Source organism: Lissotriton helveticus, chromosome 2_2 (assembly GCF_964261635.1).
Source record: "Lissotriton helveticus chromosome 2_2, aLisHel1.1, whole genome shotgun sequence".
Classification (NCBI taxonomy): Eukaryota; Metazoa; Chordata; class Amphibia; order Caudata; family Salamandridae; genus Lissotriton; species Lissotriton helveticus.
The window spans coordinates 314,721,474-314,793,562 of NC_136060.1; positions in this window are offsets into that span (position 1 = coordinate 314,721,474).

A 72,089-nucleotide genomic window follows, 5' to 3' on the forward strand; every position below is an offset into this window, starting at 1 on the left:
CCCACTCGAGGTGAAAATTGCAAAAAACACAGTTGATGGACAGAATGTAGAACAATGTCATACATTCACCGCAGTACAAAGATCTGAGCCTAAATCCATCGTTTTTTTGCACTCCACACCACCCTGGGTTAGACACTGGATATATGCAAATCAGCTCTGACCCTGTGCCTCATGGGAACAGTCCAGTCCGAACTTCCAAGCCATGTCTTTCCCAGACCGGAATCAAGCATCCAAGGACCGGTTTCTGGCTATCAGCCTTCATCAGTCTGGATAGCTTGACTCCAGTGGTGTGGAGAGCCTGGGACTCACGTCTGAGCATACCCAGCCCACTCGAGGTGAAAATTGCAAAAAACACAGTTGATGGACAGAATGTAGAACAATGTCATACATTCACCCCAGTACAAAGATCTGGGCCTAAATCCATCGTTTTTTTGCACTCCACACCACCCTGGGTTAGACACTGGCTATATGCAAATCAGCTCTGACCCTGTGCCTCGTGGGAACAGTCTAGTCCGAACTACCAAGCCATGTCTTTCCCAGACTGGAATCAAGCATCCAAGGACCGGTTTCTGGCTATCAGCCTTCATCAGTCTGGATAGCTTGACTCCAGTGGTGTGGAGAGCCTGGGACTCACGTCTGAGCATACCCAGCCCACTCGAGGTGAAAATTGCAAAAAACACAGTTGATGGACAGAATGTAGAACAATGTAATACATTCACCGCAGTACAAAGATCTGGGCCTAAATCCATCGTTTTTTTGCACTCCACACCACCCTGGGTTAGACACTGGCTATATGCAAATCAGCTCTGACCCTGTGCCTCATGGGAACAGTCCAGTCCGAACTACCAAGTCATGTCTTTCCCAGACCGGAATCAAGCATCCAAGGACCGGTTTCTGGCTATCAGCCTTCATCAGCCTGGATAGCTTGACTCCAGTGGTGTGGAGAGCCTGGGACTCACGTCTGAGCATACCCAGCCCACTCGAGGTGAAAATTGCAAAAAACACAGTTGATGGACAGAATGTAGAACAATGTCATACATTCACCCCAGTACAAAGATCTGAGCCTAAATCCATCGTTTTTTTGCACTCCACACCACCCTGGGTTAGACACTGGCTATATGCAAATCAGCTCTGACCCTGTGCCTCATGGGAACAGTCCAGTCTGAACTACCAAGCCATGTCTTTCCCAGACCGGAATCAAGCATCCAAGGACCGGTTTCTGGCCATCAGCCTTCATCAGCCTGGATAGCTTGACTCCAGTGGTGTGGAGAGCCTGGGACTCACGTCTGAGCATACCCAGCCCACTCGAGGTGAAAATTGCAAAAAACAGAGTTGATGGACAGAATGTAGAACAATGTCATACATTCACCCCAGTACAAACATCTGGCCCTAAATCCATCGTTTTTTTGCACTCCACACCACCCTGGGTTAGACACTGGCTATATGCAAATCAGCTCTGACTCTGTGCCTCATGGGAACAGTCCAGTCCAAACTACCAAGCCATGTCTTTCCCAGACCGGAATCATGCATCCAAGGACCGGTTTCTGGCTACCAGCCTTCATCAGCCTGGATAGCTTGACTCCAGTGGTGTGGAGAGCCTGGGACTCACGTCTGAGCATACCCAGCCCACTCGAGGTGAAAATTGCAAAAACACAGTTGATGGACAGAATGTAGAACAATGTCATACATTCACCCCAGTACAAAGATCTGGGCCTAAATCCATCGTTTTTTTGCACTCCACACTACCCTGGTTTAGACACTGGCTATATGCAAATCAGCTCTGACCCTGTGCCTCATGGGAATAGTCCAGTCCGAACTACCAAGCCATGTCTTTCCCAGACCGGAATCAAGCATCCAAGGACCGGTTTCTGGCTATCAGCCTTCATCAGCCTGGATAGCTTGACTCCAGTGGTGTGGAGAGCCTGGGACTCACGTCTGAGCATACCCAGCCCACTCGAGGTGAAAATTGCAAAAAACACAGTTGATGGACAGAATGTAGAACAATGTCATACATTCACCCCAGTACAAAGATCTGGGCCTAAATCCATCGTTTTTTTGCACTCCACACCACCCTGGGTTAGACACTGGCTATATGCAATTCAGCTCTGACCCTGTGCCTCATGGGAACAGTCCAGTCCGAACTACCAAGCCATGTCTTTCCCAGACCGGAATCAAGCATCCAAGGACCGGTTTCTGGCTATCAGCCTTCATCAGCCTGGATAGCTTGACTCCAGTGGTGTGGAGAGCCTGGGACTCACGTCTGAGCATACCCAGCCCACTCGAGGTGAAAATTGCAAAAAACACAGTTGATGGACAGAATGTAGAACAATGTCATACATTCACCCCAGTACAAAGATCTGGGCCTAAATCCATCGTTTTTTTGCACTCCACACCACCCTGGGTTAGACACTGGATATATGCAAATCAGCTCTGACCCTGTGCCTCATGGGAACAGTCCAGTCCGAACTACCAAGCCATGTCTTTCCCAGACCGGAATCAAGCATCCAAGGACCGGGTTCTGGCTATCAGCCTTCATCAGCCTGGATAGCTTGACTCCAGTGGTGTGGAGAGCCTGGAACTCACGTCTGAGCATACCCAGCCCACTCGAGGTGAAATTTGCAAAAAACACAGTTGATGGACAGAATGTAGAACAATGTCATACATTCACCCCAGTACAAAGATCTGGGCCTAAATCCATCATTTTTTTGCACTCCACACCACCCTGGGTTAGACACTGGCTATATGCAAATCAGCTCTGACCCTGTTCCTCATGGGAACAGTCCAGTCCGAACTACCAAGCCTTGTCTTTCCCAGACCGGAATCAAGCATCCAAGGACCGGTTTCTGGCTATCAGCCTTCATCAGCCTGGATAGCTTGACTCCAGTGGTGTGGAGAGCCTGGGACTCACGTCTGAGCATACCCAGCCCACTCGAGGTGAAAATTGCAAAAAACACAGTTGATGGACAGAATGTAGAACAATGTCATACATTCACCCCAGTACAAAGATCTGTGCCTAAATCCATCATTTTTTTGCACTCCACACCACCCTGGGTTAGACACTGGCTATATGCAAATCAGCTCTGACCCTGTGCCTCATGGGAACAGTCCAGTCCGAACTACCAAGCCTTGTCTTTCCCAGACCGGAATCAAGCATCCAAGGACCGGTTTCTGGCTATCAGCCTTCATCAGCCTGGATAGCTTGACTCCAGTGGTGTGGAGAGCCTGGGACTCACGTCTGAGCATACCCAGCCCACTCGAGGTGAAAATTGCAAAAAACACAGTTGATGGACAGAATGTAGAACAATGTCATACATTCACCCCAGTACAAAGATCTGGGCCTAAATCCATCGTTTTTTTGCACTCCACACAACCCTGGGTTAGACACTGGCTATATGCAAATCAGCTCTGACCCTGTGCCTCATGGGAACAGTCCAGTCCGAACTACCAAGCCATGTCTTTCCCAGACCGGAATCAAGCATCCAAGGACTGGTTTCTGGCTATCAGCCTTCATCAGCCTGGATAGCTTGACTCCAGTGGTGTGGGGAGCCTGGGACTCACGTCTGAGCATACCCAGCCCACTCGAGGTGAAAATTGCAAAAAACACAGTTGAAGGACAGAATGTAGAACAATGTCATACATTCACCCCAGTACAAAGATCTGGGCCTAAATCCATCGTTTTATTGCACTCCACACCACCCTGGGTTAGACACTGGCTATATGCAAATCAGCTCTGACCCTGTGCCTCATGGGAACAGTCTAGTCCGAACTACCAAGCCATGTCTTTCCCAGACCGGAATCAAGCATCCAAGGACCGGTTTCTGGCTATCAGCCTTCATCAGTCTGGATAGCTTGACTCCAGTGGTGTGGAGAGCCTGGGACTCACGTCTGAGCATACCTAGCCCACTCGAGGTGAAAATTGCAAAAAACACAGTTGATGGACAGAATGTAGAACAATGTCATACATTCACCGCAGTACAAAGATCTGGGCCTAAATCCATCGTTTTTTTGCACTCCACACCACCCTGGGTTAGACACTGGCTATATGCAAATCAGCTCTGACCCTGTACCTCATGGGAACAGTCCAGTCTGAACTACCAAGCCATGTCTTTCCCGTACCGGAATCAAGCATCCAAGGACCGGTTTCTGGCCATCAGCCTTCATCAGCCTGGATAGCTTGACTCCAGTGGTGTGGAGAGCCTGGGACTCACGTCTGAGCATACCCAGCCCACTCGAGGTGAAAATTGCAAAAAACACAGTTGATGGACAGAATGTAGAACAATGTCAAACATTCACCCCAGTACAAAGATCTGGCCCTAAATCCATCGTTTTTTTGCACTCCACACCACCCTGGGTTAGACACTGGATATATGCAAATCAGCTCTGACTCTGTGCCTCATGGGAACAGTCCAGTCCGAAATACCAAGCCATGTCTCTCCCAGACCGGAATCATGCATCCAAGGACCGGTTTCTGGCTATCAGCCTTCATCAGCCTGGATAGCTTGACTCCAGTGGTGTGGAGAGCCTGGGACTCACGTCTGAGCATACCCAGCCCACTCGAGGTGAAAACTGCAAAAAACACAGTTGATGGACAGAATGTAGAACAATGTCATACATTCACCCCAGTACAAAGATCTGTGCCTAAATCCATAATTTTTTTGCACTCCACACCACCCTGGGTTAGACACTGGCTATATGCAAATCAGCTCTGACCCTGTGCCTCATGGGAACAGTCCAGTCCGAACTACCAAGCCATGTCTTTCCCAGACCGGAATCAAGCATCCAAGGACCGGTTTCTGGCTATCAGCCTTCATCAGTCTGGATAGCTTGACTCCAGTGGTGTGGAGGGCCTGGGACTCACGTCTGAGCATACCTAGCCCACTCGAGGTGAAAATTGCAAAAACCACAGTTGATGGACAGAATGTAGAACAATGTCATACATTCACCGCAGTACAAAGATCTGGGCCTAAATCCATCGTTTTTTTGCACTCCACACCACCCTGGGTTAGACACTGGCTATATGCAAATCAGCTCTGACCCTGTGCCTCATGGGAACAGTCCAGTCTGAACTACCAAGCCATGTCTTTCCCAGACCGGAATCAAGCATCCAAGGACCGGTTTCTGGCCATCAGCCTTCATCAGCCTGGATAGCTTGACTCCAGTGGTGTGGAGAGCCTGGGACTCACGTCTGAGCATACCCAGCCCACTCGAGGTGAAAATTGCAAAAAACAGAGTTGATGGACAGAATGTAGAACAATGTCATACATTCACCCCAGTACAAACATCTGGCCCTAAATCCATCGTTTTTTTGCACTCCACACCACCCTGGGTTAGACACTGGCTATATGCAAATCAGCTCTGACTCTGTGCCTCATGGGAACAGTCCAGTCCAAACTACCAAGCCATGTCTTTCCCAGACCGGAATCATGCATCCAAGGACCGGTTTCTGGCTACCAGCCTTCATCAGCCTGGATAGCTTGACTCCAGTGGTGTGGAGAGCCTGGGACTCACGTCTGAGCATACCCAGCCCACTCGAGGTGAAAATTGCAAAAACACAGTTGATGGACAGAATGTAGAACAATGTCATACATTCACCCCAGTACAAAGATCTGGGCCTAAATCCATCGTTTTTTTGCACTCCACACTACCCTGGTTTAGACACTGGCTATATGCAAATCAGCTCTGACCCTGTGCCTCATGGGAATAGTCCAGTCCGAACTACCAAGCCATGTCTTTCCCAGACCGGAATCAAGCATCCAAGGACCGGTTTCTGGCTATCAGCCTTCATCAGCCTGGATAGCTTGACTCCAGTGGTGTGGAGAGCCTGGGACTCACGTCTGAGCATACCCAGCCCACTCGGGGTGAAAATTGCAAAAAACACAGTTGATGGACAGAATGTAGAACAATGTCATACATTCACCCCAGTACAAAGATCTGGGCCTAAATCCATCGTTTTTTTGCACTCCACACCACCCTGGGTTAGACACTGGCTATATGCAAATCAGCTCTGACCCTGTGCCTCATGGGAACAGTCCAGTCCGAACTACCAAGCCATGTCTTTCCCAGACCGGAATCAAGCATCCAAGGACCGGTTTCTGGCTATCAGCCTTCATCAGCCTGGATAGCTTGACTCCAGTGGTGTGGAGAGCCTGGGACTCACGTCTGAGCATACCCAGCCCACTCGAGGTGAAAATTGCAAAAAACACAGTTGATGGACAGAATGTAGAACAATGTCATACATTCACCCCAGTACAAAGATCTGGGCCTAAATCCATCGTTTTTTTGCACTCCACACCACCCTGGGTTAGACACTGGATATATGCAAATCAGCTCTGACCCTGTGCCTCATGGGAACAGTCCAGTCCGAACTACCAAGCCATGTCTTTCCCAGACCGGAATCAAGCATCCAAGGACCGGGTTCTGGCTATCAGCCTTCATCAGCCTGGATAGCTTGACTCCAGTGGTGTGGAGAGCCTGGGACTCACTTCTGAGCATACCCAGCCCACTCGAGGTGAAATTTGCAAAAAACACAGTTGATGGACAGAATGTAGAACAATGTCATACATTCACCCCAGTACAAAGATCTGGGCCTAAATCCATCATTTTTTTGCACTCCACACCACCCTGGGTTAGACACTGGCTATATGCAAATCAGCTCTGACCCTGTTCCTCATGGGAACAGTCCAGTCCGAACTACCAAGCCTTGTCTTTCCCAGACCGGAATCAAGCATCCAAGGACCGGTTTCTGGCTATCAGCCTTCATCAGCCTGGATAGCTTGACTCCAGTGGTGTGGAGAGCCTGGGACTCACGTCTGAGCATACCCAGCCCACTCGAGGTGAAAATTGCAAAAAACACAGTTGATGGACAGAATGTAGAACAATGTCATACATTCACCCCAGTACAAAGATCTGTGCCTAAATCCATCATTTTTTTGCACTCCACACCACCCTGGGTTAGACACTGGCTATATGCAAATCAGCTCTGACCCTGTGCCTCATGGGAACAGTCCAGTCCAAACTACCAAGCCTTGTCTTTCCCAGACCGGAATCAAGCATCCAAGGACCGGTTTCTGGCTATCAGCCTTCATCAGCCTGGATAGCTTGACTCCAGTGGTGTGGAGAGCCTGGGACTCACGTCTGAGCATACCCAGCCCACTCGAGGTGAAAATTGCAAAAAACACAGTTGATGGACAGAATGTAGAACAATGTCATACATTCACCCCAGTACAAAGATCTGGGCCTAAATCCATCGTTTTTTTGCACTCCACACCACCCTGGGTTAGACACTGGCTATATGCAAATCAGCTCTGACCCTGTGCCTCATGGGAACAGTCCAGTCCGAACTACCAAGCCATGTCTTTCCCAGACCGGAATCAAGCATCCAAGGACTGGTTTCTGGCTATCAGCCTTCATCAGCCTGGATAGCTTGACTCCAGTGGTGTGGGGAGCCTGGGACTCACGTCTGAGCATACCCAGCCCACTCGAGGTGAAAATTGCAAAAAACACAGTTGAAGGACAGAATGTAGAACAATGTCATACATTTACCCCAGTACAAAGATCTGGGCCTAAATCCATCGTTTTATTGCACTCCACACCACCCTGGGTTAGACACTGGCTATATGCAAATCAGCTCTGACCCTGTGCCTCATGGGAACAGTCTAGTCCGAACTACCCAGCCATGTCTTTCCCAGACCGGAATCAAGCATCCAAGGACCGGTTTCTGGCTATCAGCCTTCATCAGTCTGGATAGCTTGACTCCAGTGGTGTGGAGAGCCTGGGACTCACGTCTGAGCATACCTAGCCCACTCGAGGTGAAAATTGCAAAAAACACAGTTGATGGACAGAATGTAGAACAATGTCATACATTCACCGCAGTACAAAGATCTGGGCCTAAATCCATCGTTTTTTTGCACTCCACACCACCCTGGGTTAGACACTGGCTATATGCAAATCAGCTCTGACCCTGTACCTCATGGGAACAGTCCAGTCTGAACTACCAAGCCATGTCTTTCCCGTACCGGAATCAAGCATCCAAGGACCGGTTTCTGGCCATCAGCCTTCATCAGCCTGGATAGCTTGACTCCAGTGGTGTGGAGAGCCTGGGACTCACGTCTGAGCATACCCAGCCCACTCGAGGTGAAAATTGCAAAAAACACAGTTGATGGACAGAATGTAGAACAATGTCAAACATTCACCCCAGTACAAAGATCTGGCCCTAAATCCATCGTTTTTTTGCACTCCACACCACCCTGGGTTAGACACTGGATATATGCAAATCAGCTCTGACTCTGTGCCTCATGGGAACAGTCCAGTCCGAACTACCAAGCCATGTCTCTCCCAGACCGGAATCATGCATCCAAGGACCGGTTTCTGGCTATCAGCCTTCATCAGCCTGGATAGCTTGACTCCAGTGGTGTGGAGAGCCTGGGACTCACGTCTGAGCATACCCAGCCCACTCGAGGTGAAAACTGCAAAAAACACAGTTGATGGACAGAATGTAGAACAATGTCATACATTCACCCCAGTACAAAGATCTGTGCCTAAATCCATAATTTTTTTGCACTCCACACCACCCTGGGTTAGACACTGGCTATATGCAAATCAGCTCTGACCCTGTGCCTCATGGGAACAGTCCAGTCCGAACTACCAAGCCATGTCTTTCCCAGACCGGAATCAAGCATCCAAGGACCGGTTTCTGGCTATCAGCCTTCATCAGTCTGGATAGCTTGACTCCAGTGGTGTGGAGAGCCTGGGACTCACGTCTGAGCATACCTAGCCCACTCGAGGTGAAAATTGCAAAAACCACAGTTGATGGACAGAATGTAGAACAATGTCATACATTCACCGCAGTACAAAGATCTGGGCCTAAATCCATCGTTTTTTTGCACTCCACACCACCCTGGGTTAGACACTGGCTATATGCAAATCAGCTCTGACCCTGTGCCTCATGGGAACAGTCCTGTCTGAACTACCAAGCCATGTCTTTCCCGTACCGGAATCAAGCATCCAAGGACCGGTTTCTGGCCATCAGCCTTCATCAGCCTGGATAGCTTGACTCCAGTGGTGTGGAGAGCCTGGGACTCACGTCTGAGCATACCCAGCCCACTCGAGGTGAAAATTGCAAAAAACACAGTTGATGGACAGAATGTAGAACAATGTCAAACATTCACCCCAGTACAAAGATCTGGCCCTAAATCCATCGTTTTTTTGCACTCCACACCACCCTGGGTTAGACACTGGATATATGCAAATCAGCTCTGACTCTGTGCCTCATGGGAACAGTCCAGTCCGAACTACCAAGCAATGTCTTTCCCAGACCGGAATCATGCATCCAAGGACCGGTTTCTGGCTATCAGCCTTCATCAGCCTGGATAGCTTGACTCCAGTGGTGTGGAGAGCCTGGGACTCACGTCTGAGCATACCCAGCCCACTCGAGGTGAAAATTGCAAAAAACACAGTTGATGGACAGAATGTAGAACAATGTCATACATTCACCCCAGTACAAAGATCTGGGCCTAAATCCATCGTTTTTTTGCACTCCACACCACCCTGGTTTAGACACTGGCTATATGCAAATCAGCTCTGACCCTGTGCCTCATGGGAACAGTCCAGTCGGAACTACCAAGCCATGTCTTTCCCAGACCAGAATCAAGCATCCATGGACCGGTTTCTGGCTATCAGCCTTCATCAGCCTGGATAGCTTGACTCCAGTGGTGTGGAGAGCCTGGGACTCACGTCTGAGCATACCCAGCCCACTCGAGGTGAAAATTGCAAAAAACACAGTTGATGGACAGAATGTAGAACAATGTCATACATTCACCCCAGTACAAAGATCTGGGCCTAAATCCATCGTTTTTTTGCACTCCACACCACCCTGGGTTAGACACTGGCTATGTGCAAATCAGCTCTGACCCTGTGCCTCATGGGAACAGTCCAGTCCGAACTACCAAGCCATGTCTTTCCCAGACCGGAATCAAGCATCCAAGGACCGGTTTCTGGCTATCAGCCTTCATCAGCCTGGATAGCTTGACTCCAGTGGTGTGGAGAGCCTGGGACTCACGTCTGAGCATACCCAGCCCACTCGAGGTGAAAATTGCAAAAAACACAGTTGATGGACAGAATGTAGAACAATGTCATACATTCACCCCAGTACAAAGATCTGAGCCTAAATCCATCGTTTTTTTGCACTCCACACCACCCTGGGTTAGACACTGGATATATGCAAATCAGCTCTGACCCTGTGCCTCATGGGAACAGTCCAGTCCGAACTTCCAAGCCATGTCTTTCCCAGACCGGAATCAAGCATCCAAGGACCGGTTTCTGGCTATCAGCCTTCATCAGCCTGGATAGCTTGACTCCAGTGGTGTGGAGAGCCTGGGACTCAAGGCTGAGCATACCCAGCCCACTCGAGGTGAAAAGTGCAAAAAACACAGTTGATGGACAGAATGTAGAAAAATGTCATACATTCACCCCAGTACAAAGATCTCGGCCTAAATCCATCGTTTTTTTGCACTCCACACCACCCTGGGTTAGACACTGGCTATATGCAAATCAGCTCTGACCCTGTGCCTCATGGGAACAGTCCAGTCCGAACTACCAAGCCATGTCTTTCCCAGACCGGAATCAAGCATCCAAGGACCGGTTTCTGGCTATCAGCCTTCATCAGCCTGGATAGCTTGACTCCAGTGGTGTGGAGAGCTTGGGACTCACGTCTGAGCATACCCAGCCCACTCGAGGTGAAAATTGCAAAAAACACAGTTGATGGACAGAATGTAGAACAATGTCCTACATTCACCCCAGTACAAAGATATGGGCCTAAATCCATCGTTTTTTTGCACTCCACACCACCCTGGGTTAGACACTGGCTATATGCAAATCAGCTCTGACCCTGTACCTCATGGGAACAGTCCAGTCCGAACTACCAAGCCATGTCTTTCCCAGACCGGAATCAAGCATCCAAGGACCGGTTTCTGGCTATCAGCCTTCATCAGCCTGGATAGCTTGACTACAGTGGTGTGGAGAGCCTGGGACTCACGTCTGAGCATACCCAGCCCACTCGAGGTGAAAATTGCAAAAAACACAGTTGATGGACAGAATGTAGAACAATGTCATACATTCACCCCAGTACAAAGATCTGGGCCTAAATCCATTGTTTTTTTGCACTCCACACCACCCTGGGTTAGACACTGGCTATATGCAAATCAGCTCTGACCCTGTGCCTCATGGGAACAGTCCAGTCCGAACTACCAAGCCATGTCTTTCCCAGACCGGAATCAAGCATCCAAGGACCGGTTTCTGGATATCAGCCTTCTTCAGCCTGGATAGCTTGACTCCAGTGGTGTGGAGAGCCTGGGACTCACGTCTGAGCATACCCAGCCCACTCGAGGTGAAAATTGCAAAAAACACAGTTGATGGACAGAATGTAGAACAATGTCATACATTCACCCCAGTACAAAGATCTGGGCCTAAATCCATTGTTTTTTTGCACTCCACACTCTGCCAATGACACCAAATGAGACAATGACTTTAGCCAGCTTAAATTACTTGTTTAGAAATACGGGCATCTCAGAGTAGCAAAGCTTCAGTGCTAACAGCCACAAAGTCACTTGACTAAAGCATTCAGAGAGCACTTGAAGGGACAACCACGTAAAGCAGTAACCAACTACATGGCAAATTAAGACAACATGAAGTGACCACCAAATAATGACCTCACGAAGGCCACTATACTGTCATAAGTAACCAAGATGCTAGACTTGAACAATAATGAAATGACAACTATAGCACACAATCTACAACCTGTGTGATGACCCATTACCAATCTACGACGAATCAGAGAACACACTAGAAAAACATAGAAATGCAAACAATGGTGCACCAGCTAAACAGATTTAAAGTGTGTAAGAACTATAACTAATACATCCAAAGGAGACTAATGAATGATGGCTACGGAGACTAAACCGCTAATGTTGTTCAGTGTCATGGATTGGAAGTTGTCATAGCATCTGGACTCAACCAGAAACCTTGTAATAGAATCAGTGGAACTTCAATCGAAAAATAAGGTGTGTTTAAAATTATAATTTCATCCTCATTATTTTGAGAAACTGCAAACATTGTAAAGACAGGAACGTTTGTAAAATGTGCAAATCGATGTCTGCTGATAACATTCTTACAAAAAACTGCTTCTGAGGAGAAATATTTCTTGTGAAAAAGTTCTCTATCTCAATCTCTCTATCTCAAGGTGAATTTGTTTAGCCAAGTTCCTTCCACTGAAGACATAGGAAGAAGCCTATGTTAAAAGTTTGAACAATGAACAACGCAGTTGCTTATTTTAGATGGACATCAAGTACAATCAGAGGTTGTGAGAAATTGGGTCTCTAGTTGGCAGATATTTGCAACCTTTCTAGGCAGGTACCACAATACTAGTCAGGGTAAGCTAGATATACATTTTAAAATAACCTGTGCTCACCCTCTGGTAGCTTGGCACCGAGCAGGCAGGCTTAACTTAAGAGGCAATGTGAAAAGTATTTGTGTAACACACACATACACAGTTACTCAATGAAAACACCACAAAAAGACTCCATACAGAAACATAGAAAATATGTATCCGAGCAAAACAAGACCAAAGCAACAAAAATCCAATCAGTAGAAGTTGAGATATAAACGTTTAAAGAATAAATGCAAAAACAGTGCGTTGAAGTCAAAAGCGCTAAAAGGTTACTTGAGGTCGTGAGGGAACAGACTAAATCCAAATTTCAGGCTGATCTCGATGGAGGGCCGGTTGGCTACAGGACCCACGCAAGGTTGCCTGAGAAAGTACCTTGGAAGGAACAAAGTGTTGTCATCGAGAGCCCGATACATCAGGTTCGATTCATACAGTTGGGTCGATGCATTGATGTCGAACCCCGCAGTTCAAACCTTGGAACGGCGCTGCATCAGCGTCGACCCTTACCATCAGGAGCTTGGATCAGCGCTACGTCATGATCAAGTTGCGCAGGGTTGTCTTCTGATCAGCACTGCATTGGCGTAGAAGGGCACAGAGCCAGTTTTGATAATCGCAGTGGAGATAATGCATCTGTTTTGTAGCTAATTAGCTGCAGAATCCACTTCCGAGTACCTGGACTGGAGGGGATACCACAGGCAAGGGTAAGACTCAAAGATGGCCGGCAGCACCAGCAGGATTGCAGGAAGTCTTTTGTGGTCCTGGGACTTTAGAAAAGAGGAGGCAAGCCAGCAGGCCTTTGGATTCAAGTGAGATGGTTTCGGTCCTTATCTCCATCAGGGCAGAGATCAGCAGGCAACAGGGCAGCTCAGCAAAGAGAAGCAGTTCATCGTGACAGGCAGTCAAGGCAAAGTGGCAATCCTTACAGCACAGCAGTTTTTACTCCAGCAGAGTTCTTTGCAGGTCCAGTAGAGCACTGATTTGATAGGGCCGGAGCCCCAGTACTTATACCCAAATGTGCCTTTGTAGGTGGGGGTGACTTCATAGCAGCTCCTTGAAGTGCATTGATCCCCTTTCTTCCCAGTTCTGTCTGCCAAGCTATCTGTGAAGGGCAACCAGTCCGTTGTGTGGGTACAGGATACAGCCTATTGAGATGTAAGTGTGGGCTCCCTCTCCTTCTTTTTGGCAAGGAAGGTGATCAGAATGCAAGTAAGTCCTCTGTCACACAATGAAAAATAAATTCCTAGACAATCATATGGATGATAAACAGATGCTAAATGTGTGTGTTTGTAGCCAATTGTAACTATACTGAACAATAACAATGAAAGAGGTCAAAACAATTAATATAAAAACTATATAGATATTTTATTCATTTATTCATTCATTTAATTACAAATTTTGCAAATGTCTAATACATAGAATTATTTTACACATATATATAAAAAAACAGAAAGATCATAAAAAGTCAATATTTTCCATAAAACAAAGTAGACAATGCTGTGGCAAGACTGTTTACTTTTCAACGCACGTTTCGGCGTGAGTTATGCCTTCTACAGGAAAAAGCCACACTTCCTAAAATTAATTAAAACAATACTAAACAACATTTCATGTTATGGTTTCACAACATTTTTTTCAATATCAAGTAGTGTTACATTTATATGACTAGACACATGTTTATACTATTAGATGGTATGACTTCATTTCTACACCAACCTAGAGATGGTCTACAGACAGTATATTTTAAGGGAAGATAATGAAAAAAGACAACCATGTTGCTGTAATTCCATTAGTTGACACAATCATGTAAAGCAGATTTCAGTATTTTATCTTATTAGGGTGAGGATAGAGAAATAAAGGTAATAAGTCCCAGACGACCCAAAGTGATTTGTGCTACAACCTAAAGATAGGTGATTATCATAAATAGATGCCTGTACTCCCAGAAGTGGTTGACGGGGTTCAGAATACGTAAAAATGTCCCTGGTGGATACCTAACGATATAGGATGGGAAACATCTTGTCTTAATTATACTAATAGTTGATTAGTGATGATGCTTCTCTGACTATTTAGAGCCTTTTATGTGTACCTTATTTTTTGTGTACCAATCCCACCAGGGTGGCACTGTTATCATTCAATCGATGTCATTATACCGGATCTATACTGGATCTATACTGGATCAGATTTGTTTGATCAGGTTGAGAATTCCTGATAGTTGGCATACATCAAAGTTTAAAAACGATCATCCAGTGTAAAGATCAAAGGTTAATGTTATTTAATATATGATCTATCTATATTGTGAACATTTAATCTACGAGTCAAATATATCACAATTTGTACCTTATTAATAGGTGGACAGATGATCCAAAAAATTAAGAGCCAGGGATTATGTCATGCATGGACGGCAGGCTTTTGTCATAATTGTGGTGAGCATGCAGCCCAAATGATATGTCCTGTGAGTAAAAAAGAAGTGAAGCCTAAATGATATTCCTTACATGAGCGTGATTCGAACTTTATATATATTTAAAGGCAGCTCTCTTAGGTGTCTAACTGTAATTCGATATTAGAATCTACTAAAGGAAGCTATTAATTGACTATGACCTAATACATTCTACTGTTCGTACTGAAGGTGCTCTCAGTTAAAAGGAGAGCTGCATGTGTATAGATAAGGAGAAGACACAAAAAAATGCAGCCAAAAGGTAGGTCTCGATGATTAAAAATATGAGACTATGTCAAGGATGGAGTCAGTGGTTATGCAATTTTGGCCTTTTGTAATCCTAGTTTTTACTGGTAGTCTAGTGAGTACGCGTCAATATTAATTATAAAATATTAGTTTATGGTACAAGGCAGGAAGTTTAAGTAAATCGGTAATGTTACGCTCAGTTCTATCCCTATTCTATTACAGCGGCATAGTGCCCACGTTATATTAGCCAATATTTCAAAAGGTACATACAGTAAACAATGACACCATCAAGAGTATCATGGGATAGTACCATTGAGAATTAAATACATTCACCATAGTGGTTGAACATAAATGGACCCATGATAAGGAACCTATAGGGACGTCCTGCCCGGGTTAATGTGGCATGGCCAAAAAGAGCAGACTATGACTTCCTATGCATGAGAAGTGCCCAAAGTGAACAAATGTGCAATAAAATAAAGAAAAAGTAGATCTTATCTTAAGATGAGGACCCACAGGACGGGGAAGAAAAGGGTAGGGTAACCGGAACAGAAGAAAGTTTGCAGATATGGTGACCCTTCCTTTTCTCCTGTGTCAAAAGAGAAAGGAAAAGTGATATTTAAAACCATACAGTAGTAATACTGTTCTAGTAATAACCACTTAAATAAAATAATAGTTCTAACAGCATGATTTCTACACAGTTTAACATAGAATTTCACAGGAATGTGAACCACATATAAGCTATACAAATTATGAACTCAACAATTCAGATGTTGACTGTTATGGTTAGAAAAAATCATACACAGGGATGCAGTTATGGTCAACAGATTACAAGGGAGGCCCAGTTCTAATCATTTCGCAGGTGTGTGCTTAATTCCTCCCCAAATTATGACCTTTTGGGTATTTGGTTTCAAGTTCACTTATTCACCTTGATTCATGCTTGCGTAGAAGTAAAGTTCTATTACATCCTCTTGGTCCAGTATGGACTTGTTCTACCACAAAATAACTTAACAGGGAAGTGTTGGATAAATGAAAAAGTTCAAAATGTCGGGCAATGGGGTAGTTTTTGTCCTTTTTGTTTATAACACACATGTGCTCTAGCACTCTCTTTTTGGCCATACAGACAGTGCTTCCCACATACCACATTTTGCAAGGACATATTACCACGTATACACAATACGTTGTGCTGCAATTAACAAATTGTTCAATGGTTTTAGGCCTACTGTATCCTTAGATGGCCACTGTTTTAGTCGTGTGGCTGTTGTGACAGGCTTTACAGTGGCCATATGGATAGAACCCTTTGAGATTAGTGGTGTTAATGGTAGATGTGGGTGTTATGTCATTGTGAACAAGAATATCTCTCAGTCTGTGGCCCTTCCGATATGTTATTTTGGGTCTGTGGTGGAAGTATGACCAATAAGGGCATCGCTCGTAAGTATATCCCATTTATTAGCCAATATCTTCTGTATCTGTCTTGAGTTCCCATTATATGTGAGAATGACTCTATGCGTTTCTTCATTGGTGGTTTTATCAGTGTTGGTATCTGTTGCATTGGTCAAGGTTTGGACATGGTCTATTTGGTTTACTCTGTTGATAGCTTTCCGGAGGACCCATTTCTGGTAGTCTTTGTCACTAAATCCCTGGATCATGATGTCTTTTGCGTTTTGGAAAGCCATTTCGGTGCTGCAATTTCTTCTCGCTCTCAGTACCTCTCCATATGGGATACTTCATTTGGGTGACTGCTAAGAGCATGAAGCAAGGTGTTACCAGCAGTTGTCTTATGAAGAAGGCTGGTTTGAAGATTATTACCTAACCTTGCGGTATTATCAGGAGGTCCAGAAACTCTATAGGGTGCCTACTCATCTTACTGCTCAGAGTGATGTTAAACTCATTGTCATTAAGTTTCTCTATAAACTCAATGGCCTTCTCCTCAGTGTCAGTCCAGATTACAAAAAGGTCATCTATATAGCGAAGCCAAATTTTGACTTTCCCAAAGATGAAGTTGAGATGCAGTCAGCTTTGATGTCCGCCTCCCATTTGCCCAGGAAGAGGTTGGCAAAACTTGGGGCAAAACATGTGCCCATAGCTGTGCCAAGTGTTTGCTTATAGATGTTATCGTCAAACATAAAGATGTTATTAGTGAGGCATAAGTGTATCATCTCTAGGAGCATGTTGATATGTTCTAAGTACTCTATTTATTTATTTATTTAGGTATTATTGCGATTTATAAAGCGCAACAATTACCCTTGGGCGTCTTGGCGCTATGAATTTAGTTTGTGTCTCTGAAGAGAGAGATGAAAAAATTCTGTCAGTGGAGGCTAAGGAGCGGATGATTTACTGGTCAAACAACCAAGTCTTCAGCAGTTTCCTGAACTGGAGAAGAGAGTGGGTTGATCTAATCGTTAGCGGAAGGTAGTTCCAGAGTCTGGCTGCTGTAACCGTGAAACGTCTATCTCCCCAATTCACAGTCCTTGTACGCTGTACCACTAGTTGATGCTGAGTCGTAGATCTTAGTTGTCTAGTGGGACGGTAGGCAAGGAGCTGCTCTTTAAGAAACTCAGGCCCTTGTTTGTGAAGCGCTTTAAATGTTAGGCATAGAGTTTTGAATTTAATCCGATTTGTAATCGTCAACCAGTGGTAATTTCTAATTGTTTGCCTAATCGGTTTAAAGTTGGGGGTCCTGGAAAGCAGTCTTGCCGCCGCATTCTGAATCGTTTGTAATTTGGCGACCACCCGGGCTTGGGCATTGGCAAATAGGCCATTACAATAATCCAGTGAGGAGAGTACCAGTGAACTCACCACAGTTTTTCCAGCACTTACTGGAAGGAACGGGATTAATTTTCTTATAAGCCAGAGCTTATGAAGTGCAGTGGACGCTGTTTGGTTTGCATGGCTGACAAAATTCAGCTTTTCATCAAAGATGACTCCCAAGTTCCTGACCCTTGGGACGGGACTTGGTAGAGCTCCTAGTGATGAAGGCCACCAGACTGACGACCATATCGGGGAAATTTTCCCGAAAATGACCACCTCCGTCTTCTCGGAATTAAGCCTAAGGCAATTACAGGCCATCCAATCTTTAATCGCTAACATGCCTTCTTGGAAGCGTGCAGCTACCTCTTCTCCATCATTATTGATGGCGAGCACTAACTGGGTGTCATCGGCATAGGTGGTAAGGCTCATCCGGTAGGTTTTACTAACTTTTTCTAAGTCCGACACATAGATGTTAAAAAGTGTCGGACTTAGGGATGAGCCTTGGGGGACCCCACAGGGTAGCGCCAGTTCAGCCGACTTAAATGGTCCTAGCATTACAGCCTGTGTTCTGCCAGATAGGAAGGAAGCAAGCAGGTCCTTTGCTCTGGATTGGATGCCCAAATTTCCGACACGGTCAATCAGGATGGAATGATTGACCGTGTTGAAAGCCGCAGATAGGTCCAGCAGTATGAGCACTGCTGTCCCCCCAGGTCTCTGATGACTCTGATATCATCAGCGGCTTTAATAAGGGCTGTCTCCGTACCTTGAAGTTTGTGAAACCCAAACTGTGAGTCGTCAAGCAGGTTGTTTTGTTCGATGTATTCGGACAGTTGACCATTCATTGCTCTCTCAACCACCTTGGCTAGAAACGGCAAGCTGGCTATTGGTCTATAATTCTTCAGCAAGTCTTTATCTAGACAAGGTTTTTTGAGAAGTGGTTTTAGAAGGGTATTCTTCAACATGTCCGGATAGATCCCTGACTTGAACATCACGTTGCAAACTTGTGTAATGACTTTACTTATAGAATTCATTACAGGATGAAAAACTTTAGGAGGACAAGGGTCCAGTGCCGACCCCGTTTTTTTCATGATGTCCGTTATCTGTTCCTCCTCATTTCTTTAAGTTGAGTTAATGAGCAGTCAGGGGGTGTGGTGTAGGTAAAGGGAGTTGTGAGCTCGTCCTTGGCAGAGAACTCTGAGTAGATGTCGTTTACTTTAGCAAAAAAGAAACTGGCCAAGGATTCACAGAAGGCCTGAGAGGGAGAGGGGACCATATCTGGAGATTTCCCAGCCAGTTGTTTCACTACATCGTATAGTTGTTTACTGGAGTTCTTTGCATTGTCAATTTGTTCCTCGAAGAACTTTTTCGCTTCAGTAATCATCTTTTTATAGCTGACCAGTGTCTCCTTATACCTTAGGTCTATCGGTCTTCTTTTAAGGTAATAGTGACATGCTTCAATGTCCTGTACATGATCAATGATCGTGTACAGGGAATTTACATCTAAAGTTAGCATCAGATCTGTATCTTCCCATTTGATCTCTTTTAAATTGATTAGTCATCATGACTATTTGCATTTCAGTAGTCTGTTTAACATTTCGGCAGCTATGTAAGACTTCCTTTCACGTATGGTATTTTGCGTGATCAAGTCATTTATTGACGAAACGCGTCACGAATAAACTTTGGTATCCACTCCGAGAGCGAGTCCTTACATATATATATATATACAATTGGCACATTCTTCTTACAGATAATGTACTCAAGGCAGACCTACCTACCCAGCCCAAAGGTCTTCAGCCTATCAGTGAATATATATATATATATATATATATATATATATATATATATATATATATATATATATATATATATATATATATACATGTATATATATATATATATATATATATATATATATATATATATATATATATATATATATATATATATATATATATATATTCACTGAAAAAACCATAGGTTTCACATCAGTTATAGTTAGGAATTAGCATTAAAAAAACCTATTAAATTCACTGAAAAAAACCATAGGTTTCACACCAGTTATAGTTAGCTGGAAATTTTACTGGCATAAAACCATTGAAATTCCCACGTTATAGTTAGTTGGACTCACTATAACTTGCGCGTGCAATGCACTGCTGATGACGTCACATATTACATCACTCATGACATGGTCGGTGACATCACTCATGACATCACTGATGACACCATCCAGTGAATGTGTGTCTTTCTGAAAAATAAATATGTGTTATATATGTATATGTAAAAGTTGATGGAAGAATAAATGTTTAAATGAGTGTTTACATAGATTTTTATTTTTAAAAATTGATTGGTTAACTGGTTTATAAAGTTTATCTTAGTGAATACATATATTAGTGAGCAATGTTTAAATATTTTAATATTTAAATATATGGATTAGTGTTTCACTTTGTGTATAAGTGGCTGCATGGGTTGGTGAGTAGCTACATGTGTAGGTATATGGGTTATTAGATGTTTTTCTTAGTATCAGTATGAGTGTTTGTATGGTTTGGTGGGGTATTACTTAGCACATTGATGCATAAGTGACTGACTCTCTGTTTGTATGGGTTTTGAAGACAGCATATGTGCAGGACTGTATGGGTGGATGAGTGTATATATGTGTGTGTTAGTGACTGAATGACTGCCTCACTAGTGTCTTTATCAGTAACTACATATGTTTTATTCTAATATATGTGAATATTGATGTATATAAGTGAGTATATGTGAGAGTAAGAGATTGTAAGAGTTCCTGTTTAAATAAGTATGTGTTTCTATAAGTGATTGTTTAAGAGAGTAAGTATGTGTAAGTTTCCTTAGAAGTAAGGTGGTTGTGTGTGTATAGCTGTATATGCAAATAAATGGATGTTCAATAGTTTATTTGCATGTGTGAGTATGTGTGAGAGTATCTTTTGGATGACTGTCGGTGTGTAACAGGATGTATAGGTGTATCAGTACATATGATGAGTGAGTATATGTATAAGTGACTATATAGAACTGTTGGTCAATAAGTGCATGTGTATATAGATGGTGGAATTATTGAATTGGTTGTTGTAATTGGTATGGGTATCTCCATTTTTTGGAAAATTGTAATTTCTATTTTTGAATATGTGTTTCAAGGGTTACATTACAATAAAAAGAGGTCTGTCACTCTGTCACAATGATGGTGTCATCAGTGATGTCATGAGTGATGTCACTGACCATGTCATGAGTGATGTAATATGTGACGTTATCAGGCGTGCATTGCACGCGCAAGTTATAGTGAGTCCAACTAACTATAACGTGGGAATTTCAATGGTTTTATGCCAGTACAATTTCCACCTAACTATAACTGGTGTGAAACCTATGGTTTTTTCAGTGAATTTAATAGTTTTTTTTAATGCTAATTCCTAACTATAACTGATGTGAAACCTATGGTTTTTTCAGTGAATTTCAATGGTTTTTTAATAGCAAATCTCTTTAGGTATGAAAAGTAATATTTTTTATAACGAACTTTATATTGTATAAATATGTAATTTTTTTTATTTTTATTTTAAATTTTTTTTTTATTATATTTTTTGCCTGGAGCGCTCCCGGGGGCACGTACCGGTGAACGCACGGGTAAGCGCAATGTTATGGCGCGCCCCAGGGCGCGTACCGGGGAGCGTCCCATTAGCGCTATTCCCGCGAACGAAAACAACATCATGACGTTTCGCGCAGTCACTTGATGCGTCATATGACGCACTGTGTAAGCGCACCTGGAAGCACGCGATTGCATACGATCGCGCAATGTCTCGACGCGCTTATGCCACGCGCCCCGGGGCGCGTAGCGTAAGCGTGTCGGGTCATGTGATCTGAAAATAACACTTTTCATTGGTGCAAATTAGTTTTGGTTTCCAAATGATTAAAGCCTGGATCATGTGACTTGAAAATAACACTTTTCATTGGTTCAGAACAGTTTTGTTTTCCAAATACTGAAAGCCCCACCTTTTTTCCTTATTCTTACTTTGTCCTTTGACTGAGGAAGACCTGTTTGGAGTTCTATCTGTACTCTTTACTTGTATAACATGGCTACAGTAGCATCTGCCCCACCACCACCACCACCACCATCTAAAAGACCACCAGATGATTACATTGATGGTCAACAGGAAGAGGAGGAGGATGATGAAGAGGAGGCACAGACAAGGGAGTTCCTGCCTGAAGATCAACAGCCCTACAAACCGAAAGAACACTTTATATGGGAGTTCTATAAAATCCCAAGGGGTTTTAAGAAAGTCAACGCTGTAAAGGTGACTTGTTTAATTTGTGGTGCTGAACTGTCTAGGGGGAACCCTAACAAAAAGTATTTCTTCGGGAATCATAGTATGATTCGCCACATGATGCGTTGGCATCCAAACAATTATTCTAATGCAGAGTTAAGGGACCTCTGCAGTAAGCTACCCCCATCAAGGTCTAGACCCTCAACTTCAAAACAACCCACTCCATCGGGTTCGGGGGCAAGAGACACATTGGCTACTATCCAACCTAAGTTTGCCGATTACAACATTTTATGCAAATTTTGTAACAAGACACTTTGCCATGGTGAGCAAAGCATCGAACTTATCATGGTTGCTGGTGATAACCATAAGTGTCCAAAAAAAACCTAATTTTTCCTGATTTTTTTTATTCTCCAGTTGAGCCATTTACAATTCCCTGTTTTTTGTTTCTCCCCATAAAAAATACAAAAAAAATATAAAAGTGTTCAGAAAAGCCAAAAAAAGTACAAAATGTTCAAAAAAACATAACAAAAATATAAAACAACAAAAAGAAGAAAAAACAGTTCTTTTTAGAACTACCTTTACTTTATAAAAAATAAACCAATATTTTTAATGAATCTGTGTCAATCTTTTTTCTGCAGGGTACGCGTACCGGTACGTGCACCGAGGCGCGCACCGGGGAGCGCACCAAAAAAAAACAAAAAAAAATGAATGTAGAAGTTAGCATGAGGGAAGAACACAAAGAGAGTAATGTTAAGAGAAAGAGAGCTAGAGGGAGAAACACAGAGGGATTGTTTATCACATAGTAAAAAACAGGAAAAGGTGTAATAGAGGGAAAGTGAGAAAAGGAAAATGAATAAGGAAGCGAAAGAAGGGAAGACAGAGGAAGAAGACTAAAGTAGACATAGTGAGAGAATATGAATGGGTGTTGAAAGACAAAGAAAGAACAGTAAAAAATGGGGAATGTAGAGTAGTGACGGATCCAGGATAAATGAACAACGGTGAGAGAGGGTAAGGAAAGAGCAGTGAGTATAAGTAAAGAGGGGTGAAAGAGGGTGAAAAATTGAATTAGGATAACACATGGGGAGTGACAAAAAGAAAGGACAGAGACAGTAAAGGAAAGACTGTCAGAATGGGTCTGAGTGACAGAGCAAAGAAAGGTAAGTAATGCAGTATGTGTGACTTATAGGGAGTTAGTGGGTGTAGGTTGGGGTGTGGGTGTGTAAGGTGTATATATGGGTGTGGGTGTGTGGGGTATTTCAGTGTGAGTGGAGGTGAGGGTGTGTGAGATATGTGTGAGGTGTATGGGTGTGGGGGGTATGTGTGTGGGATGTATGTGTGTGTATGGAATGTTTGTGTGTGTGAGAGTAGTGTATGTGGGGGAGGTGTGTGTATGTATGAGGTGTGTGTGGGGTGTGTATGTGAGGTGTATGTCAGAGGTGTGTGTATGTGTTGGGAGGGGGATAAGGTGTGTGTATAGGAGTAAGGTAAATAATTAAGAAAAACAGAATGAGTGAAGAAGCAAAGGAAAAGAACAGAGGGTAAGTGAAGTAAAGAATAGGGACTGAAAGAAGTAGAATATGAGAGGGGAAATAGGGAAATTGGAGTAAAAATGGAGAATAAGAATAAGTGAGGGAAGCAGAGTAAAGAAACAGGAGTGAGGTTGGTTGAGAAAATATTAGTGAGCTTAAAGCAAAGGGTGATGACAAACTACATTTTTTTAGTCACACTTACCATATAATAAATGTAACTTTAATTACCTTTTTTTACTACACTTTGTATCTCTGAAAGAGAGAAGAAAAAATAAGTTATAATTAATAAAATGTGTATTTAGAAATAAAGTAAGAGTGAAGGACATAGAAAGGGAAATACAGTAAAGTAGAATGAAAAAAGAGAGAAAAAGAAATAGAAGCAGAGCAAATTACTGAGAGTAAGGCATATAGATTCACTGACAGAGAGGAAGAGAAGAACAGAGAAATGAACTGAAGGTAAGAAAGATACTAAAACAATTTGAGTTAGTAAAACTAAGTCAAGAAACAGTAGTAAGTAAAAAGATAATGACAGAGATGGAAAATAGTGTAATTAGGAATGCATTTAGAAGAATGAGGAATAGAAGATAACTGAGAGTAAGTGAAGAACAGTCATAGAGTGAAGGGATGAAGAGAGAGATAATAATATACAATGATTGAGGGAAATGGAGTGAGGAAGTTAGTAAAGAGACATCACTAAGAGAAATACTGAGTGAGGTGGAGTACAATGAGTGAGCAAAGGAAATGAGTAAGGGAGCAAAAAAAGAAAACAGAGGAGAAAACAACTAAAACAGTGGTAATGAGAGAAACTAATTTGGTGATGAAAGTAAAGAGAAGGACATTGAAAGAAAGGAAATGAGGGGTAGTAATGGAACCGTACTAAAAGAAATAGGTTGAAGAACGATGAGAGAGCAGCAGTGAAGTTGTTGTAAGAGAAATGATAGAAAGTAGATAAACACAAGTGAACATAACACAAGGGGAGTGAGGGACTGAGTACATAGAGGTAGTGAACGGAAAATAGAGAGAAGAGGTCAAAAGAAAGGAGGAAACAAAGATAAACGAGGGAGAGTGGATGATTTATAGTGATAGAGTGCGACAATACTGGTGAGTGAGTAAAGAGGAATTACTAAAAGAGCAAAGGAGGAAAACACGGAAAAAGAAAGTAAAGCAGACAGACAGAAAGCTGAATAGTTATGCAAGGGAGAGAGGGGATGCAGACAGTTGAAATGAGAATGAGGGGTTGTGAAAGAAGTGGAGAAAAACAACAGGGTTGAAAGAGAGTGAAAGAAAGACATTATAAGTGAGTAAAAAGAGCTGAAAGAGGGTGGAAAAAGAAAAGTGAGTGTGAGACAATGGGAATATAATTTAAATTACAGAATACAAACTTTAGATTAACTTGTACAACATATTCCATAGTTTATTTTTGCTATTCTCAGAATATATTGAATTTCACTTAAAAAAGTGAGTTCAAACTACTCATCATATTACAGCGGGGAAAAAAAACACAATCAAAAAGATTGTGTTTTTAAAAAAAAACATCTAAAGTTATAAATAACAAGCGTACACTAATCTTTGATTTACTTACTTTTCCTTTAGGCCAAATAGTATATCATGAAGTTCCTTTTCGTTGGAAAATACTCTGCTGTTCTATAAAAATTCCATTTCATCGACTTTCTAGAAGACAACCTTGAAGAACATCTGAAATATTTTCATTATTTTCATATACTCCTTCTTTTCAGTCATAACTCTTTGCTCATTCCTTCACCATTCCTTAAGGCCAAATAGTGTCAGATGTATCATTATATTTTCAAATGAATTATAACAAACTCTAAAATTACCGTTTTTCCGACGTTCTGAAAAAAAGGCTCAAACAACATTTTCATAATATTTAAATTTACCTAATTCCATCTGTGACTTACTCATGTTCATCATTTCCAATAATACTAACATCACTTCCTATAAGATCCAGTTGTGGTATATAAATAAATAATACCGGATCTAGGTTTGACTGGACATAGCAATAACAGATAGCTCAATAAATAAGAGTCAAGATTCGAGGTAGTAGGAGTTTGCAGGTTTAATACAGCATAAAGGACAGGAACAGGACATCCTGCACAGGAATAGGATGGCAGAGCCCGGCAGCTGCCGGGGCTGGATCTGGGATGAGCGCGCTAACTTTAATAACAGTACACAAGCATATATACTAAAACAGTTGCATTACAATACATACAATAGGCGTAGCAGTGGGTGTGGTCAATAGCAGTCGCGAAAGATAAGGGTGAAAGTGGGTGTAACAGGAGGCGTATACATAGACATGTGATGTAAACGTAACAGAATATGTCATAAATGGGGCGGAAACATGGAGGGGGCTACCTAAGGAGCCGGGACCTCTAACCTAATGGTGCGCGCAAACTGACAATGACGTGTTACTAGGAGAAGCTGGGGGCTATGAACTCTGTGCTAGGAGCAGAGACTGAAGTCTGGAGAGTCAGGGCGACATGTGCCTAAACACTATCTAGTATCTGATGTTTAGAGAACATGTTGATAGAATCCAGAAGTTATCGGGGTAAAGGCTAACAGACTCTAAGACTGGTGCATGCATTATTCTACATGTAGTGCGTGATGAAGAATATAAAATGACCATAAATACAGTATTTCTCTTACATGGAGACGTAAAGGCTAGACAATGACGGAAACTATTGATGCGATTCAGTAGTTTAGGAATGCAGAGAAGGAGGGCTGAACTGATAACTAGAATCATAACATACTCTTGGTAGACTCGTAGGCAGAGCCAGGCTGAACCGGGCACTGTGAGGCAGGAAGTAAGTGAAGGGTCAGGAACACAGGTGGGGGCTGTATCGCTCCTCAGCGAGGGCTCAGGAGACAGGAGCTGAATCTGGTGTCCGGGCCCTTTTGAGGCCTAGAAACGGGGACTTTACAATGAAATAACGTGCACACTGAGAAACGTGGCAACGTAACTTTACATAGGCCTGATATTCGTAGTATTCACGAGAACTGGGAACTGGCATACTAGGGATGGACACAACTGTAATTGCGTCTTTAATCAAACATGGGGAATACATATGCATATTAATCATGCACACATAACATAAGATGGGGAACACGTAGGGACACAGAACATGGCAAAATTTACTTTTCCACATTCCCTCCTTGTCACTACGTTTCCATCAGGAAACATCAATATTCATGATACCATCTATTATTTCATACAGTATCATTTGCTCGTCTCGAATTTTCTTGGAACGGGATTTAGAACGGGACTTGGGACTAGGAATACAAGAGGTAGCACAAATGCCACAAATCGCAGGGCCACATTGTATACAGAGGCAGCAACTGAATATGATTGCTACTGCAATACCTAGAAAGGACAACACTTTCCATCCCCAGGCGGAAATTATATTCCAGAACCAACCGGACCATGTCCAGGTGCCTGGATCTTGGTGTAACATATGGGCAATTTTATGGAGTCTGGTTATAGCTGAATAAACAGACGGCGCGTTATTAGGAATGAAAATGCAGCAACTAGATCCGATGACTCTACATGCCCCGCCCCTATCGGCCAGTATGACGTCAGGACGAGATGATTCTGGAGCACGACAATTCTCATAAAGGATTGCTCTTCGGTTAAGTTACCTAGAGCAGAAGTAGTCTCAATCACTACTGCTTCGAGTGTTCTGGTTAATCTACGTATCAGTTTACTATTCACAACAGTACCTAAATAGGGAAAGACACCTTTATTGATATCTATATATTGTTCTAGAGCAGTTTCAGTATAATCGACAATCGGGAGGTCTCTCTTGTGTCTAGTATGTACTAGGTGGGAATTCCTATGGTAGTCAAGTGGGGCTAGAAAAACTGGTGGCAGTAGGAAGGCAATGTAACAGGTTCCCTCCCAATCGAGGGGCAGACGAACATATGCGGTCTGACCACAAACAAAATAAGAATGACGTGAAGCTTTGAAAATAGATTTCCCACTGTCACTATACTTGACAATAGTAGTACAATCACTATGTCCTACATGTACGGAACCATTCTTTCGGACACATAATTCGCCTTTGACTGGTAATACTGACATAGCAGGGAAGTCTGGAGTAGTATCAGACTGAACATTCAGGACCATAAAATTCGAAGAATAATTACCTAAATTATAAACTTCATTTTCTAGATCTAACCCTGTTCTGTGGGGAAGACCTTGCTTGTCTGGAAAACATGTACTGTTAAGAAAAGACATATCTGTTGAGGATGACGTTAACGTGGACCATGCTCCACACGAACCATTATGTGAAAATGGATAAGGAAACAGTGGCAGAACTCCCTTCGGTGTCTGGAAAGGGGGGAGTCGACCACACACCCAACAATTAGTGGCATTGCTGGTCTGGTGCGAATAATGTAACATGCGGATAAAGGAATTATTACGCATAGCAAGACGATAAGATAGTTCATGAGGAGGCAGATCACTAAACGTGTGCTCTACTGTAGCAATAGAAGACTTATTTACATGAGAAACTGGAAAACACAAATAAAATGCATAACCTGTGCAGGTAATCATGAGGCTGAAAAACAATATGAAACTTAGAAAAACGATACATCGGATTGAGTTTTGACTACCTCTCTCACTATGGGGGTCTATTTTATACATGTCAGAAACCGGTCTAACCGTTTCACCTAGGGGAGGACTTAGACAATCAAACTGGCTGACTTATTTTACTAGACCTTAATTTTAGCTTATACTCCTGTTGCGGAGTTTTCTCTAACAGGGAGGGATTTGTATCATTGTCTTTTGCGGGACAGTCCTTAAGAATAGTACTTTGGCAATCCTTAAAATCCTCGGAAATGTTCTTGGAAACAGTCTTTAATCCATAAAACTTTTTCACGTGAGACAGGTGGACCCAGCCCTTCCTGCCTTCCAGCTTGACGGCAGTACGGGTGGCCAGGAGGACCTGTTTTGGCTCCTTCCAGCGAGGCTCCGGCGGACTTGAACGATCAAAGTTCCTCACAAGGACCAAACTTCCGGGAACGATGTCATGCGGTGCCACCTCGGTATTGTCTGGAAATGCGGCAGAAACCTGTGAACGACAAGAGTGTAGGGCAGACATCAAGGAAGCTAGGTAATCTGTCAGCATATTACTTGAAACATCGGTAATACTTCGGGGTCTAGGTGTACCCCACATGTTAGGGGGGCAGCCGAATACGACCTCGTACGGGGACAGACCTGATCTGGAATGTGCGGCCATGCGCGTAAAAAACAGAGCGACTGGCAGAGCTACTAGCCAGTCTACACCTTTCTCTTTACATATTTTGGCAATGCGGATTTTCAGGGTCTGGTTATGTCTCTCTACGAGACCGGCTGCTTCAGGATGGCGTACACAATGGAACTTCCACCGGTACCCTAACAGAAGGGAGATGTGTTTCATAAGCTCAGATGAGAATGGCTGGCCGTTATCAGAATATACGACCCTAGGGAGTCCATAGCGGGGGAAGAATTCACGAACCAACTGCTTGGCAGTGGTTGCGGCTGTGTAATCTGGAACTGGATATGCCTCTGTCCACCTGGACAAAGCGCATACAACTACAAGGACATACTTGAAACCTCGACATCGCTCCATCTGAATATAATCCATCTGGAGGACTTCAAAAGGGTGGTCAGGGGGCTGGAATCCACCTTGTTCCACCGGGACACTTTTACCTGGATTGAACTGGCAACATATCATACAGGTACGGACTTTCTGCTTGGCTGCAGCTCGTAAATGCTTGTTGAACCAAATGTTCTGGATACTGTCTAACATAGCTTTTTCTCCTAAATGGGCTGGACTATGTGCGGTATTGATAATGACTTGAACCATAGAGTCGGGGAGAAACCATGTGGCTCTACCCTTCGTTACCCATCCCTGAGCTGTCTGGACCCCTCCTTGTTCGGACCATTTCTTGATTTCATCGGGAGTAGCATGTAACTGGATATCTATGACATCTTGAGTAGGGTCCTTAACTGTCATACAGGTAGTCGGAGCTGGAGTATGTGTCTGTGTTGGATTAACTGGAATGTCTGGAGTCTGTGCTGTAAGCTTGGCTGTGCGATCTGCTAGATCATTACCTTGAGAAATAATGTCAGTAACTTTCGTATGTGCTTTGCACTTCATGATAGCAATAGATGTCGGTAAGTGTATGGCATCTAACAGAGCTTGAATAAGGAGACCATGCTGAATCTTGGTTCCATGAGAAGTCATGAAACCTCTCTCCTGCCAGAGCACTCCAAAGTCGTGTACGACTCCGAATGCGTAGCGTGAATCTGTATAAACATTAACTTTCAGGTTCTTGGCGTGTATGCAGGCTTGTGTCAGAGCAACTAGCTCTGCTGCTTGAGCAGACAGGGTGTCAATACGGTGTGTTTCTATAACGTCAGTGTCAGTAGTCACTGCATACGCGGCTACTAGTTCTCCTGTACTTGTTCTCATACATGAACCATCCACATAAAGTGTCAGGTCGGGATCTGGTAATGGAATATCTGTCAGATCTTGTCTTGGCTTTGTCATAATATTAACTACTTCCACACAGTCGTGTGTGGCAGGATTCGAATTAACTGACGGTAATAGTGTAGCAGGATTTAGAACGTTGCAGCGTCTGATTTCTATGTGTGGCTGGAACAGTGTCAGTTCATAACCTGTTAAACGTGCAATTGTCAAGTGCTGAGTCTGTGTTCGGTTTAAAAGAACTTCCACGGAGTGTGGAACTTGTACTGTCAAGGAATGTCCTAATACTATGGAATCACTTTGTCTGATAGCTAGTGCTGTGGCTGCAACTGACTTGAGGCACGCAGGCAGAGCCTGGGCTACAGGATCTAATGTGCTCGAAAAATAAGCACAGGGCTTGTATTGTCCTGCTTGATCTTGTGTGAGAACAGATAATGCTGTACCTTCGCGTTCTGTGACGAAAAGTGTAAAAGGTTTACTGTAGTTCGGTGTAGCTAGAACTGGAGCTTGGCATAGAGCCTTCTTCAACTCATTGAAACTAAGTGTATGTTCAGATGTCCAAGGGAGGACAGTCGATACGGCTGCCTCCTGTGTCGTTAACTGTATCAGTGGTTTAGCTAGAAATGCATACTGAGGAATCCATTGTCTGCAGTAAGAAGTAAGGCCGATAAAAGCACGTACCTCCTTCTGTGTCTTGGGTTGAGGAAGACTCGCTATTAACTGGATACGGTCTGGTGTCAACTGCCTACCCCACTTGGACAGCAAGTGGCCTAAATAGATCACTTGCTGGACACAGAATTGAAGCTTCGAAGGGGACACCTTGTGCCCCATCTCGGCAAGAAAATACAAGACTGTAAGTGATGCTCGCTCGCAAGCACGTTCAGAACGGGCTGTGATCAGTAGATCATCGACATACTGGAGCAGGGCAGTGTCTGTTGGCATGTGAATGTTGTCTAGTTGTCTCTTAAGTGCTTGACTGTAAATGCTAGGACTTTCTGTGAAACCTTGAGGAGCTCGTGTGAACATATAGCTCCTTCCATTTAAACAAAATCCGAAAAGAAACTGGCTGTCTGGATGAATGGGGACACTGAAAAACGCGTTCTTGAGGTCTATGACTGAAAAAAATGAGGCTTCGGAATCAATGGCTGTCAATAGGGAAGAGATATCTGGGACAACTGGGTACTGGGGAATAATACATTTATTGAGTTCTCGAAGGTCAATCACTAATCGATATACTGGGGGTGCATTTGGATCAGTACGTTTCATGACTGGAATGATCGGAGAATTACATACATTGGAGTCAGTTTCTACAACTACTCCTTGAGCCATGAGCTCGTCAATAATTTTGGATAAGGCTGTTACAGCCTCAGGTGGTAATCTGTACTGTCTGATTCGTGGCAGGACTATACCTTGCTTGAGTGTCACACGATGAGGTGTTATCTGCATGAAACCAACATCAGTTGGACCTTGCGCCCATAGATGCTGCGGAACATTGGACAATCTCGGATCAAAATCTCGTAATACATAGTGACCCTTGAAGTCACGTAGAAACAGTCGTATTCCCTCGGGGGAACAGCAAATAACTGCACCTAATTCTTTCAGTGTCTTAATACCTAACAAATTTTCTGGACACGACTTCGTAAGTAACAGATCAGTAGTGCGGGACAATGGACCTACTTCTAGAGTAACTGGCTTAGATATCTCGTTTACAATAGGCTTTCCTGAAAATCCAAGGGAAACATTTCTAGAGCCTGAGAGCGGAGCCCCTGGAACTTCGGCGTGACTGATGGTGGTCCTACTTGCCCCTGTATCAATCAAAAACTTTCTGTCTTTCCCTAGTACTTGACTATGAACATAGGGACCTTCTTGATCTACAGGAATTTCGATGAGAGGCAAGCCTACCTCCCTCTCTAGGCTGTTTCATGAGTACTGTTGATACTCTGGATACTCTGTCTGTGCATACTGGTACATCTGCTGTGTAACATGCTGTGTTGCAGCAATAGGCTGCGGTGCTGGAACTGTCTGTTGTGCATTCTGTGGCTGAGAAGTCTGTGAAACTTGTTCTTGTCTAGGCGGACGTGGTCTTTCTTTAGTCTTACCAGTAGCTATATTGTGTTTCAGGACTGCACACTCGTTTATGAAATGACCTGGCTGTTTACAATAATTGCATGTCCCTTTAACGGGAGCTGCAGGATGACTGGCTTGATTCGGACCCCTCTTCTGACTGTCTTGTGGAACAGATTGTGCAACTAGTACTTTCATTTTCGTGTCTTTCATACGTTTTCTCTCATGATCTTGCTCTTCTCTGATTCTATTCTGGTGATACTGAAGCATCTGTAACATCTGGGACGGGGTATTAGCTTGCCATGTACTTTCGACTTTCAAAACTCGATTCTTAACTTGTGGACTTGAATTCTCGACTAATTTAGTAACAAAAAGATGAGGGTATGACTCGCTACTCGTCTTCAAGCCACTGTTTATAATAAAGCATTTCTCAAATCTAGAATAAAAATCACTAGTGTCTTCGTCTTGTTTCTGTTTACAGGCTGAGATTGCATCCCAGTCTTCCTTTTTAGTGGCTAATAATCTGGGCAAAACTTGTATTAACAATTCAGGTAATTCTTTACATTTCTCTCCAAGACCGGTACCTGGTACTCGTATCTTATCTTCAGCTTCTAGAACTGCCCAATCGATCTTTTTCTCTCCCACCTCCCATTCCTTTTCCTTGAGTTTCTCATATATGCCCGCAGGCAACAGGACCTTTAGCATTTTAATAATATCTGGATACGTGTATTCTCCCATACGGAGCATGTCTTTTAATTCTCGGTGGAACCCTGCTGGATCTTTGTCATGACAGGGAATTAATTTCTTCATTTCTAAGAGTTCCATCTTTGTAATCGGGGTGTAAACAAATACTCTTTGCATTTCACCATCTGCTGTCCTGACTGGGTGTACTTCTCGTAACGGATTCTGTCTATCTATGTAAAACGGTTTACTTTCTGGAGGTGAAACATGAACAAAATGCGGGTTCAGGAACGTTCTATATTTGTGGCGCTGTTCTAGAATGACACTAATTAAATCGGTACCTAAACCTTTCCATCTAAACTGGAGTAACTCGTTCAGGACATCATGTAACGGACCTGGATCAGAATGTTGACCCTCATACAGAGTAATGAGGTGCTGGATCATATACATACCCACCAGTCGTTGCTCGGCTGGGGGCAGTTTCAGAAACATTTGTGCCACTATTTCATCTGGAAAAGTGGTAGAATCAGTAATCCATCGGACTGCTGATCGGGCTAGTTCTTGTTCATGCATGGTATTTAACTTACTATAACCGATTCGTGATTTCAGAATATGATCGGTAGCTTGAAATATTTGTTCTAGAGAACCTTGTTCTGGTGCTGGGTAATGAAGAACTGACTTGTGTTCTAGGCGTAAATGGCGGTCTGGAAATCTAGATTTTCCTACATACGCTATTCTGGCGGGATTCTCGTCCTCTACCTCTTCTGTAGAAGAGTCATTCTCTTTCTCGCTTACTTGTGCTGCTTTACGTTGTTCGTGTAACTTTATTATTTCCTTACGAATTCTCTTGTACATACTCTCTATACTACTGATAGTTCTGTGTTTACCCGCGGCTATATTATCACTCCACCTTGTCAGGATTCTCATTTCGGCCGGATCTTTGGTCGGATAATCTTGTTCCCTTATTAAACAATTAATCAGAAACTTTAATAGCATGAGCTGGATCTCAGCTTTCCTTTGAGACATGGCTTCGCCAATACTTTCTGGATCATCCCCTGTACGGATGAAACGATATATTCTGTCTAGATCTTCTTTCATATTCGGTAGGGTGTCCAAATACCCGGTCACCCGTCTTACACGGATGGAATATATAACTGTACTATCATCACCTGCAACCGGATCATAGCGGCATTCAGTAAGAGCTCGTCGGATATCTGCAACGGACTTATATTTGGGCGTACGCTGTAACGCACTTTCATGTAACTCGACTAATGTTACACGTTGGTGTGGTGGCGGGGTACCAGGAGGACCTCCTCCTGCGGCCCCTAAACTAGAATCGTCGACTGATACTCTTCGTACTGGCGCGGCGGGAAATTGCAATGTAGGCTGGACGGGGGTACCGTAGCAGGTACTCCGGTGTCTGGAGGAGCAGGAATTACATGATTTACAGGGACTGGCGGAACAGGATTTGCATATTCTGGGACTGTGTCGTCCAAGTAGGACGAGATGACAATATTGGCTGCGGTCGGTTTGTGACGTAGCTTGGTCGGAACTAATGGTGGCGGAAAATTACTGGATGCCTCCGGGGTTGCTTTTGGCAAGCCCTCGGCAAGAAGAGGATACATACCCTTAATGAGGGCATTCCTCTGTCTGTCTGACTGTTCGGTTTTAACTCGTTCACCTATCTCGATTAATTCCCTTTCTTGGGCTCGTTCTAAGGATTCTCTACTTAATTCTGACTTTCTGATTTCTTTTTCGGTTCTTTTATGAGATTCTTTGCGCCATAACTCGATGGCATCTTTCTGTGACTGTCTGGCTTTCTTTTTCCATAATGCTTCTTCTACTCGCATGATGCACTCGGCATCCCACGTACCTGATACGGGCCATCTATACTTTTCTTCTAACTCTTTGGTGTACTCTACCCATAAATCTAGATATAATATGGCACTTATGCCATGCTTCTGATACATAAAATGACCTGGACTGTCCCTAGGCGGGACAGGAACTGCTGCTTCTAACAGACCTTTTCTGGTTTTTAACTGACGAAGTTTAGAAAATAAGGGCATGACTGAACTGTAATCTAGACACAATATAATACACAATGAACACGATAATTACACCACTTTCATACCACGACATTAAAATACATGAAGAACATTTGAAATAACAGTTCGGACAGAATACTACCTGGAATACGGAAAACAGAATACATGAATTTTCTCGAGAACAGAACTGACTAGAACAGAAACTAGATGCACTGCTGAAACAGTACGAAACTTACCGGTCTCATAAAGAGACACGTCAGGACCCGTATCCACCGAAGTGGACACTTCGTTTTGGGATCTGTGTACCACCAAACCCCACGGACCAGGGACAATTAGATTGACCCTGTCTAGATACTACCCCAGCAACGGTACTCACCGGGCAGCAAGAACGGAAGGCCTCGGACTGGACTGGACTGCTTCGACGCCGGACGGACGAACTTCGGACTTCTGTTACGGGTGGGCCTCCGGATACCTCGGACCTTGGACTCTCGGCTTGGGCTCTGGTCGGGACTCGCCGCGTTCCTCCACCGCCTCGTCTGGATGCTGGACCGCAACCTCCGTCTCCTCCGTGGGCCTGAGGGATACTTGAAGCAGAAATATCTGCACGTGGCCGGTATGGTTCCGTCACGGCTGCAGAGGGTCAGGGGGCATACGTGGCTTCACCGGCGCGTGGGGAAAGGGCAAGTCCCTATTCGGGCGCCATTATGTGGTATATAAATAAATAATACCGGATCTAGGTTTGACTGGACATAGCAATAACAGATAGCTCAATAAATAAGAGTCAAGATTCGAGGTAGTAGGAGTTTGCAGGTTTAATACAGCATAAAGGACAGGAACAGGACATCCTGCACAGGAATAGGATGGCAGAGCCCGGCAGCTGCCGGGGCTGGATCTGGGATGAGCGCGCTAACTTTAATAACAGTACACAAGCATATATACTAAAACAGTTGCATTACAATACATACAATAGGCGTAGCAGTGGGTGTGGTCAATAGCAGTCGCGAAAGATAAGGGTGAAAGTGGGTGTAACAGGAGGCGTATACATAGACATGTGATGTAAACGTAACAGAATATGTCATAAATGGGGCGGAAACATGGAGGGGGCTACCTAAGGAGCCGGGACCTCTAACCTAATGGTGCGCGCAAACTGACAATGACGTGTTACTAGGAGAAGCTGGGGGCTATGAACTCTGTGCTAGGAGCAGAGACTGAAGTCTGGAGAGTCAGGGCGACATGTGCCTAAACACTATCTAGTATCTGATGTTTAGAGAACATGTTGATAGAATCCAGAAGTTATCGGGGTAAAGGCTAACAGACTCTAAGACTGGTGCATGCATTATTCTACATGTAGTGCGTGATGAAGAATATAAAATGACCATAAATACAGTATTTCTCTTACATGGAGACGTAAAGGCTAGACAATGACGGAAACTATTGATGCGATTCAGTAGTTTAGGAATGCAGAGAAGGAGGGCTGAACTGATAACTAGAATCATAACATACTCTTGGTAGACTCGTAGGCAGAGCCAGGCTGAACCGGGCACTGTGAGGCAGGAAGTAAGTGAAGGGTCAGGAACACAGGTGGGGGCTGTATCGCTCCTCAGCGAGGGCTCAGGAGACAGGAGCTGAATCTGGTGTCCGGGCCCTTTTGAGGCCTAGAAACGGGGACTTTACAATGAAATAACGTGCACACTGAGAAACGTGGCAACGTAACTTTACATAGGCCTGATATTCGTAGTATTCACGAGAACTGGGAACTGGCATACTAGGGATGGACACAACTGTAATTGCGTCTTTAATCAAACATGGGGAATACATATGCATATTAATCATGCACACATAACATAAGATGGGGAACACGTAGGGACACAGAACATGGCAAAATTTACTTTTCCACGCAGTTACAGTACCTATATGACAAATCAATTATTTATATTATCTTGATCACTTTTACTCTGAATATAATTTTAAATAGCAAACTAACCTTTATTAACTGCTCCCGTCTTCATACGCCAATTACCTTTACTTAAATTTCGGTTCTAAAAACACTAGATATGAATTTTTTAAGTCAAAAGGCAAACATTGTTTAAAAGTCAAATGAGTATCGTTACAAAGGGTCCAACCTTTGCAACTTTTTAAATAGCATGTGTAATGCCCTGATGTTGTTGAAGGACCGTCATGATAAATAATAGCTACAGTTCCAAATGTTCTTCCTGAAATGGATAACTGAGAAGCCACAAAATTTTTCATAGAAGTTGTCAATTTCGTTCCATCAGGTCTACATCGTTGGAACATTAAAATGACATAGCGACCGTAACTATGTAGAAATAATGTGGACAGCATTGCAGACTTACATTGGGTACACACCATATTGTGATCAACTGCTTTAACTAGATTATTGAAAGAACACTGATTTGCAGTCTGGTAAAGTCAAATATATAAATCTTTCAGTGTCTATTCTAGTAGTACTTGATGAAGTACAGTTAAAAAAGTCATGTTGCCATTGATAAGAAAGGTTTAAAAGATTTGTTATATCTACTCAATCATCTTGCAATACATCAAACATATACATTAAAAATTCCTGACAATCCTGCTGAATTATCTGTGAAAATTGATTTTGACCAGAACATATGTCTAGAAGATTTCTAATTTCTGAAACACTTTCTATTTTTGCTCTATCACTGCTACATTTCTCTAACACAGAATTCAATAAACAGCACAATGTTTGATCCCGATTTTCAACAATCTGTTTTTGTACATTTTGAAGAAAAAAACAACATTAACTACTACATTAGCATAGCAGTAGACACAGAACTGTTTTCAAACTGAAATCCAACAACATCTTCAACAGAATCCTTTTTCTTTCTCTTTACAATTACACTTTTATCTACTTTTTGCCTTTTTGCTAGTACCTCACTGCAATTAATCTCATTTCTGCTTTTTCGGCCTACCACACGTTTTTCAAACAGAGGATATTGAGGCAAATGTGGAGCATACTCTCTTCTTAACCTATTGTATTCTTTAACACAATCTAGATCAGCAGAAATCTTTGTTTCATCACACTCAATCAAGTACAGTCCTGATAAAGTTCTGACTCGTGATAATGCCACATATGCCATACCCTCTTTAAACACAGAACTTCCAATGTTCACCAAAGCACTATCTACACTTAAACCTTGAGATTTATGAATTGTCACTGCATATGCCAAACAAACAGGAAACTGTTTTCGGCGAGCATATAAGTCTTTCACAAGCAAAAATCTAGCTGAACAACGACAAATTTGTTCTATTTCGTCAATGCCATCAAATTTAATTTTTAAAATTTCAATTCCATCTCTATTTTTGTAATTCACAAAACCAACAACATGACCCATTGCTCCATTTACCAGACCTCTTTCAACATTTAAATTCCTTCTCAAAATGATACAACAATTTAAACACACATTCAGAGCCTTTTCAAAACCAGCAGTTTTAGATATAGTCTTCTCTAAAGAATCCAATTTTGATTTCAAATTTTCTGACAAAATAATTGTTGCTCCCATATGCTCTATTTTATCTATAGCTTCCAATTTCACTATCTCTTCATTTTCTAACTTCAACATTTTGTTGTTGAACATGGAACATTCTTTCAGGGTAGGCATCAAACATATGCCAGATTTCTTCTCATTAATTTTCTTAAAAATATTCTCTGGAAGAATGTTTTCATTTGGGTACAAATTAGAAATTAATCGTCCATGTAAAGCTTCTTTCCCATGCTGACTTATTTTTCCAATTCTTACATCTTGTAGAATATTTTTATAATCTTCATCCTTTGCCTGCCGCATATTTTGGAGTAGTTCTGCATATTTGAAATTTAACCATATATTAACGTTTCCAATGCTTCCTAGGCGCTTCCTCGTATCTTCATGCGTGACCATTTTAAACACTGGTTGACCTTTTACTGGAGTCAACTGCAGTAGATCTCCAAAAACAATAATATGTTTTCCTCCAAATAATACATCATAGTCTGTTCTAAGAATTTCTTGCATTCTCAAATGTACAAAAGCAAGCATTATATTTGACACCATGCTTACTTCATCAATGATAAGAAGTTTCATTTTCTTCAGGACTCTCGAAACTTCGGAACACGCATCTCCAGATAGCTTGTGATATTGCAATTTGTTATCATGCTCCACTGGCAGCATCAGTAAACGATGTAAAGTAATCCCTTTAATATTATGTGCTGCCAGCCCAGTTGGAGCGGTAACAACAAAAGACAGCGGTGATTCAGTCCTTTTCTGCAGATAAGTTGCAATTGCTTTAATAAGAAAACTTTTTCCAGTTCCCGCTTCTCCACTCACGTACAGTTGGACAGGCTTAAATGATGTACATGAGCACTCTTTCTTCTCATGACTGAATCCATGTTCAACCTGTTCTGTGACTTCGTCATATATCTGTTTCTGCTCAAGGTTTAGTTGTTTCACCAAATCTTCTAAGTTAACTACATCATCTTGAGCTTGTTCCATAGCTCTTTCCACCTCATCCATGGCAGTGGCAGCTTCATTTTGAATAATTGGTCCTCCAAGTGGATCCTGACTCAATGAAGCAGAACTCTGACTGTCTTGAGAACTGTCTCTAGCAATCTCTGCAGCAATTGTGGCTTCTTGCTCTATTTCTTCGTTCAACATTTGCAGATAATTTGGAAAAACAGGACATTCTATGGTATCTTTGGTTGCATTAAAAGAATCTTTGTAACAGAGAAAATCTCCAAGTAGTTCCTCTTCTGTACGCCATGGCTTAAAGAGTTGCAAAAGTCAGCGCCATGATGCTCCCTCCGGAGCGAACGCCGCGCTCTATAAATACCCCTTCAAAATATCAAATATCAAATATCAAAAGAGCTAAATAGTAAAATTCCCTTTTGTCTGGATTTTCACAACTCAATTTTCGATGATTAATCAAATGGCCTTTTTTCTGTTTCACTAGACATCCTTCACATCCAATGACAGCATATATTCCATTATTGATATCTTCTCTGATGTTCCTCTTATAAATATATCTTTGAAGGACTTCATAGAGACAAGTGTTCTCAAGGTGAGGACTTCTATTTGGATAGTATGTATCCAACATGTTTGTCTTCAAAATATCTGTACTTTCTGGTTCTTTCTCCGCCAAATACTCTATCTCTTGTACAGATTTCAAAACTCGATTTCGTGTTGCAGCAAGACCTAGACTCAGCCAAATGATGGTTCTAGATTTGCCATAGAGACTTGTTGATGACAATCGATCAGAACATTCATATGCTCCAATTTCTCGATGCGACAACATCTTTAGACTGTAACTGTATAATTTCTTGCTTAGACTCTTTTCATGTGAAATGTCCTCCCACATTTCCTTCAGTTCTGTCTTTTCTTTTTTTGTGATGTAAGACGTCACATATCGAGCCACAGCAATAGAGTTGTCAGCATGAATTGAATATCCATGTTAGCATTCCACATGGACAAAATCACTGGGTTGTAGTCGTTGATGTACTTGGACTCTTCGTTTCTTTTTAAATTGTATGTATTTTTGGGTGACTTCCTCGTCACAGTATGTCGCAGAGAAGACATCAAATTATTTACTCTTCCTTTAGAAATCACTGGTCGTGGAAAGCTGAAACGACATTTTGTGTAGAACTTGTCCTTGTTTCTGAATTTTCGACGACAGTACTTTCCACAATGAAGGGATTGAAAGCGTAAAACTTGTTGCCTTAAACTGTTTTCTTCGGTAGTTTTCGGAACAGCACATGTTGAATACTCTTCAATGAAGCTCATCACTGTGTCATCCGAATCTGTTCCAAATTTGGGTGCATCTTTGATCCATAACAACATATGTATGTGAGGAGCACCTCTCGCTTGATACTCCTTTCTCCAAAAGAAATCCAAAACCTCTCCAAGGGGAGGATTTTTTTTGTTGGTAATAAAAGACATCATAGCTTCAAATCTATGATTGAAATATCTACATACATTCACTGGATCCAAAGAACACAGTTCTCCAGCTGTTTTGAATTCTATATTTTGTATATTTGCATTTGCCTCACGTAGAAATTCAAGTAAGTCGTACCATGCATACTCGGCACAGCTAAGAGTGAGGAACCATGTAGGAGTTCCTAAGTTTCTTAGCATACATTTCAATTCCCCATGACGACCGTACCGATACTCGTTTGTACCACGCTGACATGCCATGAGATTGATTAAATGAGATTCCGAAATATTATCTTGCAGATTCACTTTCTCCATAAAGTCCCTCGCCAAAACATTTTGCAGATGTGCTCCACTTTTCAGTATATGGTTTACTGCATAAGAAAGCCCAGACAAGTCACTTTCATACAGTAAATGAAACAAATAGGGAATGCATTGACGAAACCTTGGATCTTCAGCATATAATCTTACAGTTCGATATTCAGATGCAGGAATTTGAAGTGGTCGATCGTCATATCGTCCACCTCGACCTGTTGGAAATAGCTGTGGAAAACAACGAGCTTCCAAACTTTCCTCCCATACACTAATGGGACTTCCTTTTGCTGCTTTCATTTGAAACAATTCAATTGCATTCCCCATTATTTCCCCATTATTTCTTTGGAATGCAAAGGATGAACAGTATAATGTTCATATATTTCTTCACTTCTAGACACATCAACTTTTTCAATTTGGCCGCCTGAACAATCACTGTCTTCATCTGCAGCTGTTTCCTCTGCTGCAACACATACATCTTTGTAGTACTCATTGTTTTTGACTAAATACAACGTTGCCTTTTTGACTTTCCTAACATCCACTAAATCTTGCCAGATTTTCTTACTCTTTGTCGGTACCCCATTAACTAGAATAACTAAAGGTTCCCCTTCTACTTTTTCTATACCAATTGTATCAATATTTTATTTCAAATCTAGAGGCAAATAAACAACTCTTCCCTTTAATCCTCTCTGCAAATCTGTAGGAGGCAATTTCCCTAGCTTAGGCTCCATGCGAACAATTGCCTGAAAAGGATGGACACATTGAATCAAAATAGACTCATATGTATTTAAATCCATCAATTCGCGGGGAATGTCTACCAACTCCAGATTATTATGAACAGCTCTGGCAGGCATTCTGTTTTGATTTAATTTATCATAACAATATTTACAAATACGCTGATCACAACTCAAATCAAAACAATTCTCCACCCACAAATAAGTTGCAAAATCCTTCCACTCATAATTATTCATCTTTTCACTTTTTACGTATAAATCAACTAATCTAGTTTGATGTTTATAATGACTTTGTCGACAACACACACAAGTAAAATTCGGCCTTTCACTTGATTTCACCTTAAACCTGGTAATTTCCTGCTCAAACTTTTCTGTACTAGAAATCTGTACATTCTCTTCCACATTACCTTGAATTGCTGTGTCAATTTCTACACTGTCCTCTTTTTCACCAAAATAACAAATCTCAATTTCTTCACAAATCTTCTTCACATCTAATTCAGTTCCATGCAAAAGAGCACTGTTTAATTGTTTAAGCTTAAGTGCTGGACTTTTTGCATAATACAACTGTTACAGGTGCGGGATTAATTGGCAACAAATGTATTCTTGTTTTCTTATCTTTTATTTTACGGAACAACAAGTCCGAGCTTTTCTTTCCCTTAGGTACAGTCCCACACGGTGAACGGCTTCTTGCTGTTCTTCTATGGCTGGACCCCGACGGTTCTATTCGACGGCCTCTTTCGGGTGTCCGTCGATACAGGGATTTGTCCGTATCCGTCTTGGGACTCAATGCAAACAAAAAGGAGAATACACCGTATCAGTTGGATGTTCACTTTGTATACGATGTTTTTAAAGGAAAGGGAGTGAGGACCTAATAACTCGTGCCACACATTTAGCAAAACGGACGACGTGAGGTGGAAGTGCTCAGGGTGGGGACCCAGTGCCAAGGAGGTGGGAGTGAGGTTACTCAGCGGGCTTCCCCTTATCACGAACCCAGCCCCTGATCTTGTCTCGTACCTGTGCTAGCCATACACCTCCCGCGGGTGTATGGCTGGGCGAGTCGCGGGGTCGTTGGCCTCCTGGCGTCTCCCGTTTCTCGTCTTCTTCTCGTCGCCTCTTCTCCGTCTTGCTCAACTCCTCCGAACTCGTCTCCGCGTTGTCTTCTCCTTCCTCTCCGCTCCGGCCTCCTACTCGCTCCCTCCGGGTGAATAAACACACTGTTGATTCGTCTCTCTCTGTATAAGACGCCTCCGCGTCGTGACGTGACTCCTCCCACTCGCTACTCCATTCAAAGTTAAAGGGCCACTGACCCGTCTCCTCATCTGGTTGTTCCAGCTCGTCGTCGACGTTCTGTGGGGAGTATAAGTGATGAGCAATGGTACCAGAGTTCTGTTTAATGTCTCTTCGTATCTTCCCCTGTTTTAGGGACAGTCCCGGCCCGTTACAACAACATTCTCACTAATTTCCTCATTTTGGTATGATGCACTGCTAACATCCTAAAATGATGAAAAACACTCTGACAGACTTTTCTAGAAAGACAAGCTAGTGAATGCCCTTGCAAACCTGTGTTTTCTCTCACTCTGCAAGGATCTAAGTCTTGCAACAACTTCACTTTCTGCTTTAGACTTTTCTTACTATATGCACGTAAGAAATTACAAAACAGATCAATTGATTGCTGTCGCACACTACAAATACGACAACACTTCCAAGTGTACACTGGACCCTTAGTACATCTCCCTAAAACTTCATCAGTTAACATCTCTTCTGGTTCTCTAGGCACAAGTTTTTCTTTTTCAATCGGACAACAGTCTTTCACTTCATACGCTCGACCACTGCTGTCAACTGCATGCACTAAATCATTCTCCTGGAAGTAACTCTCCTAATTAAAAATGGCTCACAACTTGAACTGTGCATCCATTCTCCTGAAAAAACTTTACAAAAATTAGTCAGATTAATTACTCTTTTCCATCTACTGTTTGATTTGAAAACATCAATTGTCTTGTTAAGTGTCCTAATTATATTGATTATTAAAATAAATAATTTTTTCTTAACTTCAAAAGCCTGATCAACAATCTTCTCTACACTTTTCTTTTTCTTATAAAAAGCAGCTCTCTGTTTACCTTTCCTAATGTTTTTAACAAATTTAAAACCACCCTATTGCGAAACATTCATTTACGAATTCTGCCTTCTATTCCTATACATATTATTCTCTCCTGCTCCAGTTGTAGGATTCTTTGAGGTTCTCTCCTTCCTTTTCAAATTTACTCTCTCATTCTCTTTTTCTACATGCTGTCCAACAATTTTTTTTTAAGTACCTATGTTCCGTATGAAAGACTTAGTTGTCTTACCAGGAGCTTGGTTCCTATTTTTTGAAGTATTTGTTGTGGAAGAGTGCTGTGATTCCGTTGCTGTTTTAGTTTTTTGACGGTTATGTTGTTTTCTTCTCCTTTCCCTTGAGGGCATGTTTGCTTACTCTTGAAATCTTGATTTCAATCTGTGTTAAAGAAAAAAATAGCACATTATAGACCACTATTACCAAACAACAAAGCAATGACAAAAAGCAAAGATCTGTTTTGCGCTACTGATGCGTCATTTTTTGTGACGCATTGGCGGCATAAAACATGTGCCTTGTTGCGCCATATTTAAAAAGTGACGCATGTAGGTAGATGCGTCATTTTTTAAACCTCTGCGCCACATTATACCTCTGTCAAGTGTAATGTACACAGAGGGGTCATTTCTCCGCAAAAAGCCTTGTAATAATGACACAGTCACTTTTAGGACACTGTTACGTCAAAATCTTGCACCTGCCTCACAGCAGGGATAAGACTGAGCCAAACGCTTCCACATGGGGCTTTCCCCATGTGATAGGATTCTGACACCTAAGCAGGAGTGCAGATGAGATGAAGACTGTCCAGGGGAGCACAAAACGTGAGGCTTGTGTCCAAGAGTGCAGTGGACAGGACTAAACTGGAGGAGTGAGCAAGAAAAAGATGAGCCTCATTTATGAGGCCCTACGTCAGTTTTGCGCTACTGATGCGTCACTTTTTGTGACGCATCGGTGGCATAAAACATGTACCTTTTTGCGCCATATTTAAAAAGTGACGCATGTAGGTAGATGCGTCATTTTTTAAACCTCTGCGCCACATTATACGTCTGTCAGGTGTAATGTACACAGAGGGGTCATTTCTCCGCAAAAAGCCTCATAATAGTGACGCAGTGAAATCTAAGAGATTTCACTGCGTCACTTTTAGGACACTGTTACATCAAAATCTTGCACCTGCCTCACAGAAAGCATAAGACTGAGGCAAACGCTTTGACATAGGGCTTTCCCCATGTGATAGGATTCTGACACCTAAGCAGGAGTACAGATGAGATGAAGCCTGTCCAGGGGAGCACAAAAGGTGAGGCTTGTGTCCAAGAGTGCAATGGACAGGACTAAACTGAAGTAGTGTGCAAAAAAAGATGAACCTCATTTATGAGGCCCTGCGTCAGTTTTGCACTGCTAATGTGTCCCTTTTTGTGACGCATCGGCGGCATAAAACATGTACCTTTTTGCGCCATATTTAAAAAGTGACGCATGTAGGTAGATGCGCCACTTTTTAAACCTCTGCGCCACATTATACTTCTGTCAGGTGTAATGTACTCAGAGGGGGCATTCCCCCGCAAAAAGCCTCATAATAGTGACACAGTAATATCTATGAGATTTCACTGCATCACTTTTAGGACACTGTTACGTCAAAATCTTGCGCCTGCCTTACAGCAAGCGTAAGACTGAGGCAAACGCTTTCACATGCACCTTTCCCCATGTGAAAGGATGCATTGCTGGAGTACAAGCATTCCATTTCATTACTGAAAACTCACTATTTTACAAAATACATTTCCTCCCTCTTGCAAACAATGCTACCAAGCATTACCCCCCAAACATTTTTGTAGGTAGATGCGTCATTTTTTAAACCTCTGCGCCATACGTCTGTCAGGTGTAATGTACTCAGAGGGGTCATTTCTCCGCAAAAAGCCTCGTAATAGTGACGCAGTGAAATCTCATAGATTTCACTGCGTCACTTTTAGGACACTGTTACATCAAAATCTTGCACCTGCCTCACAGCAGGCATAAGACTGAGGCAAACGCTTTCACATAGGGCTTTCCCCATGTGATAGGATTCTGACACCTAAGCAGGAGTACAGATGAGATGAAGCCTGTCCAGGGGAGCACAAAAGGTGAGGCTTGTGTCCAAGAGTGCAATGGACAGGACTAAACTGGAGTAGTGTGCAAAAAAAGATTAACCTCTTTTATGAGGCCCTGCGTCAGCTTTGCACTGCTAATGCGTCATTTTTTGTGACGCATCAGCGGCATAAAACATGTACCTTTTTGCGCCATATTTAAAAAGTGACGCATGTAGGTAGATGCATCACTTTTTAAATCTCTGCTCCACATTATACTTCTGTCAGGTGTAATGTATGTATTGTATATATGTAATGTACACAGAGGGGGCATTCCCCCGCAAAAAGCCTCATAATAGTGACACAGTAAAATCTATGAGATTTCACTGCATCACTTTTAGGACACTGTTACATCAAAATCTTGCGCCTGCCTTACAGCAAGCTTAAGACTGAGGCAAACGCTTTCACATGCAGCTTTCCCCATGTAAAAGGATGCATTGCCGGAGTACAAGCATTCCATTTCATTACTGAAAACTCACTATGTTACAAAATACATTTCCTCTCTCTTGCAAACAATGCTACCAAGCATTACCAAAAAAATAACACAAACCAACAGCAAACAAGCTCAGTGTGCTTCCTAATCGTTTTCCAATTACCATTTTATGAACAGAACACAGGTCCTATGTACAAGCATTCATTCTCACTACTGAAATCCATTAATTTACCCTAAAATCGTTTTTTATTTAATATTTTATGAACAGAGCACAGATCCTATTTACAAGCATTCATTTTCACTACTAAAACTCATTGTTTTGCACTAAAATCGTTTTTCAATTAACGTTTTAGAAACACTGCACAGATCCTATATACAAGCATTCATTTTCACTACTAAAACCCATTGATTTGCACTAAAATCGTATTTCAATTACCATTTTAGGAACACAACACAGGTCCTATGTGCTTCATATACAAGCATTCATTTTCACTACTAAAACCCATTGATTTGCACTAAAATCGTTTTTCAATTACCATTTTAGGAACACAACACAGGTCCTATGTGCTTCTTAATCTGAACTCTCTATCTAAATGAATCATAACTCACCTTTACAAATGCTTTAGGAGATTCAGAACAGTGTCAGATACACACACCAATATTTCTTTAGCAGAGCAAAAGGTATATTCCCCAGGCACTGCAACCATTAATGGCACAGAAAACCTCTAATTGTACCCACATATTGCTCATGGTAACCAATCAAAACTCTTCCCTCTCTATTTTCAAACTAACACCTTTCCCCCCTCAGCCCTTTCTACCTGTTACCATAGCAACTCCCTCCTCACTGAGCTCTCAGGTTTAAAAGTTTATTCTGCAATGTTGCAAATCACCTCAGCAAGGATGTTTGACCTGCGAATACACCAGCTTATCTGGTGCAATGTTTCTTTAAATGACTTTTTTTAACCATTCAAATTACTTCTTACACAGAACACAACCATGCACCCTAACTTACAGTTTTCAACTATCTCAATCTACCAATCATTGCTTGTGATTAAAGAGCACTGAAACTCCACAGGTTTTTTTTCGCAAACTCCTACTGTTCCAACTGCCATTTTATTCCTACACTTCATCTGACTGCACCAGAACCTCCTCTACCATGTATTCTGTCTGGATTATTAGACATAGCTATATCCACTGGGCTCAAAGGTATGCAGCTACCAGAAATTTTCACAACCTTGATTCACCAAATGTGAACATTAAATGGATTGGCCAGAGAGGATTGAGATGTCACCAATTGATACCATTGGTGAAAACCTTTTTGCATTTGCCACACCCTAACCTCATAATTCTGCACTGTGGTGGAAATGACTTAGGCACTTTGACTGGGTAGGTCTGGAAATGCTTTTAAAGGACACCTTTGAACAATTGATGGCACTTTTTCCTCAAACTGCCTTGGTATATTCCAATATATGCCAAAGACAGAAATGGAACTGGTCCAACCAATTTTGTCCACAATTTGAGAAAGCACGGAAACATGTGAATAAATCTGTTTCTGCTTACATGAGAGACTATGGAATGGGTTCAATATACAACAACAACTTGCGTTACAGCATGCAAGATATCTACAGAGGAAATGGTGTGCACTTTTCAGATGAGGGGAATAGAATATTCATCCTGAATTTAAGACTGTGCATTGGAACCTACTTGTAGGTACCTAAATCAGCCACAGAACCCAAAAGTCCTTTTCAGGGCTACCCTAGCTCTGATCACTCCAAAAGATTATCTTTTTCTAACTTTTTTCACTATTTTTCACCAAAGTACGCTCCCCAGTACGCTCCCCGGTGCGCGTACCGGACACTCCCCCCGCGAAAAATATATATATTTTTCTTTTGACGCCTATATGGGCCTACTAAGACCCCCTCAGAACACCTAGAGGGTCAGGGAGTGCCTACGATGCCCCCTTATACCCATTCCCAAAGTTGTTTGTCCTCCATTTTCTGTGTCAAATCTACCGAAACACAAAATGGAGGACTCCCATTGCCCTTACCGGTACGCGTACCGGGGCGCTCACCGGGAAGCGCTCCCCAAAAATTTAAAAAGTTAATTTACATAAAAACCACTGGAGACACTTTCACCAAATATAGAATAGGCCATACTACATACCAGTCCCTACCATTTTCCCAAATTTGGTGGAATTCCATTGAACCATTTAGCCTGTAGCCCTCTCTAAATATCCTGAGGTGAATTACTTGACAAAAAAACATCTGAAGTGTTAGAATTTACAACCAATTAAAATGTTACTTTCATTTTCTACTATTATTTCATGACATTTGATTGGTTATGTACATGAATATATATAAAGAAAGAGAGGGAAACACAGCCATTTTGACTACTACTTCCTGAAGTACATTTCAAAAGCATTTCCACTGAGAACTTAAACTTCTTTTTGAAAGGTAAGATATTATTTTAAAAAACTGAAGTATGTTGTGCACTTTAAGTTAATTTGGAAAACATTTTCTGATAGTTATATACTATCTCTCTGTAATAGTTATAGATTGAGATACACTTCTCTGTTATAGTTATGGATGGAGTTAGGCTTGTCTTGATAATTATAAATTTAATTATGCTTCATGATATACACTTTTTTATAATTCTACTTCCAGCCTGATACCATACACTGCCCAAAGATAACTTCACTGTTAAAAAATAAAAACTACCTGACTAAACTTAAACCCAACAGTGCCCTATCTCTACTGATATATTTATTTTTTATGCAAATTACAGCAAGAAAATGGAAGTACAGCAAAATATTTCCTTCGAAATTATTCTGGAGAGCAACAATGAACAAGTTATTGAACCCAATGATGACTTAGAATTCATGGATAAATCACGGGACTATGAATTAGTTCAATGTGTGGAAGCGGTAGATTCGCTAATTCAAAATGAGGACATTTCCGATAATCTGTTATTAGAAGTTCTATCAAAATTTGAAAAAGAATCTGAAAAATAAATTTATATTTAATAATTCTAAAATTGTTTGAGACATTATTCATTTTTATATGTATTTCATAAACTAGTACCAAATTGATTATAGTGTAAAGTCAGATTTATAGTATACTGTGTAACTTTTTTATGTTACATAGTAATTTTGCTCATAGATACTTCCTTTCTCCCAATATATTATCTCCAATGTGTATTTGACATCTCTTTTTCATCTCCTGCCTGTTGTTTCTGCTTTCCTGACAGACTATGATATGGATTCCATATACCACAATAACTTCTGTAACAACATGCAAATTATCTACAGAGGAAACGGTGAACATTAAATTTAAGACTCAGCATTGGTACCTACATGTTGGTACTTAAAACACCCAAACAACACAACAACTCTATTCAGAGCTACCCTACCTCTAAGCACTTTAAATTATTATTTTAGTGTTTCACTGAGTTTTCCCCATGTGTGGGGGGGAGGTGTGTATGGGGGATGTGTGGGGTGTGTCTGTGAGGTGTGTGTGTGTGTGTGTGTGTGTGTGTCTGAGGGGGGATGAGGTGTATAGGTGTGCGTAGGTGTGTGGGGTATGTGGGTGTGGGTGGGGATGTGGGTGTGTAAGGTGTGTGTGTGGGTGTGGGTGTGTGGGGTGTTTGGGTGTAAGTGGGGGTGTGGGTGTGTGAGGTGTGTGTGGGGTGTGTGTGGGTGTGTGGGGTATGTGTGTAGGATGTGTGTGTATGTGTGGGATGTGTGGATGTGTCTGTGAGGTGTGCGTGTGTGTGTGTGTGGGGGGGGTGTGTGGGATGTATGAGGTTTGTCTGTGAGGTATCTGTGTGTGCGTGTGTGTGTGTTGGGGGTGAGGTGTGTGTGTGAGAGTGTGTGTATGTGATGTGTGGGTGTGGGTGTGGATGTGTAAGGTGTCGGTGTGGGGGTGTGGGGTGTTTGGGTGTGGGTGGAGGTGTGTGTGTGTGAGGTGTGTGTGGGGAGTGTGTGGGTGTGGGGGTGTGGGGTTGTGTGCATGTGGGTGTGTGTGGGACGTACTTGTAGGTATCTAAAACAGCCACAGAACCAAAAGCTCTTTTCAGAGCTACCCTACCTGTAATCACTCAAAATGATTATTTTACACTATTATTTTCACTATTTTTCATCAAAGTACGCTCCCTGGTATGCTTCCTGGTACGGGTACCGGGCGCTCCCCCCACGAAAATTCGTAAAAAATACCGCATGCCCCTGCTTATCATTGTAAGCAAACACACAAGTATGTTAAGAGAGTTTGTAAGCAGACAAAAGGTTAATCTCATCACACAGCTGTCTGGTTAAAGATGTGATCTCAGGGTTAAAGTTGCCAACTTTGCACCTGGGGGAGCAAACTGGAATCCCAATATCTGCTCAATTCTTGTGTTTGTGAGCAAATCTCTTAATCCTCCATTACCTAAAGATTTGTGAAGTCTGGTTATTTTGGGATGATTTATGGGCAAATCCACACTACATAACATTGAAAAAGAAATAGGCCAGTATGCTCAAACGTTAATGGGCGAGCAGGGCGTGCAGATGGAGGTTGATCTGTAGTCTAGCTACATATATAGAAAATGCTCATTTCATGGTTTCTTTTTCATTGCACTGTCCTCTACTTTGATAGTGTCCTGGGTCCTTGTGTTCTGTTGCCTCCGGGAGATCTTTAATTTTTGGGCAGGTTGAGAGCTGCAATATTTGTTAAAGGGATTCCTAAATATGTTGGGGGCTGGTAGGGGCAACTGATGTAGATCAATCAGGGAGGGAGACATAGTCCAGATCTCTTCAGTGCCCTGATAAAACAAGCATTTGCATTGCTGAGACCTATTGGCTATGCCTCCTAACAGCCCTGCCCCTTAGGTGCTGCTGCTAATGTGTGGCTTGTCATGGATTTTGTATATACCCACATCATGCCCCAAAATTCAACATCACACCACATAATTACAATCCACTACATACCACTTCACAACACAACATACCATTCCACATAATAACACTCCATAAAACACAATCCCACTCCACATAATTCCATTAGAGTCAATACCACAAAATTGCTATCCACATAATTCCACAGCACACCATGCCTCATAATTCCACTCCACAAATCCAATCCACACCACACAATTCCCCACAACACAATTAGACAACTAACTAATCCAATCCAACCCACATAATTCCACTGCACACCACATACATACACACCATAGTGCATCAGTAGAAGACATTGCCATTTATAATACCAATTGCTCTAACTGAAATGAATGCCAGACCTATTGCATTTCCAATGCTTGTTTTGATGGTGTCTGCTTGGGTTGGTTATGTGTGACGCACTTCACCGGATGGTCTTTTTAACAACCGGAACTGAAAGTACCTAGCTCAAAATTGATTACTATTGCCTCTGATATATAGGTCAGCGTCCAGACTACCATCATGTTTGCTATCAGGCAAATAAATATTTTCTTTGGTTATTAAACTTTGATATGAAGTACAACAAGCACTGGCAAGGCCACATGGTCTGGCCTTGGCAAGATGGCGGGATGACTAATTTTTCCTTTACTGCAAAGATATGCCAAAAAATGTATAAGGAAAAAAAAGCCACCCCCCAACATGACTTCCATATTCCTGCAATAAAAATGGAGAAATTATAAAAATTAGACATTGTTTATAATTACAGTAGACAAGTATGGGGACTTGCTAGCAGGCTTGTGTACTTAGAAAAGGTATATATTTTGTTCTGTTTTAACGCTCATCACAGAAAATGATTATTCCTATTGATGCTAAGAAAAAATAGTATTGACTTTCAATTACTGTCCCCTGACATATTTTAAACACATAAGGATAACCTACAAAGTAAAAACAAAAAAGAAAAGAAGAAAGTATTGAAATTGGCAAAGTAAAGCATTGGCTCACCAAACCTGACACTGAAGAGATTTGCACATGGCTGGGTCTGAACTGGGGTGGTGAAGTGAGCTAAAGAACGATGATGGATTCAACCCAGATGTGTGACTGAGAGTGAGTGTCTGGAAAGTTTCAGTGCTCCGTCCATCATCTCCTTGTGTTTGCTTTATTCGCCCTAAGTTAGGAGGGTATGCCAAAATGTGGGTCCCTTGTTCATTTTCCCACTGGATTCAAGCTAGCCTGGCTGATTTGCGGTGTTACCCCGAAACCAGTCCAAGTATGCTTGTTTTCAGCCTAGGGAAGACCTGGTTTGCGGTTCGGGCTGTACTGTTCCCAGGATAAAAAGGATCGAGACTGAGTTGCGTGTGGCTGGGTCTAAACTGCGGTGGTGAAGTGAGCTAAAGAACGATGATGGATTCATCCCACATCTGTGACTAGGGGTGAGTGTCTGAAAAGTGTCAGTGCTCCTTCCATCATCTCCTTGTGTTTGCTTTACTAATTATGAAACACATGGGTTGGGAACGTATCATGTAAATGAATACATGATTTCTGTGGAATGCCATAGAGTCTCCTGCAAGTAAAGGTGAACTTAAATCACAGAATACATGCTGTGCTATGGCACGTTTTAGGACAAAGAAATGTGTTATAATAATGGTTGGGATGCCTTCTTTGAAGAGGCTTATTTTGAGATGTTCAATGATGACAATCAGACTTAAAGCTATCAACAGTGTAGCAACCACATTGTTGCACTTCCTTTCGTCTCTCCTGCCGTCTCCTATCGCATCCACCCTCTATTTATGTCTCTCCTTCCCTCCTCTCTCAATGTATTGAGACTGAACTATTTTCTCTGACGCCCGATGGAGCTACTTAGTTTAGCTATAGGGGACATGGGCCGTGGATTCCCTCCTTGGTCGTCACCTACCCAGTCGGTCTTTAGACAGACTTCTTTTCGTCTCTCCTCATTGTCTCGTCCCTAGCTCCTATCCCCTCTCCCCCGAATTCTCTCCCCTTGCCTGCTACTCTGCCTACCCCCTGTCCTTTGTGCCCTTTGACTAAGCACTCCTTCTCCCCTTGTTGGCGAAAGATCCAATATTTATACTCTGGAGTCTCAGCGAACCCGCTGAGTGAGTCCACTGCGCCAAGGGAGCCACTCACACTTGAGGTATGGTATGGCACCCCTTGCCAAAGCACTCCCTCTCCCCTTTCTGGGGAAGGATCCGGTATGTAGGCCTTGGAGTCTCAGGGACCTCTCTGAGAGAGTCCACTGCGCAAAGGGAGCCTCTCGCAACAGAGATACCACTTCCCCTGGGATCACAGCTTACTGGACTTTGGACGTTTGCCTTGACTGGTCTACCGGTTTGTGTACCCGTCACCCTTCCCCTCCTCTTCCCATGCTGCGTCTCTCACCCTACCCTCCTCTTTCCCACCTTCATTATCTGTCTACTTCCCCTGCTCCAACCCCCCTCCCCTGAATCTCTCACCTTGCCTGCTTTTCCCCTTATGTATTTGTGCTTATTGTTTATCTCAACCTTACAAGTAAGTATGTGGTCATGCTCTAAGAACTATGTAACCTTTGTTATGATGTAACCTGTAACTATGATCTGATGCACATGTAAAGCGCTCTGATACCTCCGGGTCTAGCAAGCGCTATATAAAACTTTTGAAAATAAAATAAAAATAAAAAATAAACTATACCTGCATTTGCTGTGCTAATACATTTAGGATGTTTTACTGCAGCTCTTCTAGTAATGTATGCATCCAATTGTTGTCGCATTTTGCGGTTACAATAAAAACCTCTTGGCATTGGCAATACATTTTTTTACGTTTTTTTAATGTAGGGCAAAAACATCATTCTGCAATTTATGAGGCATGTTTTCTCCCTGTGGTTATCTGAATGACAGTTGTGTGCTTTAAGTGGAGATGTCTAGTCATTTGTAAGCATGGTTTTGTGTTTGAAAGTCAAAGGAACACGTAGGTTAATTTGCATGCTAAATGTGGACGGCTCCCTTTACTCACTTTGAAGTTCAACTTTCTTGTTTTTCCAAAGACAGAATTTTTATTCCAACTGACTGTGTGTGCTCCTGGGAATGACATCACCTGTGATGCCCCCCCTTCTGGTGTGCCTCTGGCGAGTGGCACACTCCATTGCTCGAAGAACACATTAAACATTGATATGTGATGAGGACTGGATTATAAGAGTCTGTTAGACCTGTCTCCTCTTGGCGTGGTTTCCCTGGTCTTTTTGCCTCTGACCCACTATTTTTGATCCTGTGCTGAATTTCGTTTTTTCAGGTTTTCAGTACTGCTGGCCAGTGCTAAAGTGCAAGTGCTCGCTGTCCAAAACATGATGGTAATTTGTTTGCCATGATTTGCATATTTGATTTACCAATAAGTCCTAGTACAGTACAACCAGGGGTACCGTGGCCTGTAAAACAAATGCTACTAGAGGGCCTGCAGCACTGATTGTGCCACCCATTTAGCATCCCTGCAAACATCTCAGACCTCCACTGCAGTGTCTGTCTGTACAGTTTTAAACTGCCATGTCGACCTGGTAAGTGCACCCACTTGCTAGGCCTAAACCTTCGCGTTTATTACATGTAAGGTACCTCCAAGTTAGGTCCAAGGTTGCCCGTGGGCAGGGTGCAGTCAGGATATGTACTGGTGTGTTTTACATGTCGAATTTTGCTTATCACTATTGCTAGGCCTATAACTCCCATAGGGTAACATGGGGATTGCCTTGAAATATCTTTTAAGCAGAATATGCCATTGTAATTATAATTTAGATTTATAAAGCGCGTTATCACCCAGAGGTCTCTAAGCGCTGTCAGAAGGTGAACCTAAGCCAGGTGGAGTGGGAAGGTGGTTGCTTAAATAGTGCCCCAAGCCTCTAAGAAAAGCATATTGGGAGCAGATAGATATTTGCAGTTTGGGGTCTCTGGACACACAGATTAAAAATACATCTTTTGGTGAAGTTGTTTTTTAAATTAGAAGTCTGAAAATGCCACTTTTGGAATGTAGGAAAAAGAGCTTAAGGACAACCCCAGGCTACATGTAGCACAGCTTGTAGGCAGAGGTCCTTCACACAATGTTCACATGTATATGTAATAATTTTCAAAAGTTTTGTTATTATATTAATATATAAAAAGAACACTTCAAATTACTTCTTTCAAAGTATTATTTTCAGCAAAACACAAAATGTATACAAACGATATTTCTGTATCTGTCTGTCTAACTAAGAAAAAGTATTCAGTAATCCCAAACATACACAAAATGATGTTATGGTCACATTAAATGTTTGTTGCTGAAAATCACAACATGAACTCCCAATGCATTTCGGGTTCTGACAGAGCCCTTCTTCAGGGGGTATACAATACAACAAAGCTCCTAAGTGCCAAATCAATAAAGATGTTCTTCTGAGGTTTCAATCTGGATCTACAACAAAAAAAGGACAACAAAGTCACAATTTCAAACTTGTGTCATAAGACACAATTACTTGTTCACATTATTCACTGGGGATTTGCACTGACAAAGTGAGAGAAAAAAATAATAAAGTACCACCACCGGTGCAGCAAGTGAAGGTGTTCTTAAGGGACATTTAAGAGTGATCAACAGGTGAGATTGTGAAACCCAATGTGCTCGTAATGTATAGACGAAGGAAACTGACCTCCCCATGTTGATTCTTCACACGTAACGTGGTCGAGTAGATAATGTATGTATAAGAATCACATTGAAAAAGTAAATAAAAGGCCAAATTAGCACTTGGCAAATATGGTCGTAAAAAGATGAGGGGGGACCTTTACGGATGCACACTTACCAGAAAACAACAACAATCTCCGGTATGAAATGGCTTAAGTAGCGATGTCTACAACGCAATCAAGTCACCTTCCTGGAAAAATGTATGTATAAGTGCAAGTATGCTAACCGCCACGTGTACAATAATATGCGAAAACAACTAAGTGTACAACCGGGAATGCAAATAAAGCTTACCGGAAGAAACAGGAAGCCGCAAACTCGACAATATGCTGGTGCTGTAATACCAACAACATAAGAGGGGATACGTTACTCAAAGGCCGTGAAACTGGACACCTCGAAAAAACGGAGTCTAAAGAAGCTGCTAGAATTACTCACCGGGATCGCCGGTAAACGCGTCTCTTGCCACAAATCTCGGGGGGAATTTCGCGAGTGCATCACGTGATAATTTTGGCTTGGAGACAACCTGATTAAAACCGACTACAAAATCACGGCAGTAAAAAGAGGACTACGGTAGTACAACCAAGGTACTAACCACAAAGGGTGGACTTTGGCGTTCTGAATCACAGTGGACCCTTACCAAGATAGAGAGTGCCTAAAGTAACAAAGTGTGTCAGGTACATTTGAAAAAATAGTAAAGAAAGAAAAAACACACAATATGTGAAATAGAAGCTACAAAAAACTCGTAACTCTAATGTCGAATAAAAACAATGAGTAATCAATGCAAAAATGCCAAAGGGAAAAATTGACGAAAATTAAGGTCAGAATAGGTGCCTAATAAAACAGTGTATCGTTAATGCAGGAAAGAGAAATAAAAATACAGCATCAAATTATGAAGATTAAACGTGAATGACCAACTCTGAGTAAAAGAGAAATTATAAGGAAGAAAATGCCACAGGGCAGGAAAGATAGATGAAAGGTGGATTAAAAAACAGTGCAATCCCTCACAATCTGATCATCAGCCATATGATTTACAGGAAACATAATAGTTTGTAATGATCATTCAGGCCACCTGGACTAACAGTTCCAAGAAATTTGATCCAATGTGTTTCCCTACAAGCCAGGGCTGTGTTTATGTCAATTCCTTAAGGTGTATAGATGCGTTCAAGAATAGTGTAGCACAATTGAGGAATAGTATGTAGAGCTTCTATCCAATGTTTTGCCAATGATGAGTTGATGTTTTTATTGCGGATACCGCTTTTGTGTTCGACTATACGTGTTTTAATCTTGCGGCTTGTCCTGCCTGCGTATACTAGTCCACACGGACACTTTATGTTGTAGACTACCCCTTCTGTAGTGCAATCTGATGTGTGACATAATGTAATCACTTTGCCTGTGTGTGGATGTGTGAACTTGTTACCTAGCATGACATTGTCACATTGTCCGCAATTATAACATTTCATCATGCCCTTATGTTTGACATTTGAGTCTTTCTTGGAAGGTTTAAGTAATTCCCGTAGATTCTTGGGTCTTGTATGTGGAAAAAGTGGTGTCCCATGAAAGATTTCCTTGAAGTCGGGTTCATTTTCAATTAGTTCCCATCAATTTCTTATAATTTACTTAATCTTTGATGCCTGTACTGAATATTTGATGACAAATACTTCTCTCTTCATTGGTGTTTTGGTTTTGTGTTGCAAAAGCTCTTCTCGTTGTTTGAGTGAGACTATCTCTTCAGCCTCCTGTAACGTGCTGTCTGGATATCCTTGATCCTTGTAGTTGGTAATTTGCTGTTTAATCAATGTTTGGCAAGTGCCTGCGTCCGAAGTGATTCTTTTGATATGCATGATCTGAGAGATAGGAAGATGTTTCTTAAGAGTATGCGGGTGAGCGCTCGAAAAAAGCAAAGCATTATTGACTTCAGTTGGTTTCTTATATACCAATGTTTCTAGACCCAAAGGTTTTTTTTTTTATCTCAATGTCCAGAAAGTGAATGCTTTTGGTATCTTTTTCAAAGGTGAATTGAATCCTGGGGTTGCAGTAGTTCAATTCTCCTATGCTTTCTTCAAGTAGCGTTCTTGATCCTTTCCAAACTACTAGAATGTCATCGATGTATCACATGAATAACACCGCATTCTCTTGCCAACGTGGATTGGATAATATGAATTGTTCTTCGAAGTATGACATAAAAGTATTTGCATAGGAAGGAGCTCCCGGAAATCCCATGGAGGTCCTAGTTCGTTGGATGTAAAAGTCTCCTTGCCAAGTGAAATAGCTGTGGTACAGCGCAAAATGCAATAGTTCAAGAAGAATGATTATTTTGTCTTTTTCGATGTCTGATTGTAGTAGATGCCATTCTACTGCGTCTAGCCCTTCATTGTGTGCCATAAATGTTTTATCAAATTTGAAGAGCATCGGACGTAGAGCAATCCTTAAACCACGAGAAATTCTTTTGACCGTATGATATTCAATCAATGTTGTTGCATGTAAACTCTGCTTGACTTCTTTTCGCATCAGATATTCCAATTGTTGAAGTTGCTGTGTCGTTGTTCCAGATGAGGAGCCATATTCTCTCACTTTCGAGGTGTCCAGATTCATGGCCTTTAAATAACGTATCCGCTCTTATGTTGTTGGTATTACAGCACCAGCATATTGTCGAGTTTGCGGCTTCCTGTTTCTTCCGGTAAGATTTATTTGCATTCCCGGTTGTACACTTGGTTGTTTTCACATATTATTGTACACTTGGCGCTTAGCATACTTGCACTTATACATACATTTTTCCAGGAAGGTGATTTGATCGCGTTGTGGACATCGCTACTTAAGCCATTTCATACCGGAGATTGTTGTTGTTTTCTGGTAAGAGTGCTTCCGTTAAGGTCCCCCCTCATCTTTTTACGACCATATTTGCCAAGTGCTAATTTGCCCTTTTATTTACTTTTTCAATGTGATTCGTACGCATACATTTTCTACTCGACCACGTTACGTGTGAAGAATCTACACGAGGAGGTCAGTTTCCTTCGTCTATACATTACGAGCACATTGGGTTTCACAATCTCACCTGTTGATCACTCTTAAATGTCCCTTAAGAACACCTTCACTTGCTGCACCGGTGGTGGTACTTTATTATTTTTTTCTCTCACTTTGTCAGTGCAAATCCCCAGTGAATAATGTGAACAAGTAATTGTGTGTTATGACACACGTTTGAAATTGTGACTTTGTTGTCATTTTTTTGTGTTGTAGATCCAGATTGAAACCTCAGAAAAACATCTTTATTGATTTGGCACTTATGAGCTTTGTATTGTATATCCCCTGAAGCAGGGTTCTGTCAGAACCCGAAATGCCTTGGGAATACATGTTGTGATTTTCAGAAACAAATATTTGATGTGACAATAACATCATTTTGTATATTTTTTGGATTACTGAATACCTTGTCTTGGTTAGACAGACTGATTCAGAAATATCGTTTGTATAAATTTTGTGTTTTGCTGAAAATAATACTCTGAAAGAAGTAATTTGAAGTATTCTTTTTATATATTAATATAATAACAAAACTGTTGAAAATTATTACATGTACATGTGAACACTGTGTGAAGGCCCTCTGCCTACAAGCTGTGCTACATGTAGCCTTTGGTTGTCCTTATGCTCTTTTTCCTTCATTCATAACTGTGCGGGTCATGGGCACTTGCCCTCATCACTTGTACGCACGTTAAAACTTTGCCACTCAAATTTCATGTGACAAGTAACTTGATGTTATGTTATGTTATGTTATGTTAGTAACTTTTATTCAGCGCACAGCTGCCCCAGCGAAGGGGCGTCCTGGCGCCTGATCCAGTACCACAACACAACAAATCACCGCTGAAAAGAAACACGATCAATCAACAGAGGTGAACAAATAGGTTTTAATCGCGCGTCTGAAAAGAGTCAGGCTATTAAGGGCACGGATGTGGACAGGAAGGGAGTTCCATAATCCAGCCGCCATGACTCGAAATGAACGGCCACCCATCCTACTCAGTCTGAATCTAGGCGCACTCACTAGATGAAGAGATTCCGACCTGAGAGACCGCCTCGGAACATACAGGGAGACAAGACCCACCAAGGCAGGAGGTGACGAAAATTTCAAGATCTTGAATGTCAGACAGAGTGCCTTGAATTTAATTCTCTGTCTGACCGGCAGCCAATGAAGGGAGGTTAAAACTGCAGATACAGAGCACCGTCTCGGGAGGCCCACAATGGCCCGCGCAGCGGCATTCTGCACCCTCTGCAGTCTGGTGGCCTCGGCCTGGTTGACACCAAGCAACAGAGCACTCCCATAGTCCAGCCGAGAGAGAATCGCGGCTTGGACCACCAGTTGCCGAGTTGGGGGGTTGAAGAATTTGAGGACTGGTCTCAGTCCTCGCAGAATACCATAGCAGGTAGCTGCAATCTTCTTAGTATGGCTGGTAAAAGAGAGATTGGAATCCAGCCAGACCCCCAAGTTCTTTACTTCGGCCGCTAATACTAGTACTAATTCAGGTGTGCAGACCCACCCTTCATTAAGTCATAGTACTTTTGGAATGTGGATATTTTCTTGCTTAACCATTCTGTGTCTCTGCCTGTCCAGAGAATACACGTCTGGGTTTGGCTGACATTTGCGCTCTTGTACATTCACTCTAGACAGTCAAAGAAAGGGATCTGAGGTGTGCCTTGCATATCCTGATGGGCCATCACCAGGATGATGGGCCTTCCTGAGCTAGAGTGGTGGGCGTAGTTGTCACTGACATCTGAATAGGGGTGTGCCTGTCCTCACACAAAGAAGTCTCCAACCCCTGTAGTGTGTCTGTGACCAGAACTAAGAAGGGCATGGTCTTGTGCACTACAAAGTCTTTCCTATGAAGTATGTTTACTTCAAAGGTTGAAAGGGTAAAAGCACTAGACCTCTGACACCATATACTCATAAAACTTCTAGATTGAGGATAGTCTGCAATGAAGAAGAGCATCTATGCTGTCAGGAGGAACTTCCACTATTCCGTTTGCTTCCTGCTGGCTGCTTCTGTCCTGGGAGAGAAAGGACTGGACTTTGCCTTCCACATCTTGCTTTCTGAGGTTTTCTAAGGGCTTGGGTTGAGTTTGCCTCCTGTTAAGAAGTCTCAGGTCCATGAAAGACTTCACCTACCAGCACCTGGGCTCTCTTGCTGAGAGTCCTGTCTTGCCAAGGGGTATCAAATCCAGTTCCTGGGCCAATGGAAGTGCGTTCTGGTGCAACAAGAAGACAACATCAACTCATCAGCTCACATCTTCATTCAGAATCGGTGCATCCATGCAAAACTGGGCTAAACACCACTGCCTGCACTGAAGTGTGGCTCCTGTTTGACGCAACAACCACAACTTACAAAGCAGGCCTCAGCTTTCCTTTGCAGTGCTTTTGAGGCATCACTGCTGCATGAGTTTCGAGCACAGCATCACTGATGTCTGTGATGCACCACTCCGAGGCCGACTCAGTGCCTGCTTCGACCCTGTAAAACTGATACAGCTTGACTTGACTTTCGAAGCATAATCAACACATCGTCCTGGAGCACCACTTTCATCATCAACACCACACTACAGTATAGAACCGATGCATCATGCCGTGGTTGAGGCATCACCTCCCTTGTGGTGGTAAGGCACCACCGCCTCAACTCCCCTGCCTAGCAGTAAGGAACAGATGTATCATTTTCCTGTGCCACTAAGGAACTGATGCATCACCGACTTTTCCGATGCTTCACCTCTGTTGCGCTTCTAATCGTCTTTGGCTTGTAACACATCTAAGGTACTTTGACCTACTCAAGCAAATCCATTAATTTCAAGGAACTACAATTGAATTTCATCTTTAAAAATGTATATCTAGAATTGTGTATGTTGGAGCTTTATCCCTTTTGGTATTGTTTTATTCAGATAAATATTGTGTATGTTTCCAAACTGGTGTGGACTCCTTTTGTAGTCTTTTCACTGTGTTACTGTGTGTGTGTTTGTGTGTGTGTTTATGTGTATGTATACAAATACTGCACACATTGCCTCTGATATAAGCTTGTCTACTCATGCCAAGCTAGCAAGGGGGTGAGCATGGGTTATCTTGGCTGTGTGACTCACTTACCCTGACTGGAGAAGGAAGGGTCCCTACTTGGACAGAGAGCAAACCACTGTCAACTAGAGACCCAATTTCTAGCAAAGTCCAAAACAACATTTCATGAAAACTCTGTTTAAACTAGGCTCAGTTATTTATTATCAATTTCTATTATTGTTTATCTGCTGGTTCTAAATTGTGACCGCTTTTAACAGTGTGCACAGTTGCAACAGGGAGCTGGGCTGTGCCCTGGATCTGCAGATATCACCCCATCAGTGGCATTTGTACCGAAGGACTACTTCTGCAAGGTAATGCAGGCATTGCAGAGTGCCTTTTCTACAGACACATCCTTTTCTTCCATCTGTTATGTTATGTTATTTTCATTGCTAATGCGCGCGGATACTACAAGAGTGCCCCGGCGCGAACCTTGGGAGACTGAAGAGAAGCCAGTTTCAAGGAAATAGGTGCGTTTTCAACTTCTTTTTGAAAAGATTGAGGTCCTGAGTGCATCGGTGCGCGATGGGCAGAGCAATCCAACCTAAAGCTGCCTTCACAACTAGGGAGCTGTCACCCGTCCTTTGCAAGAGAAACCGCGGGACTCTAGCCAGAGATTGGGAGGAACAGCGCAGGTGTTGTGCGAGGGTGTAGAAAGAGAACGATTTCTGAAGATAGCCTGGCCCTGTGGCATACAGTGCGCGGTGGGTGATGACTAATGCCTTGAACCTAACCTTCTCTGCCACAGGCAGCCAGTGTAGAGTGCGAAGATGATGTTTCATGCTACATCTGGAAGAGATGTTCAAAAGGAGCCTGGCAGCCGCGTTCTGCATTTGCACTAACACACGTGATTCTGAATGATGCGTGTGGCCTTTGGTGTTGATGCACTCAAAAGCACAGTAAGTGTTGTGTACATGTTGGGCAGCATAGACACAGTAGTGATCATGTACAGCTCACAATATCTTTCATGTTGTTAGCCAGTGCTTAGTTCCTGAAAAAATAAGAGTCAGGCCCTCAACAGGAGATCACTGCTGCTTGAACCAGCCCACTACTCCTGTCAGCGGCACCTATGACAGAACCAACACAGGTACTAACCATGAAAGACTACAAGTGTGACAAATCAGACTATTCCTGGTCCCCAAAGCTGTAGAAATTACTTGGAAAGCAAGTATGCAGGAACCCAGCTGAGATTATATATCAGTCCCATAGGGAGGGATGCCGGTTGTGATGACTTTGGAATAATGCCACTGGTTCTTAAGATGGCACTGGTTGACAACGGAAACTACTTAACTTCCATCAGGAGGGGGGTAATATTATCATATTGTTTCAGCATGTAGGCTGCCATGAGTAATGGTTTCCCCTACTTTAGTAGGGAGAGCTGTTACTATTATATCTTTGTTTTCCTGGCAATGTGTACCTTGAGAGTGGGGTTAGTGTCCTTAATGATCACAGGTGACTTGGCATAGGGGTTTGAAATCTTCACGTTTCATGTCATTGAGTCATGTGTGCACTTCTTATTGCCTGTGCCCTTGATACATAACCATCTTGAGTGGGTTGAGCTTCAGGTAGATGCTGGATATCCAGGTTTTGGATGAGGTGCAGGGAGTGTTTGAAGAAATGGATGACTGGAGAAGCTTAGACTTTCAATTAGGTGTGTGTGTACATGTATTTGTAACTATTTATGCTGCAGATAAGGTGGCCATGCCAAACCAATCACAAATAAGGACTCTATAGTTTAAGTGACCTTGGGCTGAGTGTGTTGTTCTGTTGAAAATCTGGCTGCTTGCCTAGTGCTCAGCAGGATTGGAGTGTGTATTGGTGTAGATGGACCCGCTGTAAGGTCGTGCAGCAGTCTTTTTTTGTAGCCCTCTTACTATCTGCAAAATGCCATATCTTAGTGTCCCGCTCCGACATAAGAAAAACAAAGTAGCAGAACGGGCCCATGAACACACAGCATCAGTCCATGATTCAGCTTAAAATTCCATAGAGAAGGAGCCTGGTGTGGAAACTCAATGCTCAGAGTGAACTCGAGTTCAGACTGAGATATTCTGTAGCCCTGTTCTCTTTGCTATGGATTTACAGGGACAAGTGAGGAGGAAGGAAGCTTGATGGTTGTGGATTTGAAAAAGTAGGGTAGTTGCCAGATATGATGCAAGGAAGAAAATATGTATTTAATTGGTAGCAGTTGATTAAGAGATATACGAATGCATAAGGAGAGAAAAGCTCCTATCTGTTGCCAGGGAGGTGAAAACAGGGTGAAGATCAAGCATGCATGTCCTCATTTTCAGTACTTTTGGTCATTCTCATTCAAATTAGATAATTCCTTCTGTCACCAGTGTAACTATAATACTGATACAGAATTATGTTGTGGTTCATGACAGGACATAGGAAAGTGAATTATTATTTGGGGTGGGCAACTGACCACCATAAGAAATAATAACACTTCTTGTTAGGGGAAACCCTCAAAGTCACTAAATGTATCTGAGCTCAACCCCCTGGAAGCAATGGCCCATACCATACAGGCTTAACTTTGGATAATGGGTATATTGTATATGCAGTGTCTAAACAGTAATGAAGTCAAAATAACAAGCAATAAAAATCCCAAACTGAATTAGAAAAATAGAGTAACATGTAATAAACAAAATGTCATAAAAATAACAAAACTCCATAGGGGAACCAAAATATGAAGCAGAAAACTCTTAGGGGTTTATTATGATGTAGGGCGGATTGTCACCGCCCGCATAGCGGTGGGGATCCGCCCTGCCCTACATCATCCCCTGCCTGCCTTCCATTTCCCCCCACCATATGATGGCGGGGGGGGGGGGCTGCGGCGGATGGGAAGACCGTCCACCGCTTTTCCGCCCAGTCAACAGGTCGACCGGGCGGAAAATGGTTGCATATGGTGGCCGTATTACGATGCCAGCGGGCAACAAGGCATGCGGATTCCTGAGTTGGGGACCTGTTGCGGGCCCCTAGGATGTTGGGGTGGTACATGGGGGGTACCCATGGCACCCCTGCATTTGCATGAGCCACGTGGCAGGCACCGCGCGGTGCCTGCCATGTTGTGCATGCAAATGCACAAATGCTGTTTTTGAATTGCGGCGGGTGCTGCTGACAGCACCGCCCGCCGCATTGCAAAAAATGCGGGTGCATCCTAATTGCCCATGTGGGACCGCCGCACCCTTAGCGGGTGGTCCCATTTTCCGGGGCTATGACGGGAGGACAAAGTCCGCCCTCCATCATAATAGACCCCTAAGTGCCAATGATAGTCCATGGAAGTGGTATACTGGGACCCAGACATGATTTGAGGCCAACGAAAACAGTGCCTTGGTAGGACACATCAAATGGATTTGTCCCGTTGAAATTCTGAAGTCAAAACGCTTGAAAAAGCTTTTAAGTCCCGCTTAAGAAAGGGATTTTTACTAACATTAGGAATTCTCTCTGAAACGCTATTAGTTAATCAGTATCCCAATGTATGAAACTCTTTTGAGTTTCATTAGAGATTCCTGGTTTGTCGCAAATAGACCTACTTTATGCATATTAATGAGATAGGTCGCATCTTGTGACCCGTTAGGAATCACATTCATCACAGTGATGGTGGCCTGCTGAGCTCCATAAAGGAAAACAGGATGGATTTAAAAATAAAAAAATTAAACTTTACAGTCTTTGGGGCCACTGCCTGCTTCAAAAAAATATTTGTTTTCCATTCCCATTTGTGAATGGGTTACCACTTCATTCAAGCAGTCAGTAAAATAGGAATGTAATTTGGTCGCACATCATTCACACATCCCATTCAGATTTGGTATTTGGAAGGTAAACCCTAAACACGCCCCTCCCAAATATCGAATAACAAACACAGATTGCGATTCTGTAACTTTTCAGAAAATAGCAATTTGTTTTTGTACACATGTAAAAGTATTTTTGCAGTGAGAAAAGGCTGGTACGGCCATTTCAAAATGCAAAAATTATTTGTACAGGTGGGACTTTGTGACTTTGTTGTAGAAAAATGATGACATTTCTTCTTAGTCCCAATGCAGACTGGGACTTCATGACTTTTTGAGAAGAAACATTCTCCCTGTGTTGCCCATCGCTGAAATTGTAGCCACTGTTGTGGCATTCAATACCAGATTTCTAAAGCCGGTTGGTCTCACTGGAGCTCTGCATCTTTGAGATTTCTTCCTGAAAGTTTCTAACTCCTAATCCAGAATAGGACTTATTGATTTTTTCAGAGGCAGTAGGACGTTCGAGTGGGAAGAATGAGAAATCCAGTCTGATGCCGTGAAACTGCTGGTGGAATCCTTTTCCAGGAGGTCCTTCTGAAGCTCTAGAGGAACAGTTTTCTAAAGTTTCCAAACTTTCTTCTGATGCACAAATGATTACAGGAGTACACTGCAAAGTCCCCATGACCTCAGGGGCAAGCACTTAGGATGTCCGGCAGGAAATGTTTCAGATGTGGTAGTGCCACCCATTTGACTTTCTTTAAAGAGTGCCCTGCCCTTAAGGTGATGGGTAGAAGCTGTAGAAAAGTGGGTAATTTATTTTAGTAAATGCAGGTGTAAAAGTGTCAAGGGTAAATAAAGGAGGTGGATGGTGTGTGGGGCGAGGATATGGATTTTGAGCGTGGTCAAATAGTTTTGCAGGTGGATGCAGTGACATACAAGGGCCCCATTGATGGTCAACAGTAAACCTATCAAAGTGTTGTTTGATTCTGGTGCAAAGATCAGGGTGGTTGTTGTATGGGTTTATGAAACCACTTGGTGAATGAGGTGAATCTGTGCAGACATGACAATAGGCCACTAGCATACATTGGCGAACCCATTGAACTGGGGGGGGTATTTTATGGGCACCATTGAGTGCAATGGCAGAGTGATTTCTGGTAAGGTGTATGTGTCTATGCCCGGTGATACTATTCTGAGTTGGTTTCACCAGGGAGATCTTGGTGTGATACTTGACACTAACAGTGATCCTCCCATTATTGTGAAGAGCATGGTGAGGTCTGTTTCTCAGGTAAAAGGTTGGGCTGACTCGTTAGAGTTTGTTCAGAGTTTGGGTTCTCAACTTCTCTCTGTTTTCAGGATTGAGTTGAGATGCCCCAAGGATTTCAAGCCCAAAATTAAATTGAGGAGTGGTGTGCAACCCAAGTGCAGCAAGGTGTGTAATGTACCTCTTTCCCTCAGAGATGGTATGAAGTTGGAACTGCTGAGTGAAGGTGTGGTCGAGGAGGTTGTATTGACAGATTGGTTGGCTCCGGCTATAATCACTAAAAAGGGTAATGGTGACCTGCGTCTGTGTGTGGATTTGCGTGAACCTAATAAGGGGGTGGTGGTTGACAAGTATACCATACCTAACATTACTCAGATGCTGACATCATTGGAGTATGTGGAGGTGTTCTCAACGATCAATTTAAAATCTGCCTGTCATCTGTTCGAATTGGAGGAGGGTTCTCGGGATTTAACGGCCTTCATTACTTTATTAGGTGCATATCGGTTTAAGAGAATGCCATTTGGGCTGGTGTCTGTGGCCTCTGTTTTTCAGAGAGTCATGGAGAAGGTTTTGAAAGATGTGGATGGTATTAACATTTACCAAGACGATATCTTGATCTTTGGTCCTGATACTGCCATCCACGACGAGAGAGTGAGGATGGTGCTTGAGTGGCTGTAACGGGTGAACATTACTATCAAGAGAGAGAAGAGTGAGTTCAGCGAGTCGTTTATTGAGGATTTGGAACATGAAGTGTCCAAAGATGGGCTTAAGCCAAAATCATGTTTGGTCAAAACTATAAAAGAATTTGTTTCTCCGTCTAGCAAGGATGAATTGTTGAAATGTTTGGGCATTGCGGAGTACTACAGCAAATTCATTCCTAAGTTTGCATCCAAGTGCTCTAGGATGAGACTTTTGTTAAAAAAGGTGTTTCATTTTGGTGGAACGAGCAGTGTGAAGATGAATTTGTGGAATTGAAGGAGGAGTTGTCGAAGGGACTCAATTTACGAGTGTTCGATCCCAAGTTGAGGTGTACTATTATTACTGATGCCAGTGTTAAGGGCCTAGGTGCTGTGCCATTCCAGTGTAAAGGGTCAGATACCAGGACCATTATGTTTATGTCCAGAAGCCTGTGTGATCCTGAAATAAGATACTCTGTCATTGAGAGGGAAGCTTTGGGTATTGATTGGCCGGTGAAAAAGATGAAACCATTTTTGTGGGGGGCAGAGTTTTGTGTGAATACGGATCATAAGCCACTGAAGCAGATATTTTCAAACAAGGGTATTGATGTTGTTTCTGGGACAATTACACAGTGGGATTTGGCATTTCAGGAATTCAATTTGTGGATGAGTACATCCCAGGATATAGAAATGTGATTGCTGATGCTTTGTTGAGGTTGTTCCCTGTGCATGACGGTGCTGAGGAGGAAATCGAGGAAGATATTTGCATTTGTGTTGTGGAGGGTTCTGCTATTTCTGAGGAGGAGTGGCAGAAGGCTGTGAAGGATGATGCAGGGTTTTAAGACATAATTGCAAGGTTGAGATTGGGATGGATTAAGGAGAATCGTGTTGTTGGTGAGTCCTAGAAATTCTGGTCTGTCAGGGATGAATTATCTGAGAAGGATGGATTGTTAATTCGTGGGTCCAGACTTGTTTCCCTGGGTGTGTTGTGTAAGGCTTTGCTTGACTGTGGACTGTCAATCCGGTGATTATTTGGAGTGGTGGTGCTTCTGAGTTAATCTGTTGGGGGCTGCGGTGGAATTTTGACGGACATGAGCACGGATGCATACAGCAAATCTACAGATTCACCTGGGTTGAAAAAGAAGGATGGGACCACGGTTACCCCCAATTACTTGAAAGATTGTGTACATTCAGTCTCTGGAATGTGTTCCTGATGTTTTGTTTCTTTTCTGTGTTTTTTTTGGGTTGATGAGGTTTTTATTTTTTTCTGTTTGCTATAAAGGGAGGGAGGTGTGTGGTATCTGGGTTGCTCTTGGCAATAGGGTTCCTCCGTGAACTCATTGTCACAGGTGTCATGCATTCCTCTGTGGAATCACTGGATTCCTTGCTAAGGGTTGGTTCCACAGAGGACGGTTGGGTAGCAAGGACGGACCTTCCAGGTGCCTGGTGGCTGGGGTGTTTCTATGAGTGTATACTCAATAAAGTATACTTATCCTACTTTCCTATGCCTCCTCTACCTTATTACTGAGAGCCATGGAAATAGATAAAAGGGTTTTATTCCTTAATATCTCTCATACACCCATGATTTTCAAAAATTCACAGAGCATTACATTAACTCAGTAAATTCTCGTGATTGCAGGATTAGAGCAGGCAGGACACTGAAATGGCAGTGCCCATTTGTCCTGTGTTAGGGGAAGTCTCCCTTAAATGTTTTACTACTACCCTGCACGAGGGTCGTGTAAATGGAGATTGGATAGCAAGGTTTTGTACGGAACTTGAAAGTAGATTTGCTTCAAACACGAGGCAGGCATCTATTCCCAAACAGGATATTTAAACAGCTGACTCTTTGGTCTGCTTTCCCCTGAAACAGCAAAGTTAATTTGACACTATGCCCGACCTCAGCACTGTTTATGTTTCATAAACTGGTGACAATTAATACGTGTCCTCTCCCCCGCCATGACAGAGTTTGTTTCTCCTGTTCCTTGATGTTTGTGCTCCCGTTGGAGTCAGTGAACTTCAACCCGAAGGGCACAAACTCGGCAGAGAAGTACTGAGCTCATTAAAAGCATGTATAAGTAACCTCGAGGTTCTAAAAAAGAAAATGCGAACTCTAGGATATCTCGTTTGAATTCTCAATACATTCAAAATATACATTAGTGTATTATTTCCATTTGCTGTAACACGAGGATTGTCTTTGTATATATCACTGCAAGAACATATTTACCAGGGCTAGTCGTTTACTCCAATAATACATATAGCTTAGTGTTTATGCTCTATGAAAAAGCTCGCGATAAAAAATATACCGAAAAAATTATTGTACATTTTATATACACAAAATCAAGACATTATAATTGTTCTAGAATATAGAAGAAGAGTTCGGTTAACCCACAGGTAGAACATTTATCAAAATTCAACAGATGCTCAGGCCCAAGTGTTTTAAAGAAACCTTTGATATAGTAATGAACAAGAAAATAAGATCAACGGTGTTTTCTCTGCTTAAAGTTGAGGTGTATTCAAATCCCCGAATTAACAAATTAAATAGGTAACATAATTTATTTTTGTATTCACTTAGAAAAAAATCCTTTTTAATAATTCAGCATCCTTTTTTAGAACACATTTCCCATATCAGTGGTGTGTGACTCAAGTAGGACCCTAATTTAGTGCAGTATGAAAAGGGCATCCAGTGATAGCATGTGTGACAAGGAACATTTTACTGATTGCGCAAGTGAACATGTAGTTCCATCCAAAATTAACCTTTAGTTCATGGGATTGCAGGGCTAAACCCCCAAAGAAAGGATAACAAATTAATTGCAACTCTCTGCTAACATCCAAACAATGCCACATTCAACTTGGATATTTAGGTGTCTCGCCAGACGCCAAAAATATTTTGTTCTCGTGGAAAGTGTCAATGAACCTGAAAGCAAGAGTCTCTGTGCAGATAGTCACAGAGGGCTTGATCTAAAATGTGATGGCAATCCTCTAATATCTGTAGGAAGTGCTGAATATAAAATGGAAATCTATTAATTTTTCTCCACATAGTATTTGTACCGTGGACGGAATGTAACTGGCTGATTCAGTTCAGGATTTAGGACTTCTTGTAGATCGGAGCATTTTCTATTACCAGTCAGTTCTCAAATACGGCACATCCTCCAATTAAATGCTTTATATCGATCTCGATGAAACCCCGAGGAATTATATAGGTGCTCCTTTAGAGCTGTTTGACACGGGTGCATTTCCCTAATGAGGCAGAGTACCATGTCACGTCCTGCACAAGGAAGTCTTATTGATTTGAACCACCGCGTTTATAAAAACTCTGTGTCAAGAATTCATGGTCTGGTGAAATTTCCACAAACATATGTGCATTAGAGCACTGTCTCCCCAGGGTGAACCCGAAGTAAACTACGTTGGCAGTTCTGGCTAACACATTCCTGACTAATATGAGTAGGGATCGATATGGAAGTGCAAAAGTACCCAGGTTGGGATACATTGCTGGTAAACACATTTCAAGTGTTTTGTTTAAATATGAGGAGCCTCTGTGAGAGCTCTCTGGCACGCTCTTTGGTCTTTGGTGTGTTACAGGATTTGAAGTCTTGTTCCTGATGTGCAATTATTCTTAGAATAGAATTAAACAATTTAGAGACTTAAAATCCTGTCTTTTTTCACAATTGGCATTATTTAAATTAAGCTAGCATGTACTTCCTGACATACAAGTAGTGTCTGCCGTAATTCAAGCAGGAGGGGGCGGGTGGGTCGCACACATACACAGATACATGCGTCCACCTGCATTCACCCACTTATATTCACATTCACTCAAACCCCATGTATCACACGCATGCAAACATATACCCACCATTCACAAGCACACATGCACTCTTTCATACCATGCACCCACAAATACACATACATTCATACATACATGCATGCAAACACCAAACATTAAAAAACTGGGAGAGGGCTAAACCCACAAAGAAAGGATAACAAAGAGTCTGATGAGTTAGGACTGGGCTGAATGGTACCTGGGTACCTGGGATGCATTTAGAGTAGGAGATTTCTTTCACTTGCCTGGGCCAGGTCAACTTTCAACAATGCTGTCTCCACTCTCCACCTCCTACCAGGAAGCTGCACCAGAGAGGACAGAACTTGTTTTGGCTGGGTACATACACTCTCTGCCTTCAGAGACAAAGGATTTGTGTGTATAAAAAGG